The sequence below is a fragment of the Spermophilus citellus genome (genome assembly GCF_964194105.1).
Source record: "Spermophilus citellus genome assembly, contig: SCAFFOLD_39, whole genome shotgun sequence".
Classification (NCBI taxonomy): domain Eukaryota; kingdom Metazoa; phylum Chordata; class Mammalia; order Rodentia; family Sciuridae; genus Spermophilus; species Spermophilus citellus.
In genome coordinates, this window is record NW_027672813.1 from 1,291,372 (window position 1) to 1,363,460 (window position 72,089).

The window sequence follows — 72,089 nt, forward strand, 5'->3', positions numbered from 1 at the left end:
TAGGCAAGTGCTCTACCACTGAACTACAGCCCCAGCCCTGGTAGGGACAGATTTTAATCAGTAATCTATAGCAATAGGGAAGAGGGTCCAAAGTAAACTGCACTCATCCTGGGTGAGGTGACCTGTGGGGCTTGAGTAGAGCCAGAGAAGGAAAAATTATAAAGGTTGGTCAGTGTAAACACTGATCAGACCAACTGCTTTCACCAGCTGAAAATCATCAAATTTAGCATTCCATTCTCCCAGGACATGGTCCTGGCAATTGCATTTCAAAGCAATGACTTTCAGGATTTTCAGATAGAAACTCTGGAATTGTCAGAGAAATATGTACATCTCAAAGGGACAAAGGAAAGATCACAATTGTAAGCTTTTTTTTTTTTTTTTTTTTTTTTTTTTTTTTTTGCAGTGCTGGGGATTGAACCCAGGACTTTGTGCATGCAAGGCACAAACTCTACCAACTGAGCTATATTCTTAGCCCAATAGTAACCATTCTTAATAAATGCTCTAAAAATATGAGCTAGAAAAAAATGGCATATTCTTCTGGTAGACTCTAGGTTTGTCAAGCAGATGTTTGGAGGGTGAGGAGGACCACGTAGTCTGACACTAATCTGACTACTAACAGTTGGTCACAATTGGTGTTTAAGTCTTTAAATCAGGAAAAGAATAGAGGTGGATAAAATCATTTTTGCTGAGTCTGTAGTTTTTTTTAATGTTACTCTTTATTTGTTGCTTTTAGATGTACATGACAGTAAGGTGTATTTTGTCATATTATATGAAGTGCAACCCATTCCAATTTTGATCCAATTTCTGCAGTTGTACATGATGTGGAGTTATACTGGTCATGTAAAACCTATATGAGCATAGGAAAGTTACGACTTATTCATTCTACTGTCCTCCCTATTCTCATCCCTCTTCCTTCCCATCATTCCCCTTTGTCTAATCCAATGGATTTCTACTCTTCCCCTTCCAACTCTCCCTTATTTTGGGTTAGTATCCACATATCAGAGAGAACATTTGGCCTTTGGTTTTGGGGGATTGGCCTATTTCACTTGGCATGATATTCTCCAGTTCCAACCATTTACCAGCAAATGCCATAATTTCATTCTTCTTTATGACACACTTACTGCGTTTTCTGTTAGTTGTACTCCTAAGTACTTGTCCCATAAAATTGAAAACCTGAGTCCACATAAAAACTGTCAGAAGCCCCATATTACATAATTCCATTTATGTAACATTCATGAGGTCACAAAATTATAGAGGTGAAAATAGATTAGAAGGTGTCAGGGAAATAAACATAAAGGTGACTGTAAAGGAGTAACACGAAGGAAATCTTTTGGGTAATGGAATAATTCTGAATCCATTGAGATGGTAGTTTTTAAAGCTATTCATGTGATAAAATGGCATGGTATCAATGTAGATGCTTGCTTTTGATAGTCTATCATCCTTAGATAAGATGAAGTGGTTAGAGGAAACTAGATGAAACTAGAAGAGTACCCAAGGAAGTGTGTACTACCTATTATTTGTTTAAAATTTTTTTTTTAATTACCCTTCAACCTGAATACAGCATAAGTACAAACATGTACTAGCCAAATGTTGCCTATTTGGAAATCTTTCAAGGATACTTACACCAGTATTTACCACTGCGTTTGAGCATTCAGTAAGAAAGCATGATAAGTTGTTATACCTTGATTTAACAAAATTGCTATGTTAACAAAAATAGCAAATTTTGCTTTTAAAAATGGCTTCTCTGTCCAGGCACATTCAAGAGATGTGAGGGAGCAAAGAACCCAACTGAACATCATAACACTTAGTTCAAGCTTCTCCTCTGTAGTTTTTCATCTACTCATAGGAATTTCATGGTTTTAAATAATAGATGCACAAAGAATGTGCACTCATATTTGAATATAAGTTCTAAATATAAGATAATGTGTTACAGCAGCATCAAGTTTATGGTAAACAAAGCCTCTTTCTGACAGGTGATACACATGTGAGACTTTTTACTATTTGGGGTAATGCTGTCGGTGTGTGAGAGAGAGACACACTGGGAATTGAAGTCGGAATTGCTACATTCTCAGCCCTTTTTACTTTTTATTTTGAGACAGGATCTCACTACATTGCTGAGACTGGCCTCAAACTTGGCCATCCTTTTGCCTCAGCCTCCCCAGTCACTGTAATTATAGGTACTTAGCTTAGGAAAGCCATTCTGATTGTACCTGAAGTATGGATTAGTTATGGTGCCATGCTTATTCTCACAAATATCAGTTCCAGAAAGTTTTCATTGATAATGTAAGTATTTAATAAGCATTTACTATGTGTGAGGTATAGTATTAGGACTTTATATTCATTATTTATTTGAAGTCTGCAAACCCCCTATGATTGCTGTTCTTGCCTCTTTGACATTTGAAGAAACTGGGCAAAAGTTAGGTAACTTGAGCAAGATCAATAGTGGGTTTATTGCTGGAATTTAAGACCAAAACATGAACTGCAGAACAAAAGTTGGCTGTATACACAAATGTGTTTCACTCTCCATGTGTGTTTGCTCACTTGATTTGCTCTTCTACCTTCATAGCAACTGATGGCTGAGAAACCCAGTTCACATGCCTACCTTGTTTAGGCCTCCTTCAGTACCAGTATCTGAGAATAACATTATGTTTTAGCATTTTCTGGTGATTGTGTTTTTAGATTTAAATTTTGGCCTTTCTTAGAAAACAGACATAAAATTATATAGGGTATAGGTTATTCCAAGCAGCTGGAAGAAATGATTTTTGTTAAATTAATCATGTTCTCTGAATACCTTCAAGAAATCTGGAAACAAAGGGTAATAGTGTTTGTTTCATCTGGAAACTAGGAGTAATCCCATCTCCCTTATTTAGTATTAGCTTCTACATATCAGAGAAAAGAGTCAACCTTTAACTTTTGGGGACTGGATTATTTTACTTAGTGTGATAGTCTTCAGTTCCATCCATTTACTGGCAAATGCCATGAAGTCATTCTTCTTCATGGCTGAGTAATACTCCATTGTGTATATATACCACATTTTCTGTATTGATTCATCTGTTGAAGGGCCCCTAGGTTTGTTCTATAGCTCGACTACTGGCCCTTTCTGTTTCATCTTATATAATTATTCCTTATTTTTTTCTAAGTATATATTTTCTAATTGATATATAATGCTATTTAAATAGTAAGGATCGTGAACTTTCTGCTATTTTTGTTAAAAACATTTCACCTTTCTTTATGTTCTTTAAAAAAAATATAACCCTTGGGCTGGAATTGTGGCTCAGTGGCAGAGTGCTTGCCTACCATGTGTGAGGCACTGGGTTTGATTCTCAGCACCATGAATCAATAAATAAAATAAAGGTCCATTGACAACTAAAATTTTTTTAAAAAAATTATAACTCTTCATGAATATTAATTGTAGAAATGAGTGGGTTCTTTTTGTACTTTTTGATGTACCTGTGTTTTAAACTCATATATACATAATTCTATCCATATTTTCCTTCTTGTTCCTACCTCTGGTGTCATATTTATAAAGTTCTTTTATGCCCCAAGATTTTATAAGTATTAATTTGTGTGTCTATTATTCACGTGTGTTCATTATTTGTATTTAAATTTTAATATAAATGGAATTTGATGGAAATGATATTCTATAATTTATATTTTTTTTGAAAAAATTATTATATATTAAATACATATTCATATTCTCCCCCCTGCCAAATTATTTACCTGTAATCCTAACACTTATCTTTGTACTTGACTCTTTGGTGTCTTTTAATTTTGCTGAACTGTTCTGTTATATAGACTGGTCTCAGTGCCTTGCTCTTAGGATTCTTAAAGCTTTGAAATACATTTAAATTCCATGTAATGAAAATATCTCCCTGGAATGTTTAATTTCCATATTTTATTGGCTCTTTTTACCCCTATTCTTTCAGAAGGAACTTTAGAATTAATTCGACTTTCTAATGCAATTCTTAATTTTCTGAAATTTTGTTTGCAGTGCTGGGGATTGGATCTAGGGTCTTGCATGAGCTAACGATTGCTCCAACACTAAGTTATACCCACAGGACTTCAAATAAAATTTTATTTGAAGTGTATTGATTTTGTAAAATTTATTTAGAAACAAATGACTTTTTTGCCATGTATAGTTTTTTCCATTCTAGAAATATCAAATATCTCTCCATTTATTAAAATTTTCCTATATTTGTTCCTCAATTAATTTTTCTTTTTCTTTCTATTTTAATAAAATTTAAAGCTTATAGAAAGTTTACTGGACTATCACAAATATTTTTTCCCAGAATCAAATGAGGAAAGTTGCCAACATGATGTTCTGTCATCATTGAAAACTTTCATGTGTAATTCTGACAAACAAACACTTTCCCTCCAAGTATCAAAACCAGTAAATTAACATCCGTATGTATTACTGCCATTTAATCCTTAGAGCTCATTCAAGTTTTACTGATTTTCCCAACAATGGATTTTATAGAAAGAGGATCCAATTCTTTTTTTTTTACATTAAAAAAACTTTTTTGTAGTTGTAGATGGACAGAATGTGTTTATTTCATTTGTTTGTTTTTATATTGAGCTGAGGATTGAACCCAGTCCCTCACACGTGCGAGGCAAGCACTCTGTATATCAGTGGATGTACAGCCACCCTCCTGAGGATCCAATTCTTGATGCTCTGTTGCATTTAGTGGTCATCTGTCACTGGTCTTTTTGGTCTCGAATAGCTTCTCAAGTCTTTCCATGTCTTTCCTAACCTTGATACTTATGAAGATGATAGGACAGTTATATGGTAAAATGTTCCTCTTTTGGATTTGTGAAACATGACCCCATGATTTGATTTGGATTGTGTTTTCTTGGCAGGAATATCATAAAAATGGTGTTGTGCTTCCTCGTGAGGCTCAGTATCATTATGTAATAACTGCAGGCTGTTGAGCATGTATACAACTTTTTTTGCTAGGACTTTGCATATTTTCACTTTTGTAAGACACATTAAAATTACATACTAAAAAGTGGATGATGTTATTTTCATTTTGCACATTAGGAAATTGAAATTACTTGTCCAGTGTCACATAGTAAACCATGGATCCAGGACCTGGGCTGAGGTCCATGTTCTTCCCAGCTTCACCTCCCACTAGACCCTACCATGTTGACTACTGCCATGAACCTACTCACAGAATGACTGCATGGACATTGTACAGGAACACAGAAGTCCCACTTCCAAAAATATTCTTTAAGCCTGGTTCAGTGGCACACATCTGTGATCCCAGTGACTTGGGAGGCTGAGGCAGGAGAATTGCAAAGTTGAGGACAGCTTCTGTAACAGCAAGACCCTCAGCAACTTAGTGAGACTCTGTCTCAGAATAAGAAAATAGAAAGGGCTAGGGATGTAGCTCAGTGGAAAAGTATTCCTTTTTCAATCTTCAGTACCAAACAACTCAAACTAAACCAAGACAAATCAAATAACTGAACATCATTTAACATTTACTTGTGCTGAGTGAATCTTCCTTGGCTTCATTATTCATGAACTTAATAATTACTTCTTGAGCACTGGTGTAGGCACTGTTCTAGGCCCTGGAGTTACAGCTATGTAAGATAAAATCATTGGGAAATTCCTGTTCTAGAATCGCCTTTGTTTTTGCTATTTGTAAAACAGGGTAATGAAAGTCTAAGTGTAACTGAGTAGTTGTGAATAGTGAAAAAGATCATTCATGTGATGGGCAAGCACATCAGACCCTCCAGTAGGTATCGCTCTTCTATAGAGATCAGTGCAGGCAGAAGTCCATGGCTCTTAGTTCTTATGGAATGCAGTAGTCCCATGTGAGGAGGAGACAGAGAAGACTGGAAGCCTGCCACCCTGTAAGCATTCCTCTCTCAGATCCAGAATAGAAACCCAAAGCTGGAATATGGTGGCCTCATGAGGCTAGTGGCAGGGCTGCCCACAGGGCAGGGCCTGGAAGGCACACCACAACCCCCACCTGCTTGCTCAGCACGAATTTCTCAGCTCTGGCTGCAGAGCACCAACCAAGGGTGCAGGATTCCCCAGTGCCAACAAAAGAACCAGGGAGGACCAAAAGCTAAGTACCTGTGTGAAGGGCATTGTTGTTGTAAAGACTAGAGCTCTGGAGGTGTCACGGAGGTGTGAGGAGCACCCAGTCAGAGGGATGCTGCCCAGAGCCGCAGTAGAAGAGGAGGGGCGGGAGGTGTGTTCCAGGGAAGGGAAGGCCTCTGGAGAAGGGGCGTGCTGACGGGAAGGCCTGGCTGAAGCCTCGTCCAAGTGGGAGATCAGAGAGCCTCTGCAGCTTTCAGATGACAAGGCATCCATCCTGGGGAAGCCAGTGCCACTGTGGCCAAGGACTTTGCATCTTGGCTGGCTGACTCTCAGATACACAGTCGGGAACAGACACGCGGGACTGATTAGGAAACTGCAATGCTCTGGGGATCAGAAGCATGAAAAGGAAAATCTATTCAAGTGTTTGTAAATGGAATGTGCCTATCACTATGGTTTTTGTACCCTACAGACCTCAGGAGTAACTTGTAGATGGGCCCAGGTAAAACCTGTTTTCAGAAGTCCCTTCTCTTTCCTATACAAGATGGCTTTCCTTGTGTGTCTCTGATGGCTACTGTATTTTCCCCACCTGAGACAGGACCTTCCTCTCACTGGCTCTTACCTAAAAGTGAGCTAGAGGAACTGAGGCCTCCACTAGACTCCCAGGAGGAGAGTGTGTGTGTGTGTGTGTGTGTGTGTGTGTGTGTGTGTGTGTATGTGGGGGGGACATGTGTGGTAAAGGGATCAAGGAACCCACTCTGGAGACTTATTAGTTGTTGATGTTTGGCAAGTTGCTTAGTCTCTCTGAATTTTAGATTCTTTATCCATAAATGAAAGTAAAAATACATATCTTGCAGGGTTATTGAAAGAACTAAACTATGGGGCCAAATAGATTAGTACAATGCTTAACAAATACCAGTATTTAATACATCTCACCTGTTATAATTATGGGATTTTTTTGGCACACACTAACGTAAGATGGGTACTTTTTGGGTATAGTTAGAACATGCTTAAAATCATCTGGGGGGAGGGGCGCACACAAACAGCACATTGCTGTCCGTAGTGCTGAACTATCATTGCACAACGGTTGGTTGTTGCTTCTAAGCCCAGGCCACTGGGAGATGGCTGCTTAGCCTCTCCCAGGAAATTCTGTATCAGGGTTGCTTCATGAAATGACCAAGATGGCAGAGAAGCAAACTAACAGTGAATTTTTGATGCCACTGAGAATTTCTTGGGAGAGAAAAATAGACTTTTTAGTCTTTTGGGGTATTTGTATCACCGAAGAGCAAGTCCAAACTTACATGATAAATAGCTGACAAAGGTAAAGTGTGTGTCATGTGATGGAGGTTTGGTCAAGTGAAGAATGTGAAGCATCAATATGAATAGTGAGCAGAACCTGGGTAAGTAGCTGGATATTCAGGCTGGAGACACACATTTTAGAGTCATTAGTACATAAAAGGCATTTAAAGCCACAAGACTGTCATCTGGTTGGGCAAGAAGGGAATATTTAGGAAAATGAAGAAAAGTAGTTTCCACTTCCAAGGATGTGTATTCCTAATGTTCTTACTGGAGTGAGGAAAAGTGGATATTTTTATTTTTTAAGAGTTAAGACTTTGAAAGTACTCAGCTGGGCACAGTGGCACACCCCTGTAATCCCAGAAGCTTGAGAGGTTGAGGCAGGATGATTGCAAGTTCAAAGCCAGCCTCAGCAACTTAGTGAGACCCTGTTTCAAAGTCAAAAATAAGGGATGGGGATGTGACTTATGTTTGAGTGCCCTGGGGTTCAATCCTCGTACCAAAAAACAAAACAAACAAACAACCCCCCCAAAAAAAACAAAAACTAAATATTTTCTTTTTATCTTATTTTAAAAACAATAGTAAAGGAGACTGAAATTAAGAAGGGTTTTCCTTTAAACGTTGCATCTGGCTGTGGTTTTGCATTTCTGTAAGAGGATTTTCGGCACACTGGCAGGGCATAAAGAGTATTTGACTAGCTTTCTGATGAATTTGATTATGTAAACAGCATAATAGGAGAAAGATTTGCCATGAAGCATTATTGTAGGTTTTTATGAACTTATTAGAATCTACAACCTAGTCACTCAATAAATATTTGATTCATGAATTAATCAATAGCTTACAGAATTAATAGCTTGCCAGCCATCTCATTTTTGCATTACTTTGTTCAATCTAACATCAAAGCTGATTACTCTTATCTCAGCCCTACAAATGAGAGAAAATGTTTCATATTCTCCAGATTAAACTCTTATAGTTTAATATGGATACCCTGTTTGACTTTATTATTTTTAAATCACAGAGTTTCCATTTGTAAAGGGTATTAGAGTACAGCTCAATTTAAGAATGAATATCCTAAATTATACATATTAGGTCTTTTACCTGTGGTTATATAGCTATAGCAAAGCCTAAATTTTATAAAATTAGAGTTGGTGACACTGGGATTGGAAAAAAACACAAAAAGCAGTTTTGCTAAATGCATAGTAAGCCTTGTTCCCCTTGCAGTGATTTAGAATAAGCACAGTTGGTCAAATGCAATGTGCCTTAAAGTGTAAGAATATTAATTTATACTAGGTCAAAATAGTCACTATTAAGAAAAGAAAGTAATTACAACAACCATTGCCTTTGCTCATTTTCCATTTATGTAATTCAGTAGTATAAGCAAAATGAAGGAAAGTTTATAGGTCAAGAACATTCAGTAAGCCTTCTCCACTTATTTCTGAAGCATTTTATGATTGCGTTATAGCCCAGTGTTTGCCTTAGACATGACTCCTTTCTCAGTTTGATGCATTTCTTGCTGCTTAATTAGTTTTAGAAATCAATGTCACTACCCTGAATGGCTTTCAGATCACTAATTCCTGCTTACAAATGGATAAATGTGAAAATACTGGATAAATGCACTTACATAGCTCCCTCTGTTTCTTCCTCTCACTGAGTTTCTGGTAGCCCAGGGCTTTCTGGGAAGGAATTAGTACTCATTCAACCAATAAAAAAAAAAAGATTGGGTGAAAAAATATTTGCTGAGATTTCAGGAAACTCGTAGGTTTTTGGAAGCTTGGCAACCCCTTTCAGTGAAAGTGATTTTCGCCAGTCTCTGCTTAGGGCTACATCAATAGGATACAAACCATAGAGATAGAACTTGGATCTAATTTATTGTGTCAAATTTCAAATAGCTAGCACAATCTGTGTTTGATTTAGAGTTCCAAATACATCTATCCATATAGGAGAAAACACAGTGAAAACTAAATTTTCAAACTGTTACTGCAAACCAATGCTTCAACCTAGAAGAACAAAATTTCGTGAGCCAAGTGGGATTGTTGTACTGATCATTACCTGAAAGTATCATCAAGATTGGGTGAAAAAATATTTACTGAGATTTCAGGAAACTAATAGTTTTTGGAAGCTTGGCAACCCATTTCAATGAAAGTGATTTTCTCCACTCTCTTCTTTGGGCTACTTCAATAGGAAACAAACCATAGAGAGAAAACTTAGAACTACTTTATTGTGTCAAGTTTAATGGAGCTAGGACAAAGCGTCTTTGATTTGACTTCCAAATATATTTGTCAATGTAGGAAAAAACAGAGTGATACCAAAAAATTCAAACTCCTACTCCAAAAAAACGCTTCAACCTAGAAGAACGAAATTTGGTGAGCCAAGTGCGATTCATATACAGATCATTACCTGAAAGTATCATCAAGATTGGATGAAAAAATATTTGCTGCTATTTCTGGAAACTCGTAGTTTTTGGAAGATTGGCAACCCCTTTCAATGAAAGTGTTTTTCTTCAGTCTCTGATTAGGGCTACTTCAAGAGGAAACAAACCATAAATATAGAACTTAGAAATACTTCATTGTGACAAGTTTCAAGGAGCTAGCACAAACTGTGTTTGATTTAGAGTTCCAAATACATCTATCAATATAGGAGAAAACAGAGTGAAACCTGAAAAATCAAACGGTCACTGGAAACGAACACTTCAACCTAGAGGAACAAAATTTGGGCAGCAACGTGAGATTAGTGTACTCATTATTACCATTATCATCAAGATTGGTGGAAAAATTTTCTGAGATTTCAGGAACATTTTAGTTTTTTGCAAGCTTGGCAACCCCTTTCAATGAAAGTGATTTTCACCAGACTGTGCTTAGGACTACATCAATAGGAAAAAAACCATAGAGAAAGAACTTGGAACTACTTTATTGTGTCAATTTTCAAAGAGCTAGCACAAACCCTGCCAGTCTCTGCTTAGGGCTACATCAATAGGGAACAAACCATAGAGACAGAACTTGGAACTACTTTTTTATGTCAAGTTTCAAAGAGCTAGATCAAACCATGTTTGATTTAGAGTTCCAACTACATCTATCCATATAGGAGAAACAGAGTAAAACCTAAAAATTCAAACTGTTACTACCAATGAACGCTTCAACTTAGAAGATCAAAATTTGGTGAGCCACGTGGGTTTGGTGTACTGATCATTACCTGAAAGTATCATCAAGTTTGGGTAAAAAAATATTTGCCAAGATTTCAGGAAACTCGTAGTTTTTTGGAAGCTTGGCAACCCCTTTCAATGAAAGAGATTTTCGCCAGTCTCTGCTTAGGGCCACAGCAATAGGAAACAAATCACAGAGAGAGAACTTGGAACTTCTTTATTGTGTCAAGTTTAAAAAAGCTAGCACAAACCGTGTTTGATTTAGAGTTCCAAATATATCTATCAGTAGAGGAGAAAACAGAGTGAAACCTAAAAATTTAAACTGTTACTGAAATCGAATGCTTCAACCTAGAATAATGAAATTTGGTGAGACAAGTGGGATTGGTGTACTGATGATTACCTGAAAGTATCATCAAGATTTGTGAAAAAATATTTTCTGAGATTTCAGTAAACTTGTAGGTTTTTGGAAGCTTGGCAACCTCTTTCAATGGAAGTGTTTTTCGCCAGTCTCTGCTGAGGGCTACTTCAAGAGGAAACAAACTGTAGAGATAGAAGTTAGAACTACTATATTGGGTCAAGTTTCAAGGAGCTAGTACAAACCGTGTTTGATTTAGAGTTCCAACTATATCTATCCATATAGGAGAAAACAGAGTGAAACCTAAAAAATTAAAATGGTCATTGATAATGAACACTTCAACCTAGAAGAATGAAATTTGTTGAGCCAAGTGCGATTGGTTTACTGATCATTACCTGAAAGTATCATCAAGATTGGGTGAAAAAATATTTGCTGAGATTTCAGGAAACTCATAGTTTTTTGGAAGCTTGGCAACCCCTTTCAATTAAAGTGATTTTTGCCATTCTCTGCTTAGGGCTACATCAATAGGAAACAAACCATAGACATAGAACTTGGAACTACTTTATTGTTTCAAGTTTCACGGAGCTAGCAAAAACCGTGTTTGATTTAGAGTTCCAAATACATCTATCCTTATAGGAGAAAAGAGTGAAATCTAAAAATTCAACCTGTTACTGCAAAGGAACGGTTTAACTTAGAAGAATGAAATTTAGTGAGGTATGTGTGATTATTGTACAGATCATTACCTGAAAGTATCATCAAGATTGGGTGAAAAAATATTTGCTGAGATTTCAGGAAACTCGTAGTATTATGGAAGCTTTGCAACCCCGTTCAATGAAAGTGATTTTTTCCAGTCTCTGCTTAGGGCTACATCAGTACAAAACAAACTATAGAGATAGAACTTGGAATGACTTTATTGTGTCAAGTTTCACGGAGCTAGCACAAACCATGTTTGATTTAGAGTTCCAAATACATCTATCCTTATAGGAGAAAATAGAGTGAAACCTAAAAATTCAAAATGTTACTGCAAATGAACAATTTAACCTAGAAGTATGAAATTTGATGAGCCAAGTAGGATTGGTGTACTGATGAATATGTGAAAGTATCATAAACATTGGTGAAGAAATATTTGCTGAGATTTCAGGAAACTCGTACTTTTTTGGAAGCTTGGCAACCCCTTTCAATGAAAGTGATTTTCTCCAGTCTCTGCTTAGGGCTACATCAATAGGAAACAAACCATAGACATAGAACTTGGAACTACTTTATTGTGTCAACTTTCATGGCGGTAGAGCAAACCGTCTTTGATTTAGAGTTCCATATACATCCATCCATATAGGAGAAAACAGAGTGAAACCTAAAAATTCAAACTGTTACTGCAAACGAACGGTTTAAACTAGAAGAACGAAACTTGGGGAGCCAAGTGGGATTGGTGTACTGATCATTACCTGAAAGTATCATAAAGTTTGGGTGAGAAAATATTTGCTGAGTTTTCAGGAAACCCGTATTTTTTTGAAAGCTTGGCAACCCCTTTCAATGAAAGTGATTTTCGCCAGTCTCTCCTTAGGGCTACATCAATAGGAAAGAATCAATAGAGATAGAACTTGGAACTACTTTATTGTGTCATGTTTCAAAGAGCTAGCACAAACCGTGTTTGATTTAGAGTTCCAACTACATGTATCCATATAGCAGAAAACAGAGTAAAACCTAAAAATTGGAAGTGTTCCTGCAAACGAACGGTTAAAACTAGAAGAAGGAAATTTGGTGAGCCAAGTGGCATTGTTGTACTGATCATTACCTGAAAGTATCATCAAGATTGGGTGAAAAAATATTTGGTGAGATTTCAGGAAACTCGTAATTTTTTGGAACCTTGGAAACCCCTTTACATGAAAGTGATTTTCGCCGGTCTCTGCTTAGGGCTACATCAATTGGAAACAAACCATATTATAGAACTTGGAACTACTTTATTGTGTCAAGTTTCAAGGAGCTAGCACAAACGGTGTTTGATTTAGAGTTCCAAATCCATCTAGCAATATAGGCAAAAACAGAGTGAAACCTAAAAATTCAAACTGTTACTGCAAATGAATGCTTCAACCTAAAGAACGAAATTTGGTGAGCCAAGTGGGAATGGTGTACTGATCATTACCACCAAGTATAAAAGAGATTGGGTGAAAAACATTTGCTGATATTTCAGGAAACTCGTAGTTTTTTGGAAGCTAGGCAATGCATTTCAAACGTAAGTGGTTTTCCTCAGTCTCTGCTTAGGTGTACTGGAATAGGAAACAAACCATACAGAGAGAACTTAGAACTACTTTTTTGTGTCATGTTTCAAGGATTTTGCACAAACCGTGTTGGATTTAGAGTTCCAAATTCATATATCAATATAGGAGGAAAAAGAATGAAACCTAAAAATTCAAACTGTTACTGCAAAATAATGCTTCAACCTAGAAGAACGAAATTTGGTGAGCCAAGTGGGAATGGTGTAGTGATCATTCCTACCTAGTATCATCAAGATTGATGAAAAAGTATTTGCGGGATTTCAGAAAACTCGTAGTTTTTTGAAGCTTGGTAACCCCTTTCAATGAAAGAGTTTTTCACCAGTCTCTGCTTGGGGCTAATGATGAAGAAACAAACCATAGATACAAAACTGAGAACTACTTTTTTTTTTTGTCAAGTTTCAAAGAGCTACTACAAACAATGTTGGATTTAGAGTTCCATATTCAGCTACCTATATAGGAGAAAACAGAGTGAAACCTGAAAATTCAAACTGTTACTGCAGAGGAACGCTTCAACCTAGAAGAACGAAAATTGGTGAGCCAAGTGGGATTGGTGTACTGATCATTAGAAACAAGTGTCATCAAGATTGGTGAAAAAGTATTTGCGGGATTTCAGAAAACTCGTAGTTTTTTGGAAGCTTGCCAACCCCTTTTGATGAAATTGTTTTTCACCAGTCTCATCTTAGGCCTACTTCAAGAGGAAACAAACCATAGAGACAAAACTGAGAACTACTTTATATTGTCAAGTTTCAAAGAGCTACTACAAACCATGTTGGATTTAGAGATCCATATTCATCTATCTATATAGAAGACAATAGAGAGAAACCTAAAAATTAAAACTGTTGCTACAAACGAACGCTTCAACATAGAAGAACGAAAATTGGTGAGCCAAGTGTGATTGGTGTACTGATCATGACAAACAAGTATCATCAAGATTGGGTGAAAAAATATTTGCTGAGATTTTAGGAAACTCGTAGTTTTTTGGAAAATTGGCAAACACTTTCGATGAAAGTGTTTTTCACCAGTCTCTGCTTAGGGCTACTTCAAGAAAAAACAAACCATAGAGACAAAACTGGGAACTACTTTATATTTTCAAGTTTCAAAAAGCTATTACTAACCATGTTGGATATACAGTTCCATATTCATCTATCTATATAGGAGAAAACAGAGTGAAACCTGAAAATTCAAACTCTAACTGCAAACGAACGCTTTAACCTAGAAGAATGAAAATTGGTGAGCCAAGTGGGATTGGTGTAGTGATCATTCCTCCCCAGTATCATCAAAATTGGTGAAAAAGTGTTTGCGGAGATTTCAAAAAATCTCGAAGTTTTTTGGAAGCTTGCAACCCCTGTCAATGAATGTGTGTTTCACCAGTCTCTGCTTTAGGCTACTGCAAGAGTAAACAAACCATAGAGACAAAACTGAGAACTACTTTATCTTGTCAAGTTTCAAAGAGCTACTACAAACCATTTTGGATATAGAGTGTTTGGGGTTTAGTAATTGGGGGACCTATTTTCATGCCTTTAAGCCAAGGGCCACAGGTAGAATGGCCTGTGGGCAGCCCCAACACACCAGGTTGGTTGGCCCTGGTGATGCAACCAGAGGGTGCTGGGCTGGGCTCTGCATTCCAGGAGAAAGCTGTGCATCCCACCAAACCAGGCCCAGCATTGTCCTGTGACTGTACAGAGGGGACTAGACTATCTGCCCCTCCTCCTTCACAGATGGCTGAGAATGCAATGTGATGTCATATCTACATTTTATGGTGGTAAAATATGTGTAACACAACATTTGTCCTTTTTACTCTTTATATATTTCTTTATAAATGTATATTTCAGTGTGCTCACACTGTTGGCAAACATCACCACTCTCCATCTCCAAAACTTTCCATCCTGTAAATCTGAAACTCTATACCATTAAATAATAATTCTCATTTCTCCCTCCTTCTCCCAGCCTCTAGCAACCACCATACTACCTTCTGTTTCTATGAATTTGACTTCATATTAATGAAACCATGCAACATCCATCTTTAGTAACTGTCTTATTTTACCTAACTAATGTCCTCAAGCTTCATCCATGTTGTAGCATGTATCACAATTTCCTTCCTTTTCAAGGATGAGTAATATTCCATTATAGGTCTACAACACATTTGTGACTATTGTAAGAAGTGCTGGTATGAACATGGGTATGCAGATATCTTTTCAAGTTCTTATTTTTGGTCCCTTTAGGTATATACCCAGTAGTGGAACTGCTGGATCTTATGGCAATTCTATTTTAAAATACTTGAGGAACCTCCATACTGTTTTCCATAGCAGACACACCATTTAAGCAGTGCACAAGTGTTCTAATTCCCCCATCCTCTGACACTTGTTATTTTCTGTTTGGTTTAGATAATAGCCATCCTAACTGGTATGAAGTAGTATCTTATTACACTTTTAAAACATTTTTTAAAGTGAAAATATACAAATGTCATCATGAAATGGCACTAACCAGGCAAATTAGCCTTAAGTTTGAACAGAGTGGAAAATCTTGATAATTATAGAAAATCTCTGACCTTTCACTTTTGTTTCCAGGTCTAGAAACAGGAAGAAGAGAGATGACTGAGACAGAGAGGCACACAGAATTAACTGGGGGGTGGGCAAGTACCAGAGATGAAACCCAGGGGTGCTTAGCCACTGAGCCACATCCCCAGCCCTTTTATTTATTTATTTTTAAATTTTGAGACAGGATCTGACTAAGTTGCTTCAGGCCTTGCTAAGTTGCTGAGGCCGGCTTCGAACTTGTGATCCTCCTGCCTCAGCCTCCCAAGCCACTGGGATTACAGGCAGGTATTACTGCTCTGGCAGAATTAATATTTTTTGATGATCATGTTTTGGTCCCTTGTTCTAATCAGAAGCTGGAAAATTGTGCAGGTATATATTATTAGCAGTTCCTATTTCTTTGTTTTCGGAAGGAGAACAAAGATTCATCCTCTCTTAAGAGGATAGACTGAATATATATATATATATATATATATATATATATATATGTGTTATATGTATATAGATGTATATATAGATGTATATATAGAATACTTGTCTTCTTTCTGGATTCTTTTGATCTTGGTGGGTGAAGGAGTCTTGTCTTCCCCACCCCACCCCCCACCTTTATCTTGTCCAAGAAGGACAGAAAGAGCAGTCATCAGCAGGACTGGTGATTGTACTGCTTAGAGAAGGGCCAGTGACAGCAACTGGGCCTGGTGCAGAGGACGCATCCCTTGCTGCTGTGTGACTAGAAGAGAGCCATGTGCACATGGGTGGCATTAGTGCACAGCCCCTGTCTGTGGAGCCCTCGCTGCTGACTGTAAAACCAGGAACCAAAAGGAGCCACACAGAGCCCCGTCTGTGGTCTCAGGGTTTATGGCAAGGACATTTTGCAGGGTAACTGTGTGTTAAGGATCCACTTTGGCTATCTCCCCTGGCAGGGTCAGTTGGAGGGAGACCTAATCACTCAGTAAACAGAGAGAAGAGAGATGCTTATACTTAATAAGCCATTGCAAATGGAAAAAGCAAGCTCCTACCCAACGTGCTTCTCTCTAGAAACAAATGGCTTGGATCCAAGTACTCCGGAACGCTTCCCCGAATGCTGAGAGGTCTCCAGGTCCCAGCGCCCCCAGAAGGTTCTCTTTCTCCTGGAAATAGCTTAAACCAGGGAAGAGGAAATGATGGTGTGTGTGTGTGTGTGTGTGTGTGTATGCGTGTGTATGCACACCACAATCACAATTTTTTCTTTTGTCTTAAGTTGCAGAGCTCCTGATGGGAGCACATCCCTTCTCTCTAGGGGATACAAATTAATATGCTTATTATATATTATTAATTAATTGTCTCAAATTTGGTTTTTTGATGAGATCCCATAACTCTTGGATAGATTGCTCATGAGATTTAAGCATATTTTCAGTGTTGACTATACTCTTTTCAAGTTGATAAACTTTTCCGCTCATAATTTCCAGCCTGCTGATAAGATTATAGCATTATTCGAATGACACTCACACCAGGGCTCTGTGACAGCAGGTGATGAAGAGGCTGGGAGGCCACAGGGTGCAAGGCACACCTTTGACAACCTTTGCCCTTCCTTCCTCAAGGGAGGTGGTGGAGGGCCGCAGAAAGAAGTGCTGCAGGGCCAGAGGGATCAGGGTTAAGTGCACCCCTCCTCTAGGGCCCAGCAGTCATGGGACACTGTCTAGCCCCTGAGAACCCTGGCTTCTCATTTGTAAAATGAGGAAGGAATCTGTTAAAATGTCACTGTAAGATTTAAATGAAAAGATATATAAAATAATCACAACTATAATTGATTGACCTCCTGTGTGTGCCAGGCACCGGGCTGAGCTGAGCACTTTAAATACACTGCCACTTCATTTCATTTTGCTATGTCTGAGCCTGGCGTGGTGATACAGCCAGGGGTTGGGAGGCTGAGGCAGGAGGATCAAAGCCAGCCTCAGTAACTTAGCGAGGCTCTAAGCAACTTAGTGAGACCCAGTCTCTAAATAAAATATAAAAAAGGGCTGGGGATGTGGCTCAGTGGTTAAGCACCCCTGGATTCAATTCCTGGTACTCCCCCCAAATAATAATAATAATGATAATAAATAATAATAATAATAATAATAATAACAATTATTATTATTATTATTATTATTATTATTATTATTTTGCTGTGCCTGTGCCTGGCACACAGGACATTCACTAAAGGTTCAGTCCTACTTGGTGCTGAAAATGAGCCCAAAACGTCACCCTGCAGCCTTACTAAATGTGGATACACACACACTTATGCATTTATAAGCATATTTCTGCCACATTCCTAAACCTCCTTTGCTCAGCCTTGCCTCTTCCCTGGCCTCATCCTCATCCTCCAACATCCAGGGGACCAAAGACTTGGCTCTGAGTCTGGGTGGTGCCAGGGCCACAGAGTGTCTGCACCAAGGCAATTTGTCCTTGGTGGGGGCATCAGTCACAGGGTGGCTTCAGCTTTCTCTGACAGCACAGATCCCAGAGTGTTTAGGGAGGGGCGTCCTGGGGACTGTCAGGGTGGGGAGGAAGCTTCCAGTTGAGCATGGAGGGTGTGGTGAGCCAAGCCAAGAGTCAGTGACATAAACAAGAAGTGGGACTGAGGGTGGCCCTGCAGCAGGAGGGTGGGGGGAGAGCCAGCTGAGGTCTGGTCCCTTGGCTGCAAAGATGGCTGGGAAGCCCCAGCCAGCGTCCTACTTCAGTTGGCTAAGTGTCAGGGCAAGAGGGCCTGGGGGACTCTGGCAGACCTGGGGTGGGTTTTCCTCATCTGGCCCTTAACATCCTTCCTTTCTAATTAGATCCTACATTCAACTAAAAAATGATTTTCTCAAAGTTTTAAAAAGAGTTCTTTAAAAATGCGAGGGGTTTGACAGCTCATCTGCTTCTTTGAAAAACCCCTTTGCATTTTCTAATCACTTTTTGAATTTTAAATGAGAGATGAAGATGTTAACTAAAATCAGGTTCCACCTCCCACCTCTTCGTGGCACGAAGGCGGCACCCTCCCTCACGCCCAACTTAATCATTTAGTTAGACATTTAGCGTGTTTCACAGGCACTGTCAGATTTGATTCTTGCTTGAAAAAAAACAAAACCAAAAACCAATGAGGTCAGTTAGGAGGGGGTATAGAAAGCAGTCCTAAGGAGGAGTCAGGGAAAAAGCCCAAGCAAGAATAATATTTCGAAAGCAAATAAATCTCTTTTTGTTTTTCTTTTTCTTTTTTTTTCTTTTCTTTTTTTTTTTTTTTTTTGCAGTGCTTGGGATCAAATTCAGGGCCTTCTGCATGCTAAGCAAGTGCTCTACCCCTGAGCTGCATCTCTGGCTGGAAAGCAAATAGATCATCTTAAAATTCACATTAATTAAGTTCTATTTTTCATCAAAAATAAAGGAAAATATCATCATGGATTTGGAAGGTTTTATAAAATTATTCTGTTTCTTCCTATCAAGCACCTAACAAAGAATTACCAAAAAAAAAGAAAGAGAGAAAGAAAGAGAGAGAGAGAGAGAGAGAGAGATTAAGGACTGTTGAGTGTGCCATGAATTAATCTGGAGTTAGGTTAATTATACTTAATTTGCAAACAAAAAACTTGAGGTAAAGAGTGAGCCTCAGATTATTAGAGATACCCAGATAAAACTAGAAATTGGTTACCCAGTAATCTACACTTGGCATTAACTGAACATCAACCAATGTAAAAGAAAAAGCACAGTTTTATCTCTTTTCTTGTTATTAATGACATTAAAAGTCAAGCTCCATAAATCATGTCTGGGAAAAGGAGTTGGGGTGAGGAAGGGGGACCCAGCAGTCTGGGTGAAAAGAATAATTTATACAAAAGTCATCTCTTTTCCTTATAAAAAACATCACCCTTTATTTTTACTTACATAGAAAATATATTTGTCAGATTCTGTGCTGTTTTATTTAAATGTTTATGAGCACATGTGTAATTTCCTATTGAATTTTTCATCAAAAATAAAGGAAAGTGTCATCACGATTTTGGAAGGTTTTATATATAAAATTATTCTGTTTCTTCCTATCAAGCACCTACCCACTCAATAATTAAGTTAATTTGATCCAAACAAAATAAATAACCTTTATATTATGGTACTTTTAGCTACGGCAGCAATTTCTACTTTTCACTAAATTAGGTGACATGATGTACTAACAGTTCACACAGCTCTCCTAATTACAGAGCATCTTCCAAAAATGATTGTTTCCTTTTTCTCTTTTTAAAAAGTCTATGTATTATAAAATAACCCAGGTTCACCCTAGGCAAAGGTCATCTTTAGACGATGGAAAAGAAAACTCAAAAATTTATTGAGCTCCCATGTGCCAAGCACCAAGCTAGGTTTAGTCATCTCGGCAGCCCAGTGAGGTAAGGGTCATTATCCTTGTTCTACAGGTGAGGAGAATGAAGTTCACAGGAGTTATGGACCTTGCCCAAGGTTCTCCATAAGGTATGGCTTGATCTGAACCAAGAGACTCTGACTCTGTGGCCTGGCTGTTTCTATTGGGTCACCTTTTATATTTATGGGGGAAAACTCTGGCTCTGGGCAGAAGAGTGCCCTTCCCACATGAGTTCTGACACACGCAGAAATGCCAAGATTTTCTCGTCATTCTTCACACCCAAAACACACGCTAAATTCCTTACCTCTTCCAACTCTGGCAAAAGCTTCAGAAATTCTCGCAACGTCTCTGATCCGTAATGCTCACTCTTTCATTGATGAATATCTTCCACAATGGACTGAGGAGACCTTGAAAAGATAATAAATCACATTCCATGTCACGTGCTTGGAGTGTCAAGAGGGAACAGGCCTGTGGAAATTAAAACACATCCGCCTCCACCCTCCTTCCCATCCCAGCTCCCTCCCAGGTTCCTGGAGTCGTCTTTGGGGGAAGTAAAACAATCCCCTTTGGCTTCCCCAGAATTCCTACAGAGGCCCCTCCTTGTGAGTGCAACAGCAATTTGCCTCCTCAGTCCAGTCTCCACTGAAGGAGCAACACTAAAGATGAATCTAGAACTTCCATGACACAACTGGCCTGAATGGTCAGTCCTGGCAATTCTACTTACTTCAAGCAACTAGATTACACTCTGACAGACACTAGCGGGCTCATCAAGCATTGCGTCTAAAAAGGACCAGAAGGTGTGAGGAATGTCTTTCACTCATATTGAAGTTGAACTTCAGCTGGGTCACACCCACAGACTTTGATGTTGACAGCCTGGATACAGATGACTAAAGCTTGAATGTGCGCAAAGAAATCTTACTTCTTAAATTGCTTAAGAAATATCCCAATGTTCATGTTCCGTTTTGCATCTAAGATGGTAATCTGGAAAAAAAATAGAGACACAGAAGATTATTAAAGTACAAATAAAAAGAGGAAAGAAGATAATCAAACCCTGTCAAGATACAATACTAATAAAAGAATAATTATCAACTCATCAATCTAGTGATTAATAAACTTAATAATTTTATGAATATATTATTGATATTATCATCTTTCCAAACTTTCTACCCTATATTTTTAAAATATAATAATGATTTTAATATTACATAGTTTTTAATATATGACGTATCTCACAAGGTAGGGTACCTTTTGATATAAATAAAATATGATAAAGCTATTCTAATGTATCAGATTTAGGCTGCAATATTTAAACTGTTCAAAATTAATAATACGGTAGGATGTTATCAGACTAGAAATTAGAATCTTTTTTTTTTCTTCTTTTTGGTTGCTGAATACTGAACCTATTTCTCTCTCTGGAGGTAAATGCATGGAGGAAAGATAATCTACAATGATGAGAATTTTTTCCATTTGTTTTTTGGTAGAGGGAGACTAGTTAAAATAGGAATGTTGTTATAATCCTCTTCCTTTCCAAATGTATGTGATTCATTGTGAACAAAAGAGAGTCAGGTTTTAGACTAAATCTCTGGGTCTGCTTCTAAGTTTATAAGCAACAGCGAGACTGGAGACTGTTAACCTACGTTAATGTCACTTCCTGGATATAAAGTTAAATTTTTACATGAGTATGGGTGCATTCTTTTGAAGACTAATCTTAAACAATCACATTATTTACCAACCTACGGGTTTATTTTGTGTTAACATGATCACCTGCCAGCCATAAAAAAAACTCCTAAGTTAAAAGGACAGACTGCCTGGAATCCTACCCAGGGATCGCAGTTCAAGTTCAGTGTGAAGGGAGAGGACGGAAAGGGGGAGAATTTTTCCTGTCAGACTTAACAAGCTTTAAGGAGGAAAGTTGGTACCAAAGAGAGGAATTTCAATTTACAAAAACAGAAAATCATGCTTTTACTGTAGGTCATAAATTGAAAGATCACAAGTATGAGCATGCATATTGATATAATTATACACACATCTGAAAAACTTCTATGCATTCACTTCTACCTACAATGGAGAGAGAACTCATTTTATATTTCTCTAATGAAATCAATGCCTCCTGCTATATATAACCCTTGCCTTAAGCATCCTCCCACCCCCACGGCTCCAAGCCCCACCCTCATCCTGTCCACCCCTCAACACTCTGGGGCTCTGTACAGTTGGCTTAGGTCCATAACCATTATTGCTGGAAAAGCGATGGAGAAAATTACTCGTATTATCCCTATTTGACAGATAAGGAAACTGAGCCTCAGAGATAACATTTTATAACTTCCCTAAAGCAGTACTGGCATAAGAGTGCTAGCCTGGGTCTCTCGGATTCCTTTTCACTGTAGTTTCTGTTTTAGTACCAGTGGGCTTCCTACATAGTCCCAGTCCCAATGGGAAGATTTCCACAGAAATGGGGGCAAATTTGTAGAAATTTGCCATCCACAGTGCCTGGCAAAGTCCCCTGGTGACCCCAGAGTTGTATCTGTGGGAATGCTCAGATACACATTCTCAGCAGGTGTAAGACAGCCTCCAGGGGCGCAGCCCACCATGCTCCACCCAGGGTAGCCATGGCTTGGAGGAGCAGTTGACTCCACAGCGCTGGCTGTGTTTCAGGAACCGGTCACCAGTTCCTAAGGAAAAACCCAGGCTGGCCTTGACCGAGTACCTTACAGAGAAACAAAGCCTTGTGTGAAAATGAGACAACTGATAACATCCCAGGACAGTCCTGCTCTCTCCGGGCATCCTCAGGTTTGCCTAGTGCCTGAGAAGTCTCTTTCTCCTACCTTATCACTCTAGCCTTCTAAGCACTGTTGTAAAAGTGTTTGTTAAAAGTCCTTAAAGACAGTTATCATGCCACGACATGTGTAAATCAGCTTATCTCACTTCCCAAACACTGGCTGTCTCAGAGCTGGGCCATTCAGCAATGAATCCATTTGGGATTGGGTGATGATGTTTGGGAATCGTGGAATCTGTACCTGGGATCCCACCTTGTTGGCTGTACAAATTGCCCCCAAATAGGGATGAGGCAACTCGGCCAAGGGCACTGTTGCCCATCCCTCCCACCAGCTCCAACTGACTCATAATCTACTCTTCTGGACACACCAGGGCGTGTAGATGGGGCTGATGGCCCCAGAAGTCAGTGCTGCACCAGCAGGTTCAGGAGATGCACAACAGAGTCCATCAGCTCTCCCTGCAGAAGAGTGAGAACCCGGCAAGTGCCCCCTGCTCACTTCAAGGATCTCCCACTAGATTGTGAAGGGGACCTGGCTTTCAGTAACAGTGCCCCTGAAACTGCCAGGATGGCCCGGGTTGTGGGACATCCTCTGAGGCACTGAGTGAGCAGTGCATGCTGTGCAGGGCAGGGTGTATGCTGTCTGTGAGTGGCTTTATTCCACCTCTTGCTAAAGCTTTGGAATGAGATCACCCGGTTTCTTCTGCTGCCATTCTTGCAGCTTCACTGCCATCAATCCATTGCAAAATCTGTCTCCCATATCCTCCACAGGAAGAGGAACATGTTTAAGTTGAAGTAAACGACAAATAACATTCTCTATTGAGAACTTTTTTTTTTTGTACTAGGTATTGAACCCAGGGGCACTTGACCATTGATCCACATCCCAGCTTGCCCACCTTCCCTCTCCCCACCACTCTTTGTTTTCTTTCTTTCTATAGAAACAGGTTCTTGTTAACTTGCTTAGGGCTTTGCAAAGTTGTTGGGGCTGGCCTCAAATTTGTGCTTCTCCTGCCTCAGCTTCCTGATCTATCCTCTGCCTGTTTTACACAATTTTCTTGGGTTACCTCCTCCTTGCCAATCACAGGCTAACAGCCCCCGCTTCATGTGGGCTCCCAACCTGTTTACCTACAGTTCAGGCATCTCTAAGCTAACTTTCTCAATTCCAATATGTCCTTCCTCCTATTTTCTCATGCCAAGTGGCAACATGTACTTCAAGGTATCAGAGATGTTCCTGGAATAACAATTCCTAATACACCACTGACTAAATCTGCAGAAAGTTAGACGTTTCACCCTCTTGTAGAAGAAATCATCTTAGACCTGCCCCTATGCTATGATTTGGACAGTGAAGATTTCAAGTTGTTGATACCAAAGTAACTCTTCTCTGCACCCAGATGTTAATACCAGCATTCACTGCCCACCAAGCACACTGTTTGGTTAAACTTTTCCTAGCCTGCTCTCTTGTTGACATAACTGCAACTGCTCTACCAGATGGTTGCTATCTCTATACCCTAAAAACCAGTGACTTGGGCCTTCCCTTTTCCTAACCTTATCCACACTGAACTTCACCAATGTCTGTGTTTAATGTGGTGGACATATTCTCCAATTTTCTTGTTTTCAGATGATATAGGTACAGTGGCTCTCCTTGTGCACAGGGGAAGGAGGACAGAACCTCAGGGTATGGCCCACTCCCTCCACTACACAGGGGAGAGAATTAAAGTTAGTTGCTGCTGGAGAAGCTGAATTGGAAAGGTCTAAAAACACCATGCTGCCTCATCCCTTCACCTGTGCCCAGTCCTTTCTGTCTTCTCTACATCCAACCAACCTTCAGATTAAATGACAACTGTCCATATTTTCTCTGAGATCTGGCTGGTCTGTCTGGGACTAGAGTTTTACCTTCCTTCCATCAGAAATTAGATTTCTCACATACCAATTAGGAAAAATACTGTTGAAAAATTAGGCCCCAAAATAGGTATATGCAGTAAAAACAGTCCCAGGTTCTGCTTACAATTCTGGATGAGGGACAGGATCATTAAACAGTCCATGGGCAAATAACTGCTGAGTGTGACATCCAAACCAAATAATCCCAACCAGCACACAGTGAGAGCATTTTTTTTCCTTACAAACAGAATATTTTTCAAAAAGTCTGTTTAAACTCAAGAGATTCAACTTAACTGGATGCCAAGAATTAACAACAACAAAAAGACATTTTCTTAAAGTTTCCAAAGACTTACAGTCTTTCTGTTGGAGACCAAGTGACTAAGGCCTGTAAGAGTCTCACAAATCTACAAAGTGCTGACCAGCCGAAAGTCTCATGTTCGGGAATGACAAGGTCCACGTGTGCATTCCAGGGACGCTTACAAATTTTACAGTATTCAGAGGGAGACAGAGTGGGAGGGAAACAATGTGACAAATAGTCAAGAAGTATTTATAAAGGCATGATATGATGAGAGACAGATGTTGCAGCGGTTCTCACCTCCCCTCACAGAGATGAAGAGAAGCCCGTGTATGTAGCCACCTGTTCCTGCTGATTGGCAGAATCACAGCCTCCCAGACTCCACATCTGTTCCTTCAGTGTATTAGCATCAGACCTTGTCACAGGCTTGAAAAGCCTTTTCCTCCCCTGTCTCACTCTAATCTGGAAGAGGACAGGAGACAGCACAATACTACAAGGGCCCTGGGAGAAATTCCAAGGTTGAGGGCAAAATGACATTCTAGGGGTGCAAAAGATGTTATATTTAGTTGTAGCTGGAACTGGGGTTCCTCAAACTTCCACCCACAAAGCACAGACCCCATCCTGATGGCTTGACATCCCCTGCAGAGGCTGAGCACAGGGCTCAGCCACCCCTGCCTGTGGCTCCCAGGCCTTGCTCCAGGGCTTTCTGGTACCAAAAGGGCTTTAACGTCATCAGGCTCCATCGCTGACCTCACAGGACAGCCATTCCTGGGCAAAGTCCCTCAGTTGCTAGGTGCCGGCTCTTCCTTCTCTACCCAGCTATCGGCCTATATGAGCACAGAGAACAGATGACATCAGAGGACAGCTAACCACTTACTGCTGGGAGCCTCTGAGCTACATGCTGCTAGGTTCCCAAAGAAACTAGTGGATGGAGGATGGAGATGAGAGAACCTGAGAAGGGACAGAAAGCACTGGACATGGCAGCCAACTGTTCTCTGGGGCTTTTGGAGCTCCATCAAGAGGAGCTGTAGTCACCCCACACACCCCACTCACCTTTTCAACCATCCGCTGCATCTCAAGCTGCAGCGAGGTCAGGCGCCTGTGGAACTCCTGCAGCAGCCGCTGAAGCTGGCTCTTCTGCCATTCAGCTGCCCAAGCTGTCTCCTCCGCCTCAGTCAGCCGGGCCCGCAGCTCCTGCATCTCTGCTGCCAGTGTCTTATTCGTCACTTCAGTGGCTGAGAAACGGTGATGGCTCTCCTCTGTGCAATGTGGGAAGACACACCGGATGGACTCAGGTGAAGCACAGGGCAAGGGTCTAAAGCCTACAGAGTGGTGTCACCCTAGTCCCTGGGGATACCCACTCTCCCATCCCACCCACGACAAGCCCCACAGCCTCTAGACCACTCACCCAGCTTCAGTTCCAGTGTATGAATCTTGTTTTCTAGGTAGAGCCGGCCACTGTCCTGCTGTTCTGCACGTTGCAGCAGGCTCCCCACATTGATCAGGCTGCCATTATGGGGCACCAGGTCTTTGTGTTCCGTGGGAGCAGCACCTGGCTTTGCACTCTTCCCAGAAGGAGGCAGCAGATCCAGGTTTCCTAGAAGGGGCCATGAAAAAATCTCATGAAGTCTCAGGAGGAAAAGGCAACCTACCCTATCCCTTTCCCCACAGGTGCATAGCACAGGACATACCAAAGAGCACCTCCTCAGGAAGCCCACCATCCACCACCTCTGGGCGGCTGTACTGAAGGCTCCGGTACTGACAAGTATTTTGCATCACCACCCTACTGACCAGCTGCTTGGCCTACAGAAAACACCAAACACCTGATGGTCAGACAGTGTGAACCCTGCCCCAAAGAGAGGAACAAGGACCTAGAAGGAGCTCATTGTAGGGCTGTGCATATTAGGAGGCCATCCAGAAAAGACAGAAAGATGGGGCAGAAGAGAAGTTACCTGCTCTGCACTGAGCCGAATTCCCAGGGTAAGAAGGACCCTCTCCAAGTCTCGCCGATGCAAGTAGCCACACCAGTTGGCATCAAAGAATACAAAAGCTAGAAGACAGTCCAAGGGAAGCACAGCATATGGGTCCAGCTCCTTGGGCTGTAAAGGAAAACAGATGAACAGCTTTACTGACAGATCCCAGTGACTAAATGGCCCAGGACACAACTTCTTTACAGCAAGCAGCCTAAATGACAATACCAAGCAGCCTTACAGCTGAAGGTTCCAGGCCTCTGTGGGGCACTTTCCCAAAAAGAACCTGGTGTGCTCCCAGGTCAGATCCCTCTCATCTCCCCCCAACAGGGAAAATGAAATAATCTCCATGAATCAAGAACCACATTTTGTTTCTTGTCTATCAAGGGAAAAGTCACTGGTAGCCTCCCAGGTGAGGTATGCCTATCAGAGGTATTGCTTCCCACCACAAAAACTAAGAAAAAAAAAGGTCTCACCATGTCCTGAAGTGAGGAGAATTCCATCTCTGACTGGCTTGAGGCAACAGACCGGACTTCCGAGTCCTCTAGCTTTGCTCCTGCTACAAAAAAACCCAAGTTAAACAGGGAGCCCACGGTGGCCCACACTTGCCCCACAGCCCTAAGAGACAGACACCACCTGAGGACCGTAATCTGCTCCCTACTGGACATACCAAACTCCTCCTCCCCATCATCCCTCAGAAGTAGCAGCTCTGGGTCCAGGGCCATCTCACACAGGTCCTCAGATGCCTCACCCCGGGTCTTCTCTTCCTCCTCTCCCCCAGAAGAGGGTGGTTTGGGCAAAAGCCCATCCTCCTTCTAGAGAAGCAGACAAGGTGATGAGGAGAAGGAACTAATTCCTGTAATACTAATAATAATGGCTAACATCTGAGTATCAACTCTGTGCCAGGCACTGTGTTAGAGCCTGTAGGTGTTTAATTGAATGACACAGGATCCAGAGCACAACAGAGGCACTTCTAGACACCCAGGTTCTCTTCAGGAGACAACCTAGTCCTAGAAAAAATTATGTATACTTGAGAGCATCTGGGCAAGAAGTAGACTTGCATTATAAAAATGGTGAAAAGTCCATCCAGCTAACCATAAGGCAATCCAACCTCCTCTGCTCTCCCAGGCCTTCTTTGTGACTGAGACTTCATGCCATCATGACGTCAGCCATGCTTCCCTCCCCTCTTCTCTGCCACCTCCCTCACCCCGTGTGTGCCACTGCTTAACTATGTGGTATGAGAGTAATCTCTCTGGGCCTCAGTCTATCCCAGGCTTCCAAGAAGTATGCACTGTGAGGGAGCACGAGTGAAATGGGACATGGGAAGTACTTAGACGATGCCTGGCACGAGTGAGGGACTCAGATCACAATAATCATTATCACTATGTGTGGTCCTCAGCCCAGCCAGGGCTGACGAAGGTACTCACCAGCGGGGTGTCTGACTCTGCAGCCGTGCCCTCATTCTGTACCTTATCCTTGGACTCCTTGGCTTCCTCGTCCTCGGCCGCTTCCTCGTCCTCGGCCGCTTCCTCGTCCTCGGCCGCTTCCTCGTCCTCGGCCGCTTCCTCGTCCTCGGCCGCTTCCTCCTCCTCGGCCGCTTCCTCGTCCTCGGCCGCTTCCTCCTCCTCGGCCGCTTCCTCCTCCTCGGCCGCTTCCTCCTCCTCGGCCGCTTCCTCCTCCTCGGCCGCTTCCTCCTCCTCGGCCGCTTCCTCCTCCTCGGCCGCTTCCTCCTCCTCGGCCGCTTCCTCCTCCTCGGCCGCTTCCTCCTCCTCGGCCGCTTCCTCCTCCTCGGCCGCTTCCTCCTCCTCGGCCGCTTCCTCCTCCTCGGCCGCTTCCTCCTCCTCGGCCGCTTCCTCCTCCTCGGCCGCTTCCTCCTCCTCGGCCGCTTCCTCCTCCTCGGCCGCTTCCTCTTTGGCCACCTCCTCCTTCTCAGTTTCGGGGGGGGGGGGGTCACAACCTTTTCAGGAAGGCTCAGTAGCATTTTATAAATCTTATAGCCAAAATCCCTCTGCAGCATCTCCAGGAACAGCTCAGTCAACGCCATCACCTATTTAGAAGGGGTGGCAGAACCCTATGAGCATCAGGTGAAAAAGGAATATGCCACACTGCCACAGCCCGCACCCTACCCACAGCCCACTGAAACTCCTACACCTGCCTCAAAAGAAATCCTTTCTTTTGGCCTCCGATCCTCCACAATCCCATGGAGGGAGAGGTTTACACAGCCAGGACGTGCCATGACAGCAGGTTCTAGAGGGGGTGGAGGGGCCTCTGGGAGATCTCTCTCCATCTCTGTCTATCTCTCTCTCTCTTTCTCTTTCTTCATCCATCCACTGTATTCATTCATCCATCCATCCATCCATCTATCTATAGAGACATTCATCTATAACAGCTAGTGTAGTCTAGGTTAGGCTATGGTAACCAAAACCCCTAATATTTCAGTGGCTTTAAGGAACATAAATTTATTTTTTGATCAAAATCAACTTAATGTCATATTTTTGATAGTGTGGGCTCTGTTCTATGTTGTCCTTACTCAAAGATCTAGACAGGTTGTTGGAGACTTCACTGTCTGAATGTAGATAGGAACAGCACTGACACTTAAAGGCTGATGTAGTATTGACACGTGTCCCTTTAGCTCACAGCCATTGCTGGACTAGTCAAATGGCCAGATATAATTAAAAAGGGCAGGGAAATGTTATCCTATGGAAATACTTATTTTCAATATTGGCAGTTTGTCTCCTTCTCCTCCTTTTCTTCTTCTTCTTTTTTCTTTATCTATCTCTACCTATTTATTTTCCTGAATTTAATTTGTCTTGTGATTTCATAAAGTAGAATAGTTTAAAAAACACCTCTTAGTATAAAGCCTGGGACAAGTAGGTTGGGAAAGATGTCTCCTTATCCAGTCTCCAAATGTCCAGGAAGCCAATTTCCTTTGAATTGAACACTCTCAAAGGTAAAGATAAAAACAGACTAGCAAAACCATGTAAACCACCTGTAATAAAGCACAGAAACTATTGTAACCAGGCATTTTGGTTTCCTGTGGCTGCTGAAAGAAATCAATCCCCTCAAACTTGATGGGTTATCACAATAAACATTTATTCTCTTACTGTTCTGAAGGTCAGAATCTGAGATGGGCATTCAATGTTTCATACATAGGCTGCCTTGCAGAGTTCTAGGGCAAAATGTATTCTCTGGCTTTTCCCAGCTTTTAGAATTTCATTCCCAGCATTCCTTGGCTCATAGTCTCATCCTGCCTTTTTAAAATCAGCAATGTGGCTGGGCATGGTGGCGTACTCCTGTAATCGTAGCCTCTTGGGAGGCTGAGGCAGGAGGATCACGAGTTCAAAACCAGGCTCAGCAACTTATTGAGGTCCTAAGCAATTTAGTAGGACCCTGTCTCAAAATATAAAAATAAAAAGAGCTGGGAATGGGGCTCATTGGTTAAGCACTCCTGGGTTCAATCTCTGGTACCAAAAGAAACAAACAAGTAAACAAATCAAAACCCCCAAACCAGTCATGTAACATCTTTAACTCTTCCTCTGCTTCTCTGTCACATCACATTATCTTCTTCTGTTTCTGCAATTAGGTTATCTCTGCAACGTTTTTTTCTTTTTTTTTTTGCCTCCCTTTTATAAGGACACTTAAGATTACATTCATGACACATCTAGTCACCCAGAAGAATCTCCACATCTCAATTTTTTTCCCTTTAGAACATGTGCAAACTTACTTTTGCCATGTATGGTGGCAAAATTCACAGTTTCCATGGATTGGGACCTTGATATCTTGAAGTGTTGTTATTCAGTTTATCTCACTAAGAATAGTGAAACTCTATCGTTTGAGACAATGATTAAGAATATTGCTTATAGGTCTATCTCTGTACCTAATTTTTACAGTAGACTCAAGAGCAAAACTCACTAGAAAAAATTCAAAAGAGGGTCTAGGGTTATGGCTCAGTGGTAGAGCACTTGCCTTGGGCATGCAAGGCCCTGGGTTCGATCCTCAGCACCACATAAAAGTAAATAAATTAATAAAATAAGGTTTTTATGTACAACTACAAAAAATATTTTTAAAAAGATTCAAAATAATACAATAATTAGTCATTGTAGATCATTTCTTTTGTTGCTCTTACATATTTTTTAAAATGCTGATTTGGAATTTGCTGTTCCAGGAGATTACATTTCATATTCAGAATCTAAATGCATTTTGTTTTACAAATATAGTGACTGGTTTTGCTGTATTTAGCAGAAAATTCATTGCTTATACCTCCAAAATGAAACCCGTTGGAAACATTTTGTACATATGGGGCTATGAATTATGACTTTCTCTTTACAAGATATTTGCAAGTCAGAAAAGCAGAATCAGTGCTTTCTCCCTCCACTGACTCCTTTGGGAAGGGACCGTGAATCTCATCTTTTGACAGGTCAGAAGCTCTTTCTTCGACTCAAGCAAGCTTGTGCAGACACCCCAAATTAAATACTAGATGCTCACAAATGTCACACATATCTAAAGAAGATGGAACCTAAATTGAATATTAATTAGTAATGAAAGTTGAAAACAAAATTGCCTGTTGAAAATGTGTGATGAATTATGAGAACAACGCATTAAGTCTTCTCTTCCCACTTCATTTTGAAAATAGCTGTCCACGAGGTGGTTAAGTGAGCCCTGGGATCCTGATATATTTTTCCAGGATGACTGCAGACTCTTGAGCAAATAATTTGTTCCATATTGCTGAATTCTTAAGAAATAAAATTGCTCACCCAAAAAAAAAAAAAAAAAAAAAGCCTTTTCAGGACTCCAGGGTAATTTCTGCCTGGTGTGTTCATCGCCTTTTACCCCCATATTTTGGCTATTAGACTCTTACTGAGCTAATGCAATAATTCCTTGGCACTTTTCTCTTGTAGCTGCTGACAGGGTGATCTTTTCCTTGGGCCTGTGGTGTCTGGCTGTCAGGTGGACTGTAACTACTTTCACATTTTTATTCATTAAAGGAACCAAAGTGGGAATACTTCAGTGTCTCCTGTGGCTTCTGTTGAATCTTTGAGGTGATACCAACCTGATCTCATCAAAATTAATGTCTGGTGGTCTTTCACACTATTACTGCTAATGGGGTTGAGCATGCATTATTCTCTGCAAAAATGGTGCATATTTGGGTCTTAGAGTACAGCACAGTTTGGGAGTACGGTTGACCAAGGCTATGGCCACCCTGTACACTAGGAACTTGGTGCACTTGGCAATAGTAGTTTACAAAAATTAAATATTGCAAGCATTGGTTGCAAATGGCTGTTATCGTTCCGCGTATGGTAAAAGAGCGTGATGAAGTCTAAGATTATGTTAAAAATGTGCCTGTGTTAATGAAACAAAACTTTTTTTTCCCTTTTTAAAAAAATATTTTATTTATTTATTTATTTTATATTGTTGGTCGTTCAAAACATTACATAGTTCTTAATATATCATATTTCACAGTTTGACTCAAGTGGGTTATGAACTCCCATTTTTACCCCGTATACAGATTGCTCTATCACATCAGTTACACTTCCATTGATTTACATATTGCCATTCTAGTGTCTGATGTATTCTGCTGTCTATCCTATTCTCTACTATCCCCCCTCCCCTCCCCTCCCCTCCCCTTTTCTCTCTCTACCCCCTCTACTGTAAATCATTTCTTCCACTTGTATTATTCTTCTCTTACCCCTCCTTTCCTCTTATATGTAATTTTGTATAACCCTGAGGATCACCTTCTATTTTCATGCAATTCCCCTTCTCACTCCCTTTCCCTCCCACCTCTCATCCCTATTTAATGTTAATCTTCTTCTCAAGCTCTTCATCCCTACCCTGTCCTTGGTTACTCCCCTTATATCAAAGAAGTCATTTGGCATTTGTTTTTTAAGGATTGGCTAGCTTCACTTAGCATAATCTGCTCTAATGCCATCCATTTCCCTCCAAATTCTATGATTTTGTCATCTTTTAATACAGAGTAATACTCAATTGTGTATAAATACCACATTTTTTTATCCATTCATCTATTGAAGGGCATCTAGGTTGGTTCCACAATCTTGCTATCGTGAATTGTGCTGCTATGAACATCGATGTAGCAGTGTCCCTGTAGCATGCTCTTATTAGGTCTTTAGGGGATAGACCGAGAAGGGGAATAGCTGCGTCAAATGGTGGTTCCATTCCCAGCTTTCCAAGAAATCTCCATACTGCTTTCCAAATTAGCTGCACCAATTTGCAGTCCCACCAACAATGAACAAGTGTACCATTTTCCCCGCATCCTCTCCAGCACTTGATGTTGTTGGACTTCATAATGGCTGTCAATCTTACTGGAATTATGGTACTGCTGGCATATCTTTGCTGATGGTGTCACCAGTGATGCAATTTTTCCAAAGGAGCCGTCAATTGGCTTCGTGTCGTGGCATTTCTATATCCTCCTCCTTTCTACTAGTAATGGTCTAAAATTTGGGGGCCAACAGAGGTGAGGCAAAGAACCTCACCCCCCCACTGGCACCAAGGCTAAATTTGGGGGCCAACAGAGGTGAGGCAAGAACCTCACCCCCCGACTGGTGCATAGGCCTATCCACAAGCATGGCTGAATGCTGGACCAGTAGTCAGTGACAGGTTGATCTGATTGCAGTGGTATCAACCTAAGACAGGAAGCTGACGCCTAAAGGTCAGTTCTCCCATGACAGATAAGAACCATATGTTGAATTAGACAACCTACCAGGCACGGTCCTTAAGCCACATTGCTTGTTGTTTAATTAATCAGAAGGGGGGAGATTCTGAGGGCCATTGCCAAGTAGGAATGACGCATCAAAATTCCTTGCTAGCGTACCCCATGTTAAATGGATTTCGCTGTTGACATTGCATGTAAGGTGACCTTGCTCAAGAACCAAGGCGGATCCGGGTTTAGAGCTGATCAGGTTTGAGGAAGTATCCCGGTCCTTGGGTTTAGGGCATTCCTGGTTTAAGACAATAGGGGTTTTAGGAAAGTTGGAGGTTGAAGATTATTGCTGCCGGGATTAGGGTGTTCCTGCTGCTTGTTCCCGTTGAGTTCTCATGAGATTCAAATGGGATATTGGAAAAAAGACTCGTGGAGTAGGTGAATTGGGCGGCAGCAGAACTGGGATTCCCCAGAACGTGTGTAGAGGCCCGTGTGAGTTCGGGAATAAAGAATTGCTGTTTGAATCTACAACATGTGTGGTGGCTCGTGATCTTGTGCCCAGCCAAGACTGCAGCAGATACAACATATCGAAATCTCTGGGACACAATGAAAGCTGTACTAAGAGGAAAACTCATTGCATGGAGTTCATTCCTTAAAAGAAGAAAACTCAACAAATGAATGACCTCACACTACAGCTCAAAGCCCTAGAAACAGAACAAATCAGCAGCAAAAGCAGTAGAAGGCAGGAAATAATTAAAATTAGAGAGGAAATCAAGGAAATCAGAACAAAAGAAACAATTGAAAAAAAATTGACAAAGCTAAAAGTTGGTTCTCTTAAAAAATAAATAAAATTGACTGACCCTTAGCCACACTAACAAAGAGAAGGAGAGAGCGAATTCAAATTACCAGCATATGTGATGAAAAGGCAATATCACGATAGACACTACAGAAATACAGAAGATAATTAGAAATTATTGTTAAACCTTATACTCCAATAAAATAGACGACTTGGAAGGCATCAAAAAATTTCTTAAGTCATATGATCTGCCCAGATTGAGTCAGAAAGATATACACAACTTAAACAGACCAATATCAAGTGAGGAAACAAAAGAAGCCATCAAAAGACTACCAACCAAGAAAAGGCCAGGACTGGATGGATACACTGCTGATATCTACAAGACCTTTAAAGAAGAATTAATACCAATACTCTTCAATTTTTTTCAGGAAAAAGAAAAAGAAGGAGCACTTCCAAACTCATTCTATAAGGCCAACAACCATCACCCTGATTCCAAAACTGGACAAAGACATCAAAAAAAAGAAAACTTCAGACCAATATCTCTAATGAACATAGATGCAAAAATTCTCAATAAAATTCTTGCAAATCAAATACAAAAACATATCCAAAAGATCGTTCACCATGATCAAATTGGATTCATCCTAGGGATGCAAGGTTGGTTCAACATATGGAAATCAATAAATGCAATTCATTACATCAATATACTAAAAAATAAGAATCATATGATCACCGCAATAGACACAGAAAAAGCATTTGACAAAATACAGCACCACTTCAGGTTCAAAACACCAGAAAAACTGGGGATAACAGGAATAGATCTCCAGATCTTAAAGGCTATCTACGCAAAGCCCCACACCAACACCATTCTAAATGGAGAAAAAATGAAGGCATTCCCTCTAAAATCTGAAACAAGACAGGGATGCCCTCTTTCACCACTTCTATTCAGCATAGTTCTTGAAACACTGGCCAGAGCAATTAGACAGATGAAAGAAATTAAAGGGATATGTATAGGAAAAGAAGAACGTAATTTAGCTTTACTTGCTGATGATATGATTCTATACCTAGAAGACCCAAAAAGCTCCACCAGAAAACTTCTAGAACTAGTAAATGAATTCAGCAAAGTAGCAATACCCATAAATCAAAGGCATTTCTGTATATCAGTGACAAATCCTCTGAGAAGGAAATGAGGAAAACTACCCCATTCACAATATCCTCAAAAATAAATAAATAAATAAATAAATAAAAAAGATACTCGGGAATCAACTTAACGAAAGGGGTGAAAGATCTATACATTGAAAACTACAGAACCCTAAAGAAAGAAATCAAAGAAGACCTTAGTAGATGGAAAGATCTACCTTGCTCCTGGGTAAGCAGAATTAATATTATCAAAATGATCATACTTCCAAAAGCACTATACAGATTTAATGCAATTCCCATCAAAATCACAATAGCATTCCTCATAGAAATAGAAAAAACAATCATGAAATTCATCTGGAAAAATAAGAGACCCAGGATAGCTAAAGCAATCCTAAGCAGGAAGAGTGAAGCAGGTGGTGTCACTAAAAGAGTGAAACCTTAAAATGAAAACTGTTATTGCAAACGAATGGTTTTAAATAGAAGAATGAAATTTTCTGAGCCAAGTGGGATAGGTGTACTGATCATCACCTGAAAGTATCATTAGGATTGGGTGAAAAAATATTTGCTGAGATTTCAGGAAACTCGTAGTTTTTTGGAAGCTTGGCAACCCCTTTCAATTAAAGTGATTTTTGCCAGTCTCTGCTTAGGGCCACATCAATAGGAAACAAACCATAGAGATAGAACTTGGAACTACTTTATTGTGTCAAGTTTAAAAGAGCTAGCACAAACCGTGTTTGATTTAGAGTTCCAAATACATTTATCCATATAGGAGAAAACAGAGTGAAACCTAAAAATGAAAACAGTTACTGCAAACGAACGTTTTAACCTAGAAGAACGAAATTTGGTGAGCCAAGAGGGACTGATGTACTGATCATTACCTGAAAGTATCATCAGGATTGGGTGAAAAAATATTTGCTGAGATTTCAGGAAACTCCTAGTTTTTTGGAAGCTTGGCAACCCCTTTCAATGAAAGCGATTTTCGCCACTCTCTGCTTAGGGCTACATCATTAGGAAACAAACCATAGAGACAGAACGTGGAACTGCTTTATTGTGTCAAGTTTCAAAGAGCTAGCACAAACAGTGTTTGATTTCGACTTCCACATACATGTATCCATATAGGAGAAAACAGAGTGTAACCTAAAAATGAAAACTGTTACTGCAAAATAACGGTTTAAACTAGAAGAACGAAATTTGGTGAGCCAAGTGGGATTGGTGTAAGGATCATTACCTGAAAGCATCATCAAGATTCAGTGAAAAAATATTTGCTGAGATTTCAGGAAACGTAGTATTTTGGAAGCTTGGCAACCCCTTTCAATGAATGTGATTTTCACCACTCTCTGCTTAGGGCTACATCAATAGGAAACAAACCATAGAGATAGAACTTGGAACTACTTTATTGTGTCAGGTTTCAAAGAGCTAGCACAAACAGTGTTTGATTTTGATTTCAAACTATATGTATCCATATAGGAGAAAACAGAGTGAAACCTAAAATTGAAAACTGTTACTGCAAACGAACGGTTTAACCTAGAAGAACGAAATTTGGTGAGCGATGTGGGATTGGTGTACTGACCATTACCTGAAAGGATCATCAAGATTGGGTGAAAAAATATTTGCTGAGATTTCAGGAAAACGTAGTATTTGGAAGCTTGGCAACAATAGGAACTGAATGAACTGTCGTGTGCTATGAAACCTCCAGAACTGTGAGCTAAATAAACCCCTTCTTCTATAAAATATTCAGCTCAGAATATTTTGTTGTAGTAACACAAAAAGGACTAAGAAAATAAGTATGTGAGTTAATGCATATATCAATTGGCTTGATTTAACCATTCTACAATTTATATACATATTTCAAACAATGTTGCATTTGTTAAATATTTAGAATTTTTAATTATTAATTTAAAAAGAAAGGAAGGGAGAAAGGGAAAAAGGAAGGAAGAAGAAAAGAAAAAAGAAAGAAAGAAAAAAATAAAGAAAGAAAGAATAAAAGAAAGAAAGGAACGAAGGAAGGAAGGAAGGAAGGAAGGAAGGAAGGAAGGAAGGAAGGAAGGAAGGAAGGAAAGAAGGAAGGAGGGAGGGAAGTAGGGAGGGAGGGAAGGAAAGACAACTACAATAGGTAGCATCTGAGGCTCTTATTAGCATTCCTGGTGTTCTTCTCTGAAATGTGATACTTGTGTTGTTACCTAAGTTCAAGTTCTCAGGTATAGCCAGTCTCATAAGATGAGGACTTCATTCTTCTGGCTACTTTTATTTTATTTCTTTTTTTTTTCCTTAGGTTTAGAAGTCTCTCCAGGTGTTCCTCTAGAGTCTACATGGTGAATCCTCCTTAACCATTCACCTGGGATTCTGGCATCCAGGGTAGGCAGCCCATAAGTGGGTTCACACAACCATTCTCATCTAGCAGATGGCTTCTGAGCTGAGGCAGGTGGTGTACACAAGAAGGACACAGACTGGCCTTCCTGGGTTTATCCCTCATGCTGCACTGAGATCTCTTGGTCTTTTAAAAATGTTTATATGGTTGAGAATGGCTTTCAAGACTAATGAACTTTTGCAGAATTATCCTTGTGAAATGCATTTTACATACACATAAAAACCCCAACTTCAACAATTGCATTTTTACAAAAGTTTTCAGAGTATAGTTATACTGGTGATCTCTCTTGAGTATCAAAAGGACTATGAGGAAGACCTGGGCTTTCTCAACTCTTAGACTAAGCAGAGGACATTTGTAGGGCCAGTCACCACCCAACTTGACCACCTTAGTCATCTGTTGAACACCTGCAGTTTGGGCTTATGACTTCCCTCCCCAGGTTTTCCTCTTCATGTGTCAGGATTCACCTGGCTCGGGTCTCTGTGTGACTCATCTCCTCTACTAGAACCTAGCTCAGAGGACAGCCTGACCCAGGGTTGGCACTTGGGTTTTTACAAAGACTCCCTAAATTTCTTTGGCCATGGAGGAAGCACAATGAGAAAGACAAACCTTAGAAAAAAATTAAGTTTACCTCATTAATAAAGAACACTTTATTTTCTTCCTTAATTCTGTAAGCCCTGTTTTACATCTACAGCTGTATAAATGGTAAGGACAGTTGTTGGGTTTTTTTTTTGAATTTTCTATTTAATGTTCTTTTTATATAAGTGAAAATTTTACATTTTCCATTCTTGGGAAAAACTTAGGTTATTTCATTTTTTTGAGCTCTGGGGGACAAATACAAATACTCTGGGAGAATTTTAAATTATGGGAGATATTTAAAATTCTATTTTGAACATATTTAATATTGAATTTATGGAGCCTATTTAAGTGGTATGTTCATAAAAACAATCACAGTCATATCTATTAATTTACAATTTTCAAAATAGTCTATATTAAGCCTTTCTATTCCTATGATAGGTTATGGGGAAACCAGGGTGGACAATCTTCTGTTAGCTTTAACAGACAGGGAAACTGAGGCTTACTAAGTTTAAGTCACTTGCTCAGGGACACATGGCTGATAAGTACTTAGAATGCATGTTCAGGCTTTCCTCTGGATGGAATTACCTTGTGAAATAACTTATAAAATGTTACAGTTCATGAAACAGGGATGGAGGCTAAAAATGAGTAACTTTCAGCCATTTTAAATAGGAGAGCCCTCTGCCCTTAGTATATGATCACTACCATTTGCCACAACACTGACACTAGCCAGAATCTCAACTCCAGCTGGCCACTGAGCAAACAAGTCAATACTTGACTCAGTATGTTCTCTCCAGCTCTGCTGCATGGCCCCAGGTGGACATTATTCAAATTATGGCATTCCACCTGTAACCCCCAAACTTTTCAGTCTTATAATGTAAAATGCATTTATTCTATTTCCCAGAGTCCCAAAATTTTAACAGTTCCAGCACTGCTCAAAAGTCCAAGTCAAATGTCTCTTCTGAGACTCAAGATAAAATGAGCTTTGCATTCTTGCAAGAATCAAAGGAGCAAGATACATACTTTCAAGATGCAATGGCACCTAATAAGCATTTGAATTCTAAAAAGGAGGAACAGGAAATTAAAGAAGAATCAGACATGGCAAGACCAAACGGCAGCAGGGAAAACATTAAAACCTATATCTCTGTATCCAGCATCAGGACACATGATGGCATGATGAGAACTTCAAAGGGTTTGGGTCATCCCATTCTTATGACTTTGCTGACTACAATCCACATGGTCACCTTTGTTGGCTGGTTCTGCTTACTACCTGCAGCTTTTCTTGACAAGCATTTCACATTTTTGGAATCTCCAACTTCCTGGGGTCTCCATTGCGGCTTCGGCTTCACTCCTATAGCCTCATGAATTGTCCTGCCAGGGATGCTTGCAGGGAGTCCAAAACTGCCAAATATTACTTGGATCTTAGCCTTTGTTTGAAATCCTGGCAAAAGCCTCCATGACCCCTATAACTCCTGCATTCTGCATGCCCACAAAACCAGCGTCATCTGGATGATGCCAAGGTCTGTCACTTGCTGGAGTACTACCCAGGTTCTCTTTGAGAGTCTAAATCAACACGGATTGTGCTAGCTCTTTGAAACTTGACACAATAATGTAGTTCCAAGTTCTATCTCTATGGTTTGTTTCCTATTGCTGTAGCCCTAAGCAGAGACTGGCGAAAATCACTTTCATTGAAAGGGGTTGCCAAACTTCTAAGAAACTACGAGTTTCCTGAAATATCAGCAAATATTTTTTCACCCAATCTTGATGATACTTTCAGTTAATTATAAGTACACCAATCCAACTTGGCTCACCAAATTTCGTTCTTCTAGTTTAAACCCTTCGTTTGCAGTAACAGTTTTCATTTTTAGGTTTCACTCTGTTTTCTCCTATATGGATACATGTAGTTGGAACTCTAAATCAAACACGGTTTGTGCTAGCTCTTTGAAACTTGACACAATAAAGTAGTTCCAAGTTCTATGTCTATGGTTTGTTTCCTATTGCTGTAGCCCTAAGCAGAGACTGGCGAAAATCACTTTCATTGAAAGGGGTTGCCTAGCTTCCAAAAAACTACGAGTTTCCTGAAATCTCAGCAAATATTTTTATACCCAATCTTGATGATACCTTTAGGTAATGATCAGTACACCAATCACACTTGGCTCACCAAATTTCGTTCTTCTAGGTTAAACCGTTCATTTGCAGTATAAGTTTTCATTTTTAGGTTTCACTCTGGTTTCTCCTATATGTATACATGTATTTGGAATTCTAAATCAAACACGGTTTGTGCTAGCTCTTTGAAACTTGACACAATAAAGTTGTTCCAAGTTCTATCTCTACTGTTTGTTTCCTATTGCTGTGGCCCTAAGCAGAGACTAGCGAAAATCACTTTCATTGAAAGGGGTTGCCAAGCTTCCAAAAAACTACGAGTTTCCTGAAATATCAGCAAATATTTTTTCACCCAATCTTGATGGTACTTTCAGGTAATGATCAGAAAACCAGTCCCACTTGGCTCACCAAATTTCGTTCTTCCAGGTTAAACCGTCCGTTTGCAGTAACAGTTTTCATTTTTAGGTTTCACTCTGTTTTCTCCTTAACACATTTTTCCTTTTTTTTTTTTTTTGATTTTTGGATTTGTTCTTTTTAGTTATACATAACAGTATGAAGTATTTTGACATATTACACATACATGAAATATAACTTGCCGTTCTTACGGTTGTACGTGATGTGGAGTTAACACTTGTCATTGTTGGGTCGACAGCCTTCCCTTTCCCCTCCACCTTCCATGGTGGCTGTGGTCGGGGACTTTCCACCTGTCTGAGGAGACCTGAAATGACCAGTCAGAAGCAGACATGATAATGGACCCCAAAGACCATGGTTTCCCACCGACTGAAGCAGTCGCCCTGTCAACTCATCTCAGCCAGACCAACCAGCAACAGGTTCCCCCAAACTCAGCTCAGCCAACCTGGTGTTGGTAGCACAATTTAGGTGCCGAGGCCCTCCCACCTCCAGCTTCCCTTATAAGCATTGTTCTTGCCTTTGCCGGCCACGACTTCCCCAGCCCTCACCCTTTTGTGGAGTGGTGAACCTCACCCAGGAGTACCCCCCAATAAATCTTCTTTTGGTGCCTTATTCTTGTTCTGTGGTTCCTGATCTCACACGCCTTTTCCGCTTTATAGTCATGTATTCATATATGAACACAGGAAAGTTAAGTCTGGTTCATTCTACTGCCCTATTCCCATCCCTCTCCCTTCCCTTCATTCCCCTTTGTGTAATCCAATGTACTTCTATCCTTCCCTCCCCCCACCCCACTCCCACTTATTGTGAGTGAGCCTCCATATATCAGAGAGAATGTTCAGTCTTTAGTTTTGGGAGATTGGCTTATTTCACTTAGTAATCTAGTCTCCAGTTCCATCCATTTACTGGTGAGTGCCATCATTTCATTCTTCTTTATGGCTAAGTAATATTCCATTGTGTGTATATGCCACATTTTCTTTCATTGGTTGAAGGGCACCTAGGTGGATTTCATAGCTTAGCTATTATGAATTGAGCTGCTACAAATATGATGTGGCTGTGTCAGTGTAGTATGCTGATTTTAAGTCCTTTGGCTATATAGTGAGGAGTGGGATGACTGAGTCTAATGGTGGTTCCTTTCCAAGTTTTCTGAGGAATCTCCACACTGCTTTCCCGAGTAGTTGCCACAATTTGCAGCAATGTATAAGTGTACCTTTTCCCCCACATCCTCAACATCTATTGTTACTTGTATTCTTGACAACTGCCATTCTGACTGGAGTGAGACAAAAGCTCAGTGTAGTTTTAATTTGAATTTTTCTAATTGCTTGAGATGTTGAACATTTTTTCTTATATTTGTTGGCCAAGTGCATTTCTTGTTCTGTGAAGTGTCTGTTCAGTTCCTTAGCCCACTTATTGATTGGGTTGTTTGTTTGTTGTTGTTGTTTCTTTGTTTGTTCCTTTGATGTAAAATTATTGAGTTCTTTATACATCCTAGAGATTAATGTTCTATCTGAAGTGTGTGTGGTAAAGATTTTCTCCCATTCTGCAGGCTCTCTCTTCACATTCTTGATTGTTTCTTTTGCTGAGAAGAAGTTTTTTAGTTTGCTACCATCCCATTTATTCAATCTTGACTTCTTGCACTTTAGGAGTCTTGTTGAGGGAGTCAGTTCCTAAGCCAACATGATGGAGATCTGGGCCTACTTTTTCTTCTGTTAGTTGCAGGGTCTCTGTTCTAGTGCCTGGATCCCTGATCCACTTTGGCTTTTATGCAGGCTTATCCACTTTGGCTTTTCTGCTACATGTGGATTTCCAGTTTTCCCCTGACCATTTGTTGAAGAGGCTATCTTTTCCCCAGTGCATGTTTATGGCACCTTTGTCTAGTATGAGGTAACTGTATTTATGTGGGTTTGTCTCTGTGTCTTCTATTCTGTGTATGTTTTGGTGTAAATACCATGCCATTTTTGTTACTATAGCTCTGTGGCATAACTCAAGGCCTGTTATTGTGATGCCTACTGCTTCACTTTTATCCCTGAGGATTGCTTTGCTATTCTGGGCATCTTATTTTTACAAATGAATTTCATGATTGCTTTTTCTATTTCTATGAAGAACATCATTGGAATTTCAATAGGAATTGCATTAAATCTGTATAACACCTTGGTAATATAGCCATTTTGACAATATTAATTCTGCCTGTACCAGAACAAGGGAGATCTTTCCATTTTCTAGGTCTTCTTCAATATCTTTCTTTAGTGTCCTGACATTTTCATTGCAGAGGTCTTTCACCTCTTTTGTTAGATTTATTCCCAAATATTTTTATTTTTTTCAAGGTTGTTTGAATGGGATAGTTTCCTAATTTTTCTGTCAGTTGATTTATCATTGTTGTAGAGGAAGACAACTGGTTTATGGGTATTAATGTTACACCCTGCTATTTTGCTGAATTCATTTATGGTTCTAGAAGGTGCCTGGTAGAGGTTTGGGGATCTTCTAAATATAGAATCATGTCATCAGCAAAGTAGGGACAGTTTGAGTTCTTCTTTTCTTATTCTTATCCCTTTCTTTCTTCTGTCCACTGCTCTGGTTAGAGTTTCCAGGACTATGTTGAACAGAAGTGAAAGAGGGCATCTTTGTCTTGTTCTGGTTTTTAGAGGAAAGGCTTTCAATTTTTCTCCATTTAGAATGGTGTTGGCCTGGGGTTTAACATAGATAGCTTTTACAAAGTTGAGATGTGTTCCTACATTCCCTAATGTTTCTAGGGTTTTGAATATGGATGGGTGCTGTATTTTGTCAAATGCTTTCTCTACATCTATGGAGATGATCATGTGATTCTTGTCTTTCAGTCTGTCTCTGGGATCAATCAACATCTATCAATTTCTGGATGTTGAACTAACCTTGTATCCCTGCATTTTTCATTTCAGTTTGAAAACTTCCTAAGCATTTCTGACAAAGCAGGTCTAGGGTAATAGCTCCCTCAACCTTTCTTTCTTTCTTTGTCTGTTTGTTTTGCTTTCGGCTTCACCAGTTATAAGGCAGGTATAGCAGAGATGAGCTCTGTCAGAGATACGTCTACCTCACCTTCATTTTAATGGATGATTTTGTCTGCTGTAGTATTTCTTGGTTGGCAGTTTTTTTCTCCTGTGCTTTGGAAATACCCCAGGCCTTCCTGGCCTGCAAGTTTCCTGCTAAGAAAACAAGAGACTGAGGATCGTGCGGGGAATCCCTCACAGGAATTGACTAGTTTTTCCCTTGCTGTTCTCAAAATTCTCTATATGTGCTTGGTTTTGACATTTGTCATCATGTGCCTTGGGTTAGACCTCTTTAGGTTTAACCTGCTTGGAGATCTTGAAGGTTCATGAATCTAAATGTCCATTTTGCTTCCACAATTTTTAAAAATTTCCAGTCACTATTTCTTTGCATAAGTTTCTCTGCCTCTAACAACTGAAAGATCTGGTGGCCACCACCTTTACCAAGTGACCAAAGGTATCATAATTCATAATGATGCAAACTGACATCATGTACCTCACGTAGCTGGAAAGACCCAGGATCACTTCAGAGATGGTCTTATCAAAAATGCATAAATCATGAAGAAACGCCAGGGACATCCAAACACAGAGCCAGCCCACAAAATATGTGATCTGTAGTCCTCATCAATGCCAGGTCTTCAAGTGAAGAAAAGATAAACTGTTCCAGATTGAAGGATCCCAGAGAGACATGACATTCAACATAAATCCTGTCAAGGATATCAGACCTGTCAAAGACCCCACTGGACACTCAGTAAACTTCAAATGGAGTCTGAGGATGAGAAGGAAGTACTGCTGCAGTGCCACTTTCTGATTTTTATGGTTTTACTTTAGTTATTAAGCAGCCTGTTCCAGTGCTTTAGGAAATACACAATAGTGTATTAAGAGAAGATGGAGCATCATATTTGTAATGGACTCTCAATATGTGTGTGTGTGTGTGTGTGTGTGTGTGTGTAGAGAGAGAGAGTAATAAAGTAGATGTAACCAAATGTCAACAATTAGGGAAATGAGGGGAATGTACAGATATGCTTTATCATTTTTATAACTATTCTCCAATATAAACTTCAAAATGTATGTTTTTTTAAAAAAAAGCTCAAAAGGCTTAAGCCAATTTTTACAAAATACTAAATAACAGAAAAAAAAATTATGCACAGATCTGGCAAAAACTCATGCACCTGGCCCGCAGGACCCTGTGCTATAACATCCTGAGCTCAGAGGCTGCCTCGACCTTGCAGCAGCCAGGGCCGCCTGCCCAGATGGGTGGAGACGCAAGGCCATTCCTCAGCTGCTCCCAGAACACCCGATGCTGCCCTCGCTCTCCAAATGTCTAGGCAAGAGAACTGAGATTGAGGCCTAAGCATCTCAGGAGGAGTTGCCTTTAACATTATACTCATCTGAAAAATCAGCTTTCAAAAACTTTCCACCAAAAAGAAACCTTGTACCTCTCATAGCCCTCCCTCATACACTTCCCAGCCGGGACGGGAGGTCAGGTTGGCATGTTCTCACCCCTTCCAAAGTAGAGTCCCTCTGGTGCCCAAGTCAAGGTGGAGCTCATGTCCCACGGCCTGTCCCCCAACACAGCTGGAAGGACCTTCCTTGTCCTTCACTCTTCTCTGTCATGTGGCAATGTTTCTTTTGTTTCTGTTGTGCCTCCTGCAGGCTCAATTCCAGAGTCTTTTTAGTTCAGACACAATTTACTCCCCTTCATAAATCCACTATTCATTCCTTGCCCACCTGACAATTTACTTTTAAAAAAAATATATATTTCTTTGATTGTAGATGGACACAATGCCTTCATTTTATTTATTTATTTTTATGTGGTGCTCAGGACCGAACCCAGGGCCCCATATGTGCAAGGCAACCACTGCACCCCTGAGCCACAGCCCCAGCCCCTCTGATGCTCACAGTCACAGAGAGCGTTCAACTTAGATGGGCAGAAAGTGACCCTGAACCTGTACCAACCCTGCACAAAGGTAAGAGCACTGGTGAGCATGGCCCTCCTGTGGTGGACAGGTTGGGCTGGCACTGTGCCCTGCCCCCCTGGCAAATTAATAACCTTGACTTGACCAGCTCAGCCAAATAAATAACTAGCTGGCATCCCACTTTATAAACCAGTGCACATGCTCCCTGCACTGAAGTGAAAATCCAGATCTCAATATTCAATTCTGTATAAATAGGTTGAAAACATAGTATGCCGCCCTCCCCTCCCCTCCCCTTCTCTTCTCTCTCTCTCTCTCCCATACAATCTTCATACTTGAACTCTGTGAATTGAATTCTAGAGCAGGAAACAGTCCCAACTTCAGAGGTAAGAGCTGAGTTTTTCTGCGTACTGTCCTCTAGAGACTTGAGGTATTACACAGTGAATCCCCCCAAATAAACCTAATATCAGGGACGGAATGTCTGTGTCCTCCTAAGTTCCTGTTAAAATCCAGTCCCTAAGGTAACAGTGTTCAGAGGTAAGGACTTTGGGGGTCATCATTTCATGAGGGCGGAGTTCTCAGGAATGGAATCAGCTCCATGGAAGAAAAGAGAACACGGAGCTAGTGCACCCTCCTCTGCCAGGCAAGGATAGAGAAGGTAACTGTCTGCAACCTGGGCCCTCCCCGGAACCCTGAGCAAGCTGCCACCTTGCGCTCCGGCTTCCAGCCTCTAGAACTGTGAGAAATAAATGTCTATTATTGAAGTCACCAGCCTATGGTAATTCATTATTATAACCGCACAAACTTGCCTGTCTTAGACATGAATTCTTATCCTAATTAAATGTAATGAAAACAGTCATAGAAATACTTTTGTCAGATAAAATACAGGATGCCTAGTTAAATTGGAATTTTAGATAAACAACAAACAATTTTTAGTGTATGTCTATCCCAGTACTGTAGGGGGCGTAGTTATACTATGCAAACAAAAATTTTATTTGATGCTTATCTGAAATTCAAATGTAACTAGATATTGTGTATTTATGTTTGCTAACACTAGCAGCCATTCTACGGCTCACCACCTTCATGATCTTGGCAACACGATGCCGGGCAGTTGCCTACACAGCCTCATTTTACCTCGTAAATTTTTGTAAGAATTAAATGAGAGGGTCCGTATAAGAGTGGTGTCTGACACCCAGTATGGCTTCACCCACTAGTTGTCACTAATAATGTTAATAACTGACGCTATTTTGGTTATTTCATTGAACTCCTTTGCTCCTAAGGTCATCGACTCCAATCTGTGTATGTGTGTGTGTGTGTACTGGGGATTGAACCCAGGGGTTCTTAACCACTGAGCCACATCCCCAGCCCTTTTTATTTATTTATTTTTTATTTAGGGACAGGGTCTAAGTTGCTTAGGTCCTCTCTAAATTGCTGAGGCTGGCTTTGAACTTGCGACCCTCCTGCCTCAGCCTCTGGAGTTGCTGGGATTACAGATGTGCACCACCACGCCCAGCATCAGCCCCAAACTGCCCGTTCCCATTACTCTCCTTGGATCTCCAAAGCATGTGGACTTCCCAGTGTTCCTATGGCCCAACTCTTGAACTTTACGTTCCTCCCCCACAATCATCAAGTCCGCTTTTTGGCTACTTAATAAAGCCCCTCTTATTTTGCTAGGCTATTGCTTGGTCCCTGCAGAAGTCACCCCAACCCTCAAGCCCTTTGCTCTCTCTGTGATCTCCAGGACTCCTCTTTGGCTAAATGTCAAAACTTTCTGCAGCCTTCCTTGCTCACTGAGTTCACTACAGTTTCTCCAGTGCTATGGGCAGTTGATTTGTACCTAGTTTCTGGCCATCTCCTAAGGTATTTTTGTCAAACACCAAATGGAACTGGGACAACTGGATATCCATAGACAAAAGAATTAAATTAGATTCTAAACCAAAACCACTTGGAAATATTAATTCAAAATGGATCCAAAGCCTAAATATAAGAGCTCAAACTATAAAACTTTTAGAAGGAACCTACATGTTAAAGTTTCTGACCTCAGGTTAGGAATTGGTTCTTAGATGTGACACCAAAAGCACAACCAACAAAAGAAAGGTCAGATAAAGTTAGACCTCAACAGAATTAAAGGCATTTGTACACCAAGTGAAAACACAATCCACAGAGCAGGAGAAAAAGTCTGCAAACATGTATCTTGCAAAGGTCTAGGATCCAGAACAAACCAAGACTCTTACAGTTCAACAATTAAAAGGCAAATGTCCTAATTTAAAAATGGGCAAAGGATTTGCATAGACATTTCTCCAAGGGAGAGATACAAATGATGTAGGCCCATGAAAAGATGCTCAATGACATTAGTCTTTGGGGAAATGCAAGTCAAAACCACAGGATGCCAACTCACACCCAATAAGATGGTTCTAATCAAAATCACAGAAACAAGGACAAGCCCTGGCAAGGGTGCAGAGAAACTGGACCTCTTGTGCACTGCGGTGGGGACACAAAGGGAGGAACTGCCTTGGGAAACAGTTTGGCGGCTCCTCAAGAGTTAAACAGAGCTCTTAAACAGAGCTCCTAAATGACGTAGCAAATCTACTTCTTGATACATAAAGAAAAGCAAATGTCCACATCACAGTGACTGGGAATGCTACTGGTTTCCCAGGTTTTTGGATTTAGACTAGAATTTACACCACTGCCTCTCTTGGGTCTCTAATACTTGATGGACTGCAAATTTGGGGACTTAATCACTTAAGCCAATTCCTCATAACATGTGCATGTGCGTGTGCATGTGTAGGGGTGGATGGGTGGATGCGTATCCTACTGGTTCCATTTCTCTGGAGAACCCTGCATAATACCGTTTTCCTGGATTAGACAATAGTCTTTGCACTAGTGTGTTTTTTCTTTTTTCTCATTAAGTTCTACATCAAATAACACCAAAACCAGTTTCTCTAAGTTCCTGCAGATTCTTATCCATTGGTTTCTCCCTTCTCTGGCAGTCCTGACCTTCACCTCCAGAGTTGTTTCAACCCTCCCAGACCTGTGCCCAGTCAGGAGCTCCAGTGAGTGAGAGTGACGAGTTTGACTGAAACTTCTGTAGATTTTCTTTTTGTTCAGCTAGCAACTGGCAGGACATCCAAAAGATCCCAATGGCTCAGGCTCCATTTTCCATAGCTCTAGTTAGGTAGGAGGGGAGCAGTTTTCACTACAGCCACAGGTGGCTAGGACTCCAGTTTCTGGAGCTATATCCCCAGCCCAAGACTGTGCCTTTAGAAATAGGAAGATCCTTGGGCATAAAGAAGGCTTCTCCTGCTGGGTGCAGTGGTGCATGCCTATATTCTCAGCAGCTCAGGAACCTGAGGCAGGAGGATCTCAAGTTCAAAGCCAGCCTCAGCAACTTAGCAATGCTCTACGCAACTCAGTGAGATCCTGTGTCTAATAAAATACAAAAAGGGGTGCAGATGTGGCTCAGTGGTTAAGTAACCCTAGGCTCAATCCCCTGTACAAAAAAAAAAGGCATCTCTTAGAGGAGAGCTTTATGACATATTTCAGGGGAAGGTCAGAATGTCCTTTCTACATGTCATTTCTCAGATTCCTTCATCTTAAAATATTCAGTATGCCCAGGTGCCATATTTTGTCCTGAATGCCATTAGTCATCATCAGGAGAAAAGTTCTGCTGATGGCACTGAGATCTTGAAGAGCCATTCAGATCAGCTGTCACTTTTCTTTTCTCAGGTTGCTGTTTTTGTTGTTGTTGTTTTTTTAAGGTGAGTCCTTTATGGCTGAGCTACATCTCCAGCCCATACTGCTGGAATCTGATAGCTGAACACACACATGGAATGGGGAAAAGCTCACAAGTTGTAGTATTCCACAGTTTGAGGCTCATTTTTGCTGCCATCTTGGTGTCTTCAGGAAAGTCCCCTACAGTTTCGGTCAGTCAGGATAACCTTTATAAGTCAGGATAACTCTTCTAGATTCCTCTCAAGCTTATTGTAAGAAAGAAATCAGTAATGCATATGAAAATACTTTCAAAAGAAAAGCACAAATATACATTATCCTATCAATGTATATTAAGTGCTCTACAAATATATATTATTTAAATTTTGTTAGCACCCAGCTACTGGAGGGGCTGGCTAAATCCAGATACTGAAATATGACATCCAGTTAACTGTGCTGGGAACAAATGTTGCAGAGGACACAAGATCCATGTATGCTAAAGATCTGAGAGACTGAAATAGAACAAACTGTCCCTCTCCTTCTCGGGTTTGTATATCTACCTCCTCTGGAGTAGGTAGGTAGACGTGGGTGCCTCACTTGTCCCTTGGAATAACTGGGAACCAATTTTTGAGAAAGGACACCAGCCTGCAACAGTATCATTAGCTAGATTATTCTTGGTTTTGTTTGGTGGTGGTGGTGGTAGGGCTTGAAGCTGGAATGTTAGTCAGATACCCAAGCAGCACACATTGCCTGAATGATATTTGTTTATTTAAATTTTGGTATGGAGGAAATTGAATGTATATAATAACTTCCTATTCTCAACACCACCATTACTGGCAGCCCCAGTAGTTACCACTGATTTCTGACCTGCCTAGCAGGCTTAAATTACCTGTTCTTTAAAGCAATTTCATCCTCTAGGGAAATCTAATTTGTACCAAAGTGGTCAGAAATTGAAGTCAGCCCCTCTGTAAGTTCACTATGTCATCATTCAGTGTGAGTGATCTGCAATCCTCACTTAGCAAAACTCTTTTTGAGGCCTATGGAGCTACTCTTTTGGAAAGATCCTGGTATATTCTCTATAGATGGGCACAGTTTATGACATAAATGTGGAATAAGTAATTTTGGGGATAATTCTACTTTACAAAAAGTAAGATACCTATTCTTATTGACAGCCAAGTACAATAGTCTGGAGATTTTTAATTTTCTTACATAATCATCTCAATTGTATGAATGTATGGGAGCCATCCTCAGATTATTACTACTGGATTTAGCATCTTCTCCAAATTCCTGGAGTATGGAATATTCTGTTTTATGTTGGGCATTTATATTTTAATTTCAGACCTTTTCACAATTATTTTATCAAACTCATTTCTTCTTGCCTTCACCTGAAGTAGGAGGAAAATAAAACACTTATAATAGAGCCTGACATTCTCTTTTCCCAGAGCCAGGGGTTTATTGCAAGGCATGTTTCAAGGTTTGTTTTTCCTCCCAGGAACTCTGCCGATGCCTTCAAAATAAAAATGCAAGTGATCTGCTTTATTTGTTTTTATCTGCTTGGTAACCATTTTTAAAAGAATATTAATTATATTAAAGGCCTTAATTTGTAGTCTAAAACTTGTATTATCTTTCAGCAAATTTTTATTTGCTGAGATAAAATTATACCTAGAATTTTCTTAAATATGATCTTATTCCACCATATGAAAACATGTTAATGTCAAATTAGGAGATCATAGTTTCTTTCCAACTAAAAAAATCTATGCAGATTCTACATATCAATTATTTAAATTAGATGCTCAGAGAGATATCACCTTATTGAGAGTTGGGCTGACTACTATGGAATATATGAGACAATAACTATAAGCAGAGGAGGCTTTGGAGATGCAACTTTGCCCATGAAATACCAAGGGATATTTTCCTTGGTGAAATGTCAAACAATGTAGCTTCAATAATAAACTTACAATGGCTTTCCTGAGGCTTGTGGTGTGGTCATGGTGTTGATCTTGTCTTTTCTTCTTAATGTGCTCCCATACCAGAGACATTACAATGGTCATTCACAAAAACTACAGTATGGAGAAATTTAAGATGCTTCTTCTGTAATGCTTCTTTCTTCCATCTTCAGCTATACCAGTTGACAGGGATATTAATATGGTTGGTAGCTCAGGATGTCTATACTAGGGAATAGTATTATATATGTGTATTAATATATAATGAACACTGGGTGCATCATTTCTGGAAGTTTGCTGACCTCTAGTGTTGGCACAGGCCTAGAAGACAAATTTAAACCTGAGTTAACTTTACATTCCTATCAAATATATATATATATATATATATATATATATATATATATATATATATATATATATAGTATATTATTCCAGCAATGATGTCACACACTTCCTTAGAAAGACCCATGCCATAAAGAATGAACTGTGTTAGAAATGATGATATGAAGAGATATCCACAATTTTATTTAGGCAAATCACCCTTTCTTCATTAAAGAGCTATTATGGCTAACTTTCTTTTTTTCTTTACTATCTTTCCTTTAAGATATCTGTAAATGTTCACCTCATCAACTTTTCAATCTAAAATGAAACATTCTCTGTCATAATGGGATGCTCTACATTCCTTCAGTACCCACCCTTGGTTTACATTGCAGCTCATTTACCCTTGGCTTTCATCCCGGTTCAGTTAATTTTTTTCTTTTTCATTATGCTGAAGAATCTCACTTTTTCACGTGTAAGTGCCATTACAACTGAAACTCAGTCATCAACATCTACATTTTGGGACTTGGTAAACATCCTAAAAATATTCAGAGAACACAGAAATGGTCTGTGCACAGATTCAGACATCTGATGGACTCTAGCTTTATAGAAACCCATTCCTTTTCCCCTTCCTGTCCACATCATATCAAATGCTCGTCCTCTTCAATGACAGACACTTCCCTTACAGTTACTCCCCTTAAAATGCATATCCACCATAAATATATCCATCTATCATTATGTATTGATTGAATTGCTATGATTTGAACATCCCCCCCCCAACAGGGTTGGGAAGTGGGACACAATAGGTGGTGATGAAGCCATAGGCACAAAATAACTGGATCAATGCTGTTATTATTTTAAGAGTGGGGTTGTTATCACAACTATGGGTTCCTTCTCATGTGAGCATTCACCCCCACTTTTCCCTCTCATCGAGATGGCCACCATATTATAACATAGCAAAATGAACCTTACCAGATGCCAGCCCCTCCACTGCAACTTTCTGAACCCCAGAATTGTAAGCCAAATAAATTTCTGTTAATTATAAATTACTCTGTGATAGTCTGTTATAGCAGCATAAAACAGACTAAGACATAGGTCTAGTGGTGCTACATCAAATGTATATTTCACTAACTCAAACTGTTGATGAGAAAAGGAAGAGGAATGGAGAAAAAAGAGCAAGTTCTTTTCATATTATGTCTAAGAGTATAAGAGAGAGAAGGAATTTCACTGTTCCCTCAATATCAGGTCTCTCATGCTTTTCCAAGTGTGAGCATCTTGCCCTGCTAACTCTGATTTTAGTGTTTAATGGTAGTTATTTCTTATACAACATGGTACTTGCATGCAAGCTAACTACTTCATTTAAGCTAACTACTTTGGTGCTCGACCAAAGAAATAACAATCAGTTTTTATTAGTATAACATGGAAGAAAAATAGGCTCTGTACTAGAATTTTGGAAAGTGTGACAGTGCCTAATGTGGTGCTTCTCTGAATAATTTTTAAGATTAGTTTGAATTTGACCCATTTATGTAAAGCCCTAATTTCACAATCTGAACTTGCAATGACGTAATTCCAATATGCTGAGAAGCAGTATCACAAAAGTAAATAAGAATTTTGTGTCTGGAATCATCTAATTTGCGTTCATAGTGTGGCTCTATCATCTGTTAGGTGAAGATCTCAGGTAAACTTTTGTCTCCATCCACTCATTAAAATTAAATAATAGCACCTATCTCATAACAATTTATGGAGATAATAAGTGAGGGCATTTAACTCAGTGTTTAAATTTATAGTAACAGTTGCTATTATTTTTCTAAATGTGATTTTTTCTAAAGCAAAATCTTTTGATAAAACAAATACTTAATAAACTTGAAACACTTCTGTGGTCTTCCAATTTAGGCAACAATTTAATGTTGCAAATGTTGAGTAAAATGTTCTATTATAAATAATATACAAACATACTTTTTTTTGGAAAGAAAACATTATCATTCTTGTTCATAACTCTTGCTAAATTACTGAGGCTGGCTTGGAACTCGTGATCCTCCTGCCTCCGCCTCCCAAGCAGCTGGGATTACACGCATGCACCTCTGCGCCTGGCCATAATTTTTAAAAATGCGTAAATTTTGGCATAACGGTTAACTTTTCCATTTTTTTGTTATTTTCTTTTGTGGCTTTTGGTAGATTTTGTAGTTGGTTCATAATTGTTAGTGATTTAATTCAGTGTAAAAACACTGAAAATTTACTTAAAGGTATTGTTAACCCAAACAGGATAAAATGCTAGTTGTTACAAAACCCTTTTGATATGGATTAAGTTTCTTGAGAAGAACAAACTTTAGTTTCTTATTGATAAATGGACCAGTTTTTCCCATATGGAATCTACCCATTAATTCCTAGGCATACTGTGAATAATCTACTCAACAGCTGTTGTATTAAAATACATACCTATGAGCCTTCTTTGGGGTGGAAGCTGGACAGCTGTCTGATCTGCAAATCGGCAAAGAATCATATGTTCCTAAAAGAAAAACCAATAGAATATGAGTTTATTTTAATCTTTTGCTTCAAAGTTATAAAAAACAAACAAAAACTACCTAATTTTTTCTGGAGTTCAAAATTGTTTAATTAAATAAAGTACTGCACAAAATGGTACTTTCAAAAAAAGTCAACTCTGTGAATATGTTACTTGATAACTTCTTTTCATGTAAACTGCTCTTCAGCTGTAGTTCTTTTTAAAAAATTTTTTAGTTGATGTACACAATACCTTTGTTTTATTTTTATTTATTTTTATGTGGTGCTGAGGATCAAACTCAGTGTCTCACATAGGCCAGGTTCTACCACTGAGCCATAATCCCAGCCCCCAGATGTAGTTCTTAAGAAGAGATATACAGAAAATCTTCAAGACAATTTTGTCAAGTTGCTTTTAATCAAAATATGAAATAGTTACATTTTGTAATTACAATGTATTAAATTAAAAGACCAACAATTCACTTATACTTTTCCTTTATAAATTTTATTTGAATCTTTTGAATTGTGATTCCAAGAAGGTGTGCTCTGTGGCTTCTCATACTACCAGAGGAAAAGGAAGTCATGCAGATCTCAAATTGCAGCACTCTAGGAGTGCCAGCAGCATGCTAGCTACTCCCTGGCTTTTCTTGACTCTTACTTTCACCCAGTCACTTTAGAGGACAGGAGCCTGGCTCCCTCTGTCTACTCTCACTCCACAAGGCTGCAGAGTAGATTTCTCTCTCAAAGACAAACCATTAGGAAGACCTGACGTAATGGGCCAGCTGGTGTTATTACTTTCTGCTTAACAATTTTAGGAATGACTGAATTAATAGAAGGCAGCCCCTAAAGGGACAGAGTGAATGAGTTTGCACAGTGCTTTTAAATCTGCATGTAGCCAAAGGTGAGTGACTAAGCAAACTCAAAATAAATATAATGCTCCTATGAGCTGTTCATTCAGAACACCTTGAGTTCCCAAGAATGTTAATGATCTTCCAGCTCAACAAACAGGTTTAATTCATATTCAACATTTATCTTCTTGTTTTTTTTTTTTTTTTTTTTTTTTTTTTTTTTAAAGAAAGGCTAAGAAGTTCCCTCCCTCCTTCCTTCCTTCCTTCCACTAAGGATTATTGACTTCAGGGCCTCACACATGCTAGGCAAACACTCTACAGCTGAGCCACAATCCCAGCCCCTCTTCTTAGTATTTGTACATGAAATTTGAAGCCTCTGGTTTTAAATAAGAAAAGTGAAATGACTGGCAATGTTGCAGGTTTTTTTTTTTCCTTTCTACAGGGATATCTTTGTCTCAACTTTTATGTATTTAAAAAACATTTTAATATTTACTATGAATTTAATGGCAAAGGGTAGGAAACTAATAAAGTAAGTCAAATGAATAATATTAATTAAGATTCCACAAACTAACTGCCATCAACAAAGGGACAAAAGAATAATTGAGAATTCTATGATTTGAGGAAAAGCCAAGAAAAAGCACATCCTTTATCCCCATGGTGTTTGTAATCTAAGATTCACTGTATATAAAGGTAATATTGAGGTAGTTGCAACTTCAGATGGGTTTTACTATATTTTAATAAAATTATTCTTCTTTCTATTTGGTAGCAGGAATTGAACTTAGGGGTGCTTAACCACTGAGCCACATCCCCAGCCCTTTTTTTAAAAAATATTTTTTTTATGTAGAGACAGGATCTCACTAAGTTGCTGAGGGCCTTGCTAAATTTCTGAGGCTGGCTTTGAACATTTGATCTTCATGCCTCAGCTTCCCAAGTTGCGGGATTCTAGGTGTGGGCCACCTTGCCTGGATCTTTGTTCTTTTTAATCAAAGTTAAGTTCTGAAATAATAAGGCATAAAGCAGGTACTCAGTAAAGGTTTCTGGCTAAATTTAATTGAGGAGAAAGACATTTCCCAATTTGCTTCCAAATATTTGGGTAATAAGTCCATTTAGTTGTGCCTACGAAGCCACCCATTTTTATGAAGCTAAATGAAACTAAGAAACACTGAGATATTAGTTTGCCACAGAATCCAGGAAGTGAAGGCTTCTCTATAAAGCATTTATACCTGAGTTCTTCCAGGGCTGGTGGCCAAGCAGCATTTTTGGGGGTGTGGGAGTTTGAGGAGATAAACTCAACTTTGGGGGTGCTAGAGATTTTCTGCTTTTGTGTGCAACATCTCTGCTTTTCAGAAATTTTATTCTTTTCCAGCCAGGGACATTGCATGTGCCCTACCCCATCACCTCCCTAGTTTTTCTTATTCATCCTCTTATTGTATTGTTTGCTTTACCTGTATATGTGAAAGATTTGTTACGGCTGGTAAAACCTAAAATATTTATTATCTGACCTTTTATAGAAAAAATTCTCTCTATTCCAGGTTATCTTTTCAAGTATGTTTTTTATAGTGAACAAACTTGAAAAAAAATACACTCTCTCTCTAGAACAAAGGGCAGGTATCCCTTGGCTCATTTCCAGATGCCCTATGGGAACTAGGCCTCAGTGAGTCAGTGTAAAAATGATGGCACTCTGTTTACTGTTATTGCTATGAACAACCAACTCCTTTGTCTCTGATTCAGGATTCTCATATCTTCTACCAGCATCCACCATATTAACCAATATGTTACAGCAGAATAACTTGAAAGTAGGGCTTCCCTAGCCGGTCCTCTGAGCGGCGCCCCAGCTTCCCAAGCTCGGGAAAGGAAGGTGCGGCCGAGGTGCGGGTGGTTCCCGGCTCCCGCAGGGCCCGCGAGTGGGGAAGGCTGAGCGCCCTAGAGAGGGAGGCTCCGGGTGCCTTTCGCATTCTGTGCCGGGTCTTCAGCTTGTCTCCCGAGTTGACAGGTGAGTGGGGGTGAGAAGATGGTGTGGGGAAAAGGCGGGTGGTAAAGGGGAGAATCTGCCCCTAATTGGGGGTGGGTGGGAGTTGCCCGCGACGATCCACCTCCGTTGGTATAATAGGGCACCCCTAATAGAGGGTAGAGGGCTGGGTAAAAGGTTAAAGGCGACGATCCACCTCCGTTGGTATAATAGGGCACCCCTAATAGAGGGTAGAGGGCTGGGTAAAAGGTTAAAGGGCGCAGTGGACGCAGATGCAGCGGCCTGGCTCCCAAGCTACTTCCACCTACAGCCCGCGGGCCCCTGACACTCCGGTTTCTCCCTACAGTACGGATTTGTGAATCATGCCCTGGAACTGCTGGTGATCCGCAATTATGGCCCTGAAGTGTGGGAAGACATCAAGTAAGTGACCGGCTTTTCTATCAGGGATCGCGCGTTGGAGCCCTGCATGGGGGATCCTCTTGAGAGGCCCCTAGCATTGTCCCCCACACTTAATGACTTCTTTGCCTGCCTCCTGGAGGGGTGGCGGGTGCGCATCCTCGGAGTTGTCTCCGCCCGCCCTTAAGCTCCTCTCCTGGCTGCAGCTGCGCTCCCACGCCCCGAACTGGGACCTGGAGAGGAGGGGTGGCCAGGGCTGGGCTGGGAGGACTAGAGCCACCGAAAGGAGCTCCTTGGGGTCAGTGCGGCCTCAGACCCAGCCAGAGCGTGGGAACACTGTAAGACAGCCTATGGCTCCCAGGCCCAGCAGGCTGGTCAGCTCCCACGCAGAGAGGGGGCCCAAGGGACTGCACAGGCCTCTCTGCGAGGCAAATGTTACCAGAGGCCTTAAAAATAAACGGAAGACCTGAGCTCCTTTATGATTTACACATGGCGTAGACACATAAAATTAAGAGGTCTTTTTTTTTTTTTGTATGCTAAAATGCACTCAATTTCTTGAGCAAGTGCATCAAATGTATTTATTCCTCTGAAATAATGTGTAATTGGAATACTTTCTTTTTAATTTCCCCACAATTCCCTTGGGACCTAATTTATTTGTGTTTTGTGATGAAGCTTGTCAGTTCTGGGTGGGCATCCTGTTTTCAATCTAGAGCCTGGAGCCCAGGACTGAGGATATGAACTGAAATATCACACACCTGTGATTTTGAACCTGTTATAATGATGAGTCATCATCTCAGCCCCTGAATCATTTCAGTCTACCAAAGTTACCTCTCTCTCCCACACTTAAGAAATTTGCATCTAGTCGTATAACTGACCACCACCAACTAGCTGTACCAAACCATATTGTAGATTATAATCTTAGAGTAATAATCAGCCTAACACATTCTATCACATTCTAATGGTGCTGGAGAGAAAGTTTACCTCTGTAAGTAGATAAAAACATTTTTATATACTCTGATTTCCCTTAGTCACTGAATTTATTTTGTTATCTCATGTAGGTAACAACTCCTTGCTATTGTTTGGTAAGCACATTGTGAATATTATCAATCATTTCTAACAGGTCTTATTAAGCAATAATAGGATAGTGACTTCTTAGAATTATATACTACCATGGAAATGACAGAGGTTATAAATTCATCCCTAGAATGCAATATCTTTCCCTGGATCTGCAATCATTAAGCAGTTTTGCTTATTTCATACGTCATTTACATTACTCACAAAATGCATCTATATATTACAAAAAAAGATGTTGAGATTTGGCTATTATAAATCAAACAATAATCTAGGCCCTAAGGCTTACTTTGAGACTTTGATTTTCTTTCCACCTTTTTTTTTTTTTTTTATTGGTTGTTCATAACATTACAAAGCTCTTGACATATGATATTTCATGCATTAGATTGAAGTGGGTTATGAACCCCCAATTTTACCCCAAATGCAGATAGCAGAATCACGTCGGTTACACATCCACAATTTTACATAATGCCCTAATAGTAATTGTTGTATTCTGCTACCTTTCCTATCCCCTACTATCCCCCCTCCCCTCCCCTCCCAACTTCTCTCTCTATCCACCTTTTAAATATATGTTTTTTGGAAGCTTGGCAACCCCTTTGAATGAAGGTGATTTTCGCCAGTCTCTGCTTGGGGCTACATCAATAGGAAACAAACCATAGAGATAGAACTTGGAACTACTTTATTGTGACAAGTTTCAAAGAGCTAGCACAAACCGTCTTTGATTTAGAGTTCCAACTACATGTATCCATATAGGAGAAAACAGAGTGAAAGGTAAAAATGAAAACTTACTGCAAACGAACGGTTTAACATAGAAGAACGAAATTTGGTGAGCCAAGTGGGATTGGAGTACTGATCATTACCTGAAAGTATCATCAGGATTCGGTGAAAACATATTTGCTGAGATTTCAGGAAACTCGTAGTTTTTTGAAATTCATATATGCAAAACACATTTGAGCAGTTCTGTCTATCTTCTGTCCTGTCACTTGGGCCAGGAGTGGACAGAAGATCCAGATTTTTTTTATAGACTCCATTGTGGGGGGCCACCCCTGGGTTGTAATAGCAACTTCACTGGGCCTAGAGCCAAGAAGGTTTTGATCTGGCATTGCACCGTATCTCCTCCCACTCTGTGTGATGCACAAGTAATCTCTGTCTTTGCTGGGCGAGGAAGCCTGCTTTCTCATAGCTCCAGACTTGGGTGTCACCCAGTGGGCTTGGACTGGCCTCCTGTATAAATAAAGGCAACATGGGCTAGCTCGCTCTCTTTCCAGCGTGGAAGCTAGACTCTTAAGGTCGAAGAGCGGTCCTGTCCCTGCTCTTTAAAAGTATTTTCTGTGTCCTTTGATTTTTCACCACATTCTTCTCTTAGCCACATTCACAGCCACCCCACATCACGCTCAGGAAACCCATATTCCATCGACTATAGATTGGGGTTCAGAGACCAACTGGGTTGTTTCTCACTGATAGTAAAAATGAAAGAGATTTAAAATCTGGAAGTTTGATGGGGTTGTACTGTACAGATGGAGAAGCCTTAGGCAACTGTTTTGGGGAAGAGGATTAAAGACGATGTGAAGAGACACAAGAAGTAAGAAGAAATTGCCAGCTCATGAATGCTCTCCAGTTGGTGTTTCTCTCTTCCTTCCTTCTTTCCTCCATGTATTACTCCTTCCTTTAAATTTATTAGCTAGACTAAATAGGTTCTTTAACATGAATCTGTAAGAACACCTAGGATGAGACTGCTGATGTGAGATACACACACACACACACACACACACACACACACACACGCATATATATTCATTTATGTATGTACATAGTATTTTAGTAGCAATTCTATCTATTAATACAAGGTCAGTACAAATAAATTATTATGTAGTAGAACTCATAACCTATTATCTTCAATACCAGAACTAAGGTAATATATCTAATTTCATATCATATCATACAAAATGCATTTGCAATCATCAGTTTAGTGATACATGGAGATTGATGGAATTATCCAAATTAATAAAAATATGAAGGAAAATAATTTATTTGAAGGTTTTTAAAACTTTCTATACATTTTCAGGATGAAGACTTTTCCATTCCACATAGTCAAATTAGAGTCTCTGTTCATAGTACTGGGAAGCTGAACAAAAATTACATATGATTAAGAGAGAAAATTATTATGGTATAAACTTTGTAGAGCAATAATAATGTGCATAGAAACAACTCACCCTTCTCTCTAATTACCTTTTTGCCTTGTGTTCATTATCTAGTTAGGTATTGAGCCATTCAGAGGTAAATGAGCCCTGGTAAATCTATAATTTCTAGAAATATTGCAATTGTATGTGTTTAATGTAAAATGAGTTCTTTTTGGTCTACAACTAATAATATTTCTGTTACCCCCACTTTGCCTGTGCTAGCAAAAACAGGCTACTTGAGAAGGCCCAAGTTATTATATTAAGGATTTTTCAAGATGCAAGTAAAAATATCACTACATTTTTTGTTTTGTAGTATTAAGTGGTACTCAGTGTTTTGTTTAAAAAGTGTCTGATTTGACATGTCATTTATATATTCCTGGTAAAGAAGTGATCTGTATTATTCTTAGATATTAGTTTCAGACAGATTGGATTTAATATATCACATGGACATTTATGAGGCTCTTCTACAAACAACATTATTGATTTAATACTGATCTTGTTTATAGCTGGTATATTTAATTAAAATATTATATCTGACTCAGTATTTAATGTGTTTGGTTTGATATTTAGTATTTTGATTCAATATTCAAGGATTTGATTTGATAAGAAATATATTGCTCTTAGATATGAAGAAAATTATCAGTAGACAGTGAACAGATGTGCCATTATGCAAAAATAATCACATTTTTAAAGCAGAAATCTAAAGAGAAAATATGTTTAAAGGAGATATGTTTTTGTTTAAGTAAACATTGTACTCTCAGCTTCATTTCATTAAATAAACTCCACACAATAGGCATAGAAGGCCTCTCAAAATCAACTATTTTTTTAAACATATTGCATATGAATCCACTTTATCAAGCCTTTCCTTACATAGAAGAACATTTCATGTATTTTTGGTAAACTGTTAATTAAACATTCTTTATTATGCTTTTCATTTTGCATTTTAAAAATCTGCAGCTCCAAACCATCATGATGAATGTGTTAAGATCTTTTAGTTGACAGGGAAATATCTCTTTCTCTCGCCATCCACAAAAGTTAACTCAAAATGGATCAAGGAGCTAGATATCAAATCAGAGATGGTGCGTCTGATAGAAGAAAAAGTTGGCTCCGATCTACATATAGTGGGGTCAGGCTCCAAATTCCTTAATAGGATGCCCATAGCCCAAGAGTTAATAACAAGAATAAACAAATGGGACTTACTTAAACTAAAAAGTTTTTTCTCAGCAAGAGAAACAATAAAAGAGGTAAATAGAGAGCCTACATCATGGGAACAAATTTTTACCCCTCACACCTCAGATAGAGCCCTAATATCCAGAATGTACAAAGAACTCAAAAAATTAAACAATAAGATAACAAACAACCCAATCAACAAATGGACCAAGGACCTGAACAGACACTTCTCAGAGGAGGACATACAATCAATCAACAAGTACATGAAAAAATGCTCACCATCTCAGAGAAATGCAAATCAAAACCACCCTAAGATACTATCTCACTCCAGTAAAATTGGCAGCCATTATGAAGTCAAACAACAAGTGCTGGCGAGGATGTTGGGAAAAGGGTACACTTGTACACTGCTGGTGGGACTGCAAAATGGTGAGGCCAATTTGGAAAGCAGTATGGAGATTCCTGGGAAAGCTGGGAATGGATCCACCATTTGACCCAGCTATCGCCCTTCTCGGACTATTCCCTGAGGACCTTAAAAGAGCGCACTATAGGGATACGGCTGCATCAATGATTATAGCGGCACAATTCACAATGGCTAGACTGTGGAACCAACCTAGATGCCCCTCAATAGATGAATGGATAAAAAAATGTGGCATCTATACACAATGGAGTATTATGCAGCACTAAGAAATGACAAAATCATAGAATTTGCAGGGAAATGGATGGCATTAGAGCAGATGATGCTAAGTGAAGCTAGCCAAGCCCTAAAAAACAAATGCCAAATGTCTGCTTTGATATAAAGAGAGCCACTAAGAACAGAACAGGAAGGAAGAGCATGAGGAAAAGACTACAGTAAACAAAGACGAATGGGGGGAGAGAAAGGGAGAGAGAAGGGAAAGCATATGGAAATGGTAGGAGACCTTCAATGATACATAAAATTATAAGAGGTTATGAGGGGCAAGGGGGAGGGAAAAAAGGGAGAGAATTGAACAACAGCAGAGGAGGTAGAGAGGGAATATGGGAGGGGAGGGGAGGGGAGGGGGATAGTAGGGGATAGGAAAGGTAGCAGAATACAACAGTCACTAATATGCCATTATGTAAAAATGTGAATATGTAACAGATGTGATTCTGCAATCTGTATTTGGGGTGAAAATGGGAGTTCAAAACCCAATTTGAGTCAAATGTATGAAAGATGATATATCATGAGCTTTGTAATGTTTTAAATAATCAATTAAAAAAAGAAAGAAATGAGCTGTCACAATTTGAAAATCCATGTACTTTTATTTGGATGCTATTGCATTTGCTTAACTGATACGCAGTTTTTTGTTCACTGTTTCACTAAACAACTGCCACTGAATAGGCAAAAGCACTATGACAATGTTCCATACCAAGATTATTTTGAAAACGTACTGAACATAATTTATTGCCTATCTGCATTACCCTGGACTACTTTACTGGTTTCCTAACAGCACCATGAAGGAGTGTTCATGATAGCCATTTAGAAACAGGATAGTGGCCCAAGATAATTAAGTGACTTAAACAATGTCATTCAGCTATCAAGAACCAGAGCTGGGATGTAAGTTCAGGTATTCTGATTCAAAAAGTAGATTCCCCCAACTCCCCAAGTCCTCTTAAACTACATGATATCTAACAGAGGACACAAAACACAGAGATTTAGAGAACACAATTCCTACACTCTTGTCATCAAGCCAGCATTGCTGGGGTTCATGTTGTGCCTCAGCGCTGATGATAACAAAGGCCTCTGTGTTATTCCTGGTATCCAGTCATCATCACCCTGCACCCAGTCCCAGTGATTATATCCCTGGACCTAAGTTTCTATTTTGGTATCCTGCCTCATACAAGTCTCTCATGAAGTGGGCTCCTCTTTTGCTCTAGACAGGATTAGAATCCTGTCTTTGAACCCCATATCTGAGACTTTCATTTCTTCTAAACAGATTCTCCTAAAGTTCAGAGTCCCTGTCTGTTCCCGGGAATTTGCCTGGTCCTATATCCACCCTAGTTCAAACTGCAGCATGCATAATTTTAATGACTGCTTTAGCCTAATAAAGTCTTTGCTTTCATATTAACTATCCTTAACCATCCTCCACACTGCTACCTAAATCACTATTATATAACTTAAATTCAATTACATTCTTCTTTATTAAAAATTTCTCACCAGATCCCTGAAGCCTCTTAAGTTTTTTTTAAAAATCAAACCTTTGAAAGGGACTTCCCCCCCCCAAAAAAAAAAAAAAAAAACAAATCACTCACCTTATTATAAACTACCCCTCATCCTAGATGAATCAAACTTCTTTTTATCAATGTAACAGAAAAATAGTTTCATGTCCTCCAAGCATTTGCATATGCTGGTCCCCCATCTGTAATTCCTTTATTTCCCATGCTCCAAGGGACAAATTTCCCATTTATCTTGGACAGAATCATAGTTGTTAGCCCAATTATTAGTGCTTTCCCCAGAGGTGGAATTTCATACTTCCTCACCCATGTTCCCAGGGCACCTCTTGGATGCTTGTGGTGAGTTACTTTTTCCCTGTGTGGTAAATTATTATTGGCATAAAAGCCTCATCTCCTTGAGGGTCAGGGCCTTTTATTTAAGTACCTCTAGTAATTTTGCCTTGCCCATCTCTGTGATAGCTCACTACTTCCTGTTGAACCCCTAACTCTTATTACTGTATATTCCTTATCTATGTCGACCATACTTTTCCCCAGAATATAGCTATATATCTGCATTTCCAATTTCCAGAATTAAATCTAGGTCTTGCCTTCTTTCAGTTTGCAGCTAACAAGGACAAGCTTATTCCAATGTCAAAACGTGACAGACCAAATGACAAGTCTGAAGGTTTTAAATCCACTGGGAGCGGAATTGTGGTATGGAGACACTTGTAAAAGGTGGCATTAAGCTTGGGAGAGATTTCCATCAGGATAACAGTCAGAACTCCTGACAAAGGACAAGCAGCAGAAAATAAGGTCTTGAATTAGGTTCCTGGAAAAGGAGATGTGGGAAGGCTGCCAGGTCACCTACTTCCATTAACTAGCTGGGGCAGATTAGAAAGATACAGGGGATCCTGGGAGCTATGTATACCTTAGGAGATGCTGCATGATAGGGATACAGAGAAGCATTTGCACATTAAAGAAGTAAGTATTTGGGGGGCCCTCTTTCTGTTTGTTGTTGTTATTGTTATTCAGAGGAAAAAAAATCTGAAGTAAAGGCATTAAAAATTGTCTAACTTCAACACATTAAAACTGAGGCTTAGGGAAAGGTTATATTTTAAAATTCTACATGAACTATCAGGTAATACGGGAAATGGTAGAGAGAGGCATAAGAAAATCAATGGATAAAGAATTTATTCCAGCTGAATATTGGGATAATCCATAAGCTTGGCTAGAAATACTATAATTTAAATTTATTTAGAGTTGATTTCTTCCCTAATTGTAAATGCTGGAACTTAGGATATAGTATCCCTGGCATGCTGAGCACTTTGAAATGAAGGAAAGGGGCTCAAAAGTAAGATCTTCCTGCCCTTTGTCCTTCTGTTTTTCTCCTCCAAGTTTAGCCATGGAAACTATACTTCTTCTTGCCAAAGGTAGGTTACAAATACATGAACCCCTTTTCAGCCAGCCATAAAAACTAGAAATAATACTCCAAGCTTCCTCTAACCTTCGATGTGAGAGTTGGCCACAAGGAAATCCTCTGACCTATGTTGTCTGGTAGCTGATCACAAGACCCTCATTCCATCAGGTCCTGCCCTGCCCTGTACCGAGGATGGCACAGAGAAGCCAAGAAGAATTCAGAAAGACAGGCCATGGTGGGTTCCCCTCTGAACATATTACCACTAGGTCATGTCTTCTTTGGATATGTCATTTCTACATATCTGTATTTTTTTAAAATGAAACCTAGCATAAAAATAGAATGTTTTCTCCAAGTCTTTAGGTCTTTATTTCATATCATGTAAAACTTTGATTAAATAATCTGTTATGTTTTCTCTTAGAGGAGTGCTGGTTATGATTCTTAAGATGTCTGAGGAAAGGTTTCAGAGCTTTCTACCTCTACATAGAAACAGAATTTTCACCATTTAGAAATTTTTAAATTATCAGATTTATCATGAGAAAATTGGCATATTAACAAAATAGAAGACAATTGAGATGAAATACTTAGTAAATACACGTATAATTATAGGATGTAATATTTTAAAGTTAATTCCCTAATAAAATACATGAGATAGTTTGTCTTTTCTGACTACCTACTATTTACATAGCAGTCTTTAGCATCATGTGAGGATGAATGTGAATGATCATCTTTCTTTCAGAAAAAGTATTCTTTTAAATTATAACACTCCTATTAATTCTTAGCACAGGATTGTATTTTCTCTCCGTCCTTTGAAGAAAAAGGTATAGTGTTACTGTTCTCCCTTCAGTATTTTTCCTTAACTATTTCTAGGTTACATACCTTTTAATGTTAGGTTTAATATCTTGGGGTCCAATATCTTAAGAGTAGTCAAGATGAACATTTCCACTTTATTTTGGCTAGGAAATGGGAGTAGGAGCCAGGAGTTCATATCCAAAAGATTGTAGGTAGCATGAAGGAGAGAGGCCCTACTTACTAAACCATGCCTGCTGGTCTCCTTGAACTTCAATGGCTAAGCCAAAGTCTGCCATCTTAGGTTCTTATAAGCATTTTGTTCTAACTCCATTAAGCCCTTCTATATACTGAGATAAAATTCCCACTGAAGTACAAGTCTGATCATAAAAATTTTGTGTATGTGTAGTGTTTTAGTCAGGTTTTCTACTGCTATTACTAAAAGATATGACAATAATAATTGTAGAAGAGAAAAAGTTTGGAGGCTCACAGTTTCAGAGATCCAGTCCATTGATAGCCTATTCCATTTCTCAGGGCTTGAGGTGAGGCAGAACGTCATGGTGGAAGAATGTGGAGGAGGGATGCAGCTCATGTGATGTTAGGAAATAGACAGAAAGACTCCACTTGCCAGATACAAAATATATACCCCCAAAGTATGACCCCAATGACCCACCTCTTCCAGTCACACCCTACCTGCTTTCAGTTAAACCCAAGTAAACCCAACAGGGAATTAATCCACTGATTGGTTCTCATAACTCAACCATTTGTCCTCTAAATCTCACACATGAGCTTTTGGGGGACACATTACATTCAAACTATAACATGCAGAAAACCTTTTAACGACAGCCCCACCCCCTTAACCTCACTAAAAGATATGACAATAACAACAATAACAAAAGTCCCTAACCTGATTAGGACAAACTCTAAATAATCAGTTTGTCCTTCTATCCCAAAGTCTTAATACATATTCTCCCATTTGTACCCACTACAAACAAAGTGAAACAAACAAAAACCTCTCCATTGTTAGACATTGATAATTATGGTCATCTCCTGCCTATTTTATATAATTTCCATAGGGTTGAGGTAAGGATATATGTGTTGTTCCAGTTGTATTTCAGGACTTAATATAATACAGTATACTTGATATAGAGCAGGTGCTTAATAAGTATATCAATAAAGGATGAATGAATGAATAAATAAGAAATAATAGAATTGTGATTTTTATATGCTTTTAAAATATATCAATCCTTTTATTTCTTTAATTTTGTTTGACTGAATAAGTATTTAAGGAATGTTTCCTAACTTTAGTGGTAGGGTAGGAATTTGATAGGTCTTAGATAACAGGGGTGAGCTTAGAAAACTCCTACCTTCAAGCCTTGTTCTCTATCAGGTCTCAGATATGTGTCACATTTTCTACCACCATCTTGAGATCTAATACAAAGCTAATCCTGATTCTACCCTGCAATACCCAAAGCTAAATATAATTAATTGTTAGTTTGACTTTTTGAAATTAAACCAGTATGTCATTTTCCCCCATTTAAATGAAAAACAGATATTTATTTCAGGAAAGGAAATTTTATTGAGAGTTTTTTTTTTCACTCACTGAGAGAAAGAAAAATGTTTACAATATTTTAAATAATGCATCCTAGATAAATATAACAAATACACTTTATTATATATATATGCATATATATGCATATATATAGTTGTAAATGTATCTTTCTTTATTTACTTATATGCAGTGCTGAGAATCAAATCCTGTTCTTCACACATGCTAGGCAAGCGCTCTACCACTGAGCTACAACCCCAGCCCTACACTTTATTATTATAGTTTTAAAGGACCCATGTTTGCATTAGGCATGAGTCCGCTGGAATCATTAAGTTGTCTTGCCTGGATAAATAAGACAATACTATTTCTATTATAGTTTATTGTTTTATATATGACAATAGTCCTCTTTCTTCCATGACTTTTTCTATACCTGACTCAATCATTATTGGCTTGAAATATGGATTAAAGAAAAAATGTGGAAAATGAGATTGAATTATGAAAAGCAAATTCCGAAATCTATAGAGTGTGATCGGAAGACAATAAATTAAGAAGCCCGAGGAGTAGCCAAGTGACACAAAGGAAGAGCCGTGTGCGGGGTCAGGTCTCTGGAGCCTGGAGACCATCCACCCCTTTGGTAGGTGGCAGAGAGAGCGTGTCCCGAGAAAGTGCTGATGCTTCATGGAGTGGGGTGAGAGCGGAGAGTGTGGCCCCTTTAAACACACACACAGCCTCTTGGTACTGTCCGTGGTGATGACAGCCAGCCAACCTGGCTCTCAACCAGCTGTGTGTGTGGACTGCTCCTGCTCCGCCTGGCCCCAGGCCAGCGGGTACCCCACACCATCTCCAGAACCTGCACGGTGAGTGCTTCCTGCCCAGGGGTGTCTCAGCGGCGGCAGAGCCCCGCTCCCCAGGAGCAAACACACTCTTGATCCTCCAGGTCTATGATTCTAACATTTGGCCTTTTACAAAGTTCTTTAACTTAACAGGATCCAGAGGGGTAGAAAGTCATCACTGCCCTGATTGTGGGGGGCAGGGTGGACAGTTGTTTTGTCCAAGTCATTTTGGGTCTTGGTCCATGAAACAGATCAATAAAGAGGTTGTTTTATGATTATGCACACAATGCGCTCCATCTCAGGTGGGGGAATAACGTGGCTCGCATATGCATCCTTTCCTGCCATGTGACAAAATCCTGCACATCCCAGATGGGAAGGAATGGGACAGTGTGAGAGTTCACCAGAACATCTTTTCGGAATGGCACATCGTTTTAAGACTGGGGAATTGCTATTTCTGAAATTTCCCATTTAATATTTTGGGGCTATAATTGATCACTTGTAACTAAAACCATGGAAAGTAAAACAGACAATAGACTCAGACATTACTTACCAAACACAGAGCCCTCTTCTGGTACCCTGGCTGGGCTTGGAAGTCACCACTGTTTCCCCAAGATGTACTAAAGATGGACCGAAGTTCAGGGGCTCCTCCTCAGGTGGTGGAGGAGGGAGAAAAGTCCACCCCAAAGGGTTTAAATGACATCGTGAGGATTAAAAATGTATCCAAATAGTTTTTAGTATGAATCTCCCCTCCAACCTCCAAATGGGTACTTAATAGACATTGGACTGATTCATGATAATTCATTCAAACTGGATAAACTCCACACAGAGTGAGATGCCTCCTGCTACATGGAACTTTCTGGAACTCCGGTACTTGGGCCTCACGGTACCTCTGCTTCACTTTCCTCACAATGCCCATGGCTCCCAGCGTTTCCATGAAAACATTCCACTTTAACCTTATTTGTCCAACATTTTAACCTGAAATTGATCCTTTTTATGTAAACACACAAAGAAAACTTTAGGTCACCCTGATGTCACAGGTTGGAAGCACTAATTTTATTTTTTGTTATATACTCTAGAATAAAAACATAGTTCTTAGGATGTAAATTTGTTTATGTAACATCTGGGATCGCTTTGGGAGATCTATTTAATATGAAGAATTGATCTATTCCACTGAATTTCACCAGAAAATTTGCGTGCGTGCACACGTGCACACAAACACATACAAAATTTTATTTCTTTTGTGGTATTTATTTTTCAAACAGGTGATTTGTTTTGGAAGTTCCCGTGAAAGTCAGTTCCATGGGAGAACAACGTCATACTGACTTTGGGGTCCTTTCCAGACACATTTTGTCCATTTTCTCCAACAGAGCTGGATCTGTAGCTTTTTCAAGAGACCACAGTGTGCAGTCGATGAAGGAAGCGGGCATTGCAATTCCTTAGTGCTCCCAGTGCAAGGGTGACCTCTCTGATGAAGGAGCCTTGCACACCCCTAGCTGTCCTGCAGGGGAAGTGTGAGTTGTGTTGTTCACCTGTTGGCACATCTAAAGGACACTTTGTGAACAGTTTCACATGCCTCGCTCACTCACAGGCCTCACCTTTTTGCAGGCAAGTGTGGGCACTGTATCTTCCCCTATCCATCAAGTTGCCTGCATGGCCTCCCTTATGCTGCTCACAGGCACTGGACAATCACAGTCCCTGCCAGGTGGGATGCCCTGGGATTCTGTGTGGATGTGGAGAACTGGGCCCATGAGCATTAACTGAGTGCCAGTCAGGAGGAGAGGAGACCTCTGGGTTTGTGTGCTCACTCTGCCCACTCTGCAAATGTGATCTCCTCCACAGGCTCAGCACTCCCGGACTCTTGTTTTTAGAGGCACAAAAAAATACCAGCCATGATCTGGCAGACCATCCAGTACATCACTGTTTGTGGCCTAGGTGTGCCCCATGTCACCTCCCAAATGTGTGTCAAAGTCTGAATTCGTTATTTATATTCTCTGAATTGTTTGTGGGTGAATTAGGATGACTTTTGATATTGCCTGCTGATTTGATACTGATTTTGCAGTATTTTAGTGTGGAAGAAGCAGGCTACATCACCCACCCTGAGTCTGAAGGCTCTTTCACAAGGCACAGATGCCACCCTGGCTAAGAGATAAGAGGTGGGCTTGCAACCCAGTCCTTTAGCTCTCCTACTTAGCCAGTGCAGTGACAAGCACAGAGGAATTATCCAAAGATTAAGTTCATTCTGGGAAAACATTGCAATGAGAACATGCACGTGCTAATAAACCATGTGTACAATAAAAGCATGGTGGTGCATGCCTGTAATCCCAGAGTCGGGAAGATTGCAAGTTCAAGGCCAACCTCAGCCACTTAGTTGAGATTCTTAGTAACTAAGACTCAGTCTCCTAATAAAAAATAAAAATAAAAAGGAATGGGAATGTGATTCAGTGGTAAAAAGCCCTCTGGGTTCAATCCCCAGGAAGATTGCTTGAAGAATATCAATATTGCATGAATAAGCCAATATTCATCAAGAAGCCTAAGAGTGGCATCACCCGAGGTTGGGTGGGCAGTCGTTGGACAGTTCTTGCAGAAGTATTTTGTGTGCAAGGTTGTGATGGCTTTCTTTGTACAAGGGGATGGTTCTGGCAGTCTCTTGTAACAGCTCTTGTCATCAGGCACATGTAGGTGACACTACCTCCTTTACCACCTCCCTGATTAATTTATTTTTTGTTGAAGCTTGAGCCAGGAGGCTCTATTTTAATTCTGACAACTTCAAAATATGGTAAATGGGGACAGTTAGGGAACCTCTCCCTGTGACTCCATTTTATCACCTGTAAAATGTGGAGGAGAGTAGCTCCTTTATCTCAGGGTAATTTTCCCATATTAAATAAGGTGGCATGCAAAACGTAGTAAAGCATTGCTCAACTGTAGCCCATAAAATGCCAGTCAAAAGCCTGCTGAGCTTTTCAATTTTTAGTTATTCAATTTTTAGCCTAAAGTTGGTGGAATCTCAGGATGTCATACTTTATCTTGCAAAACATCTTGGACTTTCCCTTCTGGAGTTCCAAATTATAAAATATTGTAATTTGCCATTCCCAAATCCCAGTGCTACTTGACATAAGTTAACAAAGAAAAGCACGATCCTTTGGCATTTCTTTATGTACAATGCATGTTTTCATGCCACTGTGTGAGATTTGCCTCCCTCAAACCTTGTTACAGTGTGAGCACATCACCAGTTGGATGTGAAAAATGGACCAGAACTCTCACCTTTACCTGGGCAAACCCTTGTAGGAAGAACACAAATTTTAATAAATGCTATTTGTGGGGAAGCTGTCTTGGTGTAGCTTTAAGAAAGGTCTGGGTCCTGCTGGGATGGA

General features: G+C 39.9%; 1 protein-coding gene across 1 annotated transcript; it reads right to left on the bottom strand.

Annotated features, from left to right (window-relative positions):
• Positions 1-25,431: 25,431 nt before the first annotated feature.
• LOC308640577 (cell cycle and apoptosis regulator protein 2-like) lies at positions 25,432-57,133 on the bottom strand (the record flags this gene model as incomplete). Its single annotated transcript, XM_081312432.1, has 10 exons — positions 25,432-25,749; positions 25,976-26,181; positions 26,331-26,519; positions 26,614-26,725; positions 26,875-27,021; positions 27,369-27,451; positions 27,563-27,707; positions 28,320-28,849; positions 54,271-54,340; positions 56,969-57,133. The coding sequence occupies 10 exons, from the start codon at positions 57,131-57,133 to the stop codon at positions 25,705-25,707; spliced, it is 1,692 nt and encodes a 563-aa protein (XP_081168558.1). The 3' UTR covers positions 25,432-25,704.
• Between the last annotated feature and the right edge of the window lie 14,956 nt (positions 57,134-72,089).